The sequence below is a fragment of the Ochotona princeps genome, chromosome 3, assembly GCF_030435755.1.
Source record: "Ochotona princeps isolate mOchPri1 chromosome 3, mOchPri1.hap1, whole genome shotgun sequence".
Taxonomy (NCBI): Eukaryota; Metazoa; Chordata; class Mammalia; order Lagomorpha; family Ochotonidae; genus Ochotona; species Ochotona princeps.
Genome location: NC_080834.1, coordinates 24,759,566 through 24,829,718, shown reverse-complemented (window position 1 = coordinate 24,829,718; position 70,153 = coordinate 24,759,566). Strand labels below are relative to the sequence as shown.

The 70,153-nt window shown below is 51.2% G+C and overlaps 1 protein-coding gene across 3 annotated transcripts; it reads left to right on the top strand.

The window, feature by feature from the left end:
- Positions 1 to 13,499: 13,499 nt before the first annotated feature.
- Positions 13,500 to 36,882, top strand: PRMT2 (protein arginine methyltransferase 2). Of its 3 annotated transcripts, none has more exons than XM_058661516.1 (10): positions 13,500 to 13,623; positions 18,411 to 18,515; positions 19,084 to 19,266; positions 21,569 to 21,730; positions 23,436 to 23,510; positions 27,412 to 27,587; positions 33,526 to 33,655; positions 34,103 to 34,239; positions 35,188 to 35,359; positions 36,378 to 36,882. In XM_058661516.1, exons 1-10 carry the CDS (start codon positions 13,585 to 13,587, stop codon positions 36,408 to 36,410), a joined length of 1,212 nt encoding a protein of 403 aa, XP_058517499.1. In that variant the 5' UTR covers positions 13,500 to 13,584; the 3' UTR covers positions 36,411 to 36,882. The 3 variants fall into 3 exon arrangements, with proteins under 3 accessions (XP_058517499.1, XP_004594131.2, XP_058517500.1); XM_004594074.3 differs by having other exon boundaries at positions 23,346 to 23,510; XM_058661517.1 differs by lacking the exons at positions 18,411 to 18,515; positions 19,084 to 19,266 and having other exon boundaries at positions 13,517 to 13,623; positions 23,346 to 23,510.
- Positions 36,883 to 70,153: the final 33,271 nt, after the last annotated feature.

Below are 70,153 nucleotides of genomic sequence, written 5' to 3'. Positions count from 1 at the left end.
TTCTTTCTTTCTTTCTTTCTTTCCTTCTTTCGGAGACACAGGGAGAAAGTTCTTTATCCACTGGTTCATCCTCAGGTAGCTGCAATGGCTAATCCAAACCCAGGAGCCAGGAGCTTCTTCCAGGTCTCCCACGCAGGTGCAGGGGCCCAAGGCTTTGCGTTGTCCTCCACTGCTTTCCCAGGCCACAAGCAGGGGACTGGATGGGAAATGGAACAGCCTGGACACAAACCAGTGCTCAGATGGGATCCTGGCACTTGCAAGGCGAGGATTTAGCCATTAAGCCATCATGCTGGGCCTGTCCCTGCCACTCTTATAGGAAACCCAGATGGAGTTTTGTCCTCTTGGATTCAGGCTTGAATATTATGCACATCTGGTGAGTGTGCCAGGTTGGAGGATCACTGTTTCTCTGCCTTTCAAATAACATGAAAATAGATGAAATTTAGACTGCTTCCATGGGATTGATCCATCTTCAGCAAGAACATTCTGGGAAATGGGAACGAATGAATAAATGTAGAAATTCAGTAGTGTTCAGACAGAAGGTGTGTGAGTCTGGAAGCCTAATAGCTAATGGTTTTACAATAGCAAGTGAAGAACTTACTTGTTTTTGCAAAAAAACAAACAAACAAACAAAAAAACCCCTCTAAGTTCAATATACTGTAAAGAGTTTGACACTATTTAAAACTGTAGCAGAAAATTTCCACATGTATACTTAGTATCTAATCAGTTGAATGCTGATGTAAATAAAAATTGAGAATACTTAAGTAAAATCATAGAAGATAACCTACTTTTGGAATTAAAATATCAAATAGCCACCATAGTAAAACTGAATAGGGCACTGGCATTGTAGCAGAGTGGGTTAAGCTGCTGCCTACAATGCCAGCATCTTATATGGGCACCCATGCAAATTCCCACAGCTCCACCTTCAGTCCATCTCATTAGGAAGGAGAAATAATGCCCCTGGGGAAATAGTGAAAGCTGGCCCAGGACCATGGATCCCTGTACACATGTAGGACCTGGAGAGAGTCCCAGCCTCCCGACTTCAGCCTGGCCCAATCCTGGTGATTGTAGCCATTTGGGGAGTGAACAGGCAGCTGGAAGATACTCTCTGTCTCTCCTTTACCTCTCTCTTTCTCTTTCTCCCCCTCCCTCTTTTGAAACTCTGCCTTTCATGCAAATAAATGTTTTAAAATTTGGACAAATATATATAATCCTTGTAAAGTGTATTAACTTTAGACTTTACATTTAAGATTAGGGCCCGGTGGCGTGGCCTAGCGGCTAAAGTCCTCGCTTTGAACGCCCCGGGATCCCATGCGGGCGCTGGTTCTGATCCCGGCAGCTCCACTTCCCATCCTGCTCCCTGCTTGTGGCCTGGGAAAGCAGTCGAGGACGGCCCAGAGCACTAGGACCCTGCACCCGCATAGGAGACCCTGAGGAAGTTCCTGGTTCCCGACTTCAGATCGGTGCAGCACCGGCCGTTGTGGTCACTTGGGGAGTGAATCATCGGACGGAGGATCTTCCTCCCTGTCTCTCCTCCTCTCTGTATATCTGATTTTGTAATAAAAAAATAAATAAATCTTTAAAAAGAAGATTTTACATTTAAGATTATTATTATACTTCAAAATGCATCTTATGTTATATTGTATATCACCAGTTTAATATATTCTTTTGAAGAATTATTTATGAGAGAGAATACTCATCACTGGTTCAGTCACCAAACACGACATTGGGACTGAGCCACGACAATATAGGGTGTGGGGGCTTGTTCACTAGGCTAGGTGCCTGGTTCTGGTATTTTCCGAGACAGTTTTCAGGTCTTTTTTTTGCGGAGGGGGCACTTTTGCAACTGATTCTGGAGATTGGCTGCTCATGGATTCTTGTCTTTGTGAGGGAAGAATTCAGACCTGAGAGACAGGAGGTAGGTGAGGACTCAGAATGGAAGGGGGGCACGAGAGAGGCAGGCACCTGCAGAAAGGCCACGAGTATGGTCTGCATTCAGGCTGGGGTCCCCTGAGGGCCTTGGCTGACCCCAGGGGCTGCTCCAGATGGTCCAGGGTGGGAGCCAGGTTTGAGCTGCTCTTGGGTTTTGTCCTCTTGCCAGAGCAGGCAGACTTGGGTGTAAGGCCCACCCTCCTACCACAGCCAGCAGGCCGGAAGCAGACAGAGGAAGAGCTTTGGCAACCCCAGTCTTTGCAACAAAATGCTCAGGCCTCCAGGGGTGAGAAAGAACACAGCCTTTGTTGGGAGCAGGCAGTGTGCCGACTTCACTTTGCCTGTAGGGATGACAAATAGTGCCTACTGTGCCAGCTCTGCCGTCAGCCAACGAGGGAACTCAGCTGGAGCCCCATGGGTCAGCTACCGAACCCTCCTTGACTCTTTGTGTGTGTGTGTGGGTGAGAGGGAGTGGGGGGAGGTGGGCCCGTCCAGCACCCGACCCGACCTCCCGCCTCTCCCACAGCTTGTGGCCTGTGTACTCTGATGCTTTCCTTGTTGGACTTGTTGGTGTTAGTGGGCCTAGTGCTCCTGGCCTGTCCTACATGGGCAGCAGTTCTGACCTGGATGTGCTCTGGGTCCCAAGGAGCTGGTTCAACATTCACAGCTCAGGCTCTGGGAGCAATGCAATGGGCTCAGTTCCTTTCTCAGGGTTGTGTTAGTTCAGAGACAAGACTGTGTGGAAGCTGTGGAGCAAGAGTTAACCTGGGGACTGGACACACACGGGCAAGGCTCTGAGCAGGGGAGGGGAGCTTGGCCAGCATTTGAGGCTCTGCTTGTCCAGGAGACTCACGTTTCTTCCTCACTGTTGGGGCAAGCTGAGACTCAGAGCAGGGCAGCAGTTTGCTATGTGACATCACTGGGAGTAAGCAAGCCAAGGTCTGAAGCTGGGTCTGGTGTAAGAAGCCCTGACTGCACGGGAACGCTGCCTTCCCACCCGTCAGAGGGATGGGAGAGTGTTCTCATAGCACAACTTTGTGGAGACAGAGCTGTACATTTTGTTTTGTGAGTCTCTTAAGACAGGTAATAGAATGTGGGAGAAAGGTGAGCACGGGCCTTTGAATGTCCTTGAAGTTCACATGTTGGAGGCTCAGTCTCCAGTGCAAATATGAAATGATTCACAAGATTGCGGCAGAAGTGTTTGTCCCTCTCTGGCCAACGCCATCTCGTCTGTTATATTGCAGCCAAAAAGTCCCAAATCAATGTACTCCTTGATTGTGCCTGACCAACCCTCACTGGAGCCAAACCAGCTCCTACGGCTTATCCATTACCAGTCTGTGAGACTTTGCTGTAGCAGCAGCAAACAGAGTATCTCTTGCATCTAAGAATAGTTCCAAAACAGTGTAACAGGAAGAGTCTTGTATGTGTAGTTGAATTACCAAACTTTTGCCGGGTACTTGTAAATAAAAATCAATCATAAACACACCAGTTAAAGAGTTCACTCATGACTGCCAACAGTGGTTGAAGGACTATTAAGAAGCTGCCAGAATTTCCTTGTTGAACTCACATCTTCTGTGTCATGCACATGGGCAACACACTTATTTGTGGCAGAATTTTCTAGCTGCTACTGCTGCAAGCAAACTGCCCCCACACAGTGACTGGACCCATTTTATTGGGCTCCCTGAGTTCATAGGTTAGGGTTTGCTCCACATGGTGTCAGTAGAGGTCACTGGTGTACTCAGCTGGCACTTGAGCAGTCTGGAGAGCTGGCAGTGGTCTCACTTGTGAATCTGTGCCTTGATGAGCTGGCTGGAAGGTTGGGCTCTGTGGGGATTGCCAACGTTTGGGCTATGTGTAGCCTGCCCTGCAAGGGGTCCCAGGAGGGGGAGACCTTGTTGGATACTGGCTTATGTGGATGATGTGCACTCCAAGAGAGCCTGGGAGAAGCTCCATGGACTTTTGTGACCCACTGCAGAGGTCAAGCTGTGCCACTTCTGCTACATTTACTTGGTTACAGGCAAGTTTTAAGTTGAGCTAGAACCAAAAGAGGCGAATTAGATTCAAATTCTTTTGTTTATTTATGTGCTTATGTGGCAGTTCAGGGGTGTAGAGGCCTCTCCTCATTTTGTAGTCCTTTAGTCAAGCTGGTATTGATTCTGCTAGAATTCTAATAATTTAGTGGGTTTTCCATGAAGTTTATTAATGCTCATAGTATTGGATAAAATCCATACCCTAAATCTCTTAAACAGGATATTTTCTGTTTTGAGATTTTTTTTTTTAAAGATTTATTTTTATTACAAAGTCAGATATACAGAGAGGAGGAGAGACAGAGAGGAAGATCTTCCATCCGATGATTCACTCCCCAAGTGAGCCGCAACGGGCCGGTGCGCGCTGATCCTGAAGCTGGGAACCCGGAACCTCCTCCGGGTCTCCCACGCGGGTGCAGGGTCCCAAGATTTGGGCCGTCCTCTACTGCTTTCCCAGGCCACAAGCAGGGAACTGGATGGGAAGTGGAGCTGCCAGGATTAGAACTGGCGCCCATATGGGATCCCGGTGTGTTCAAGGCGAGGACCTTAGCCATTACACTATTGTGCCGGGCCCTACAGAAATTTTTATAAAGGAAGGAGAAGGGAGGAGAAAGTATCATGATATTCTTGAATTTGTATCTATACTGTTGTTTATATTAGAAAGAAAAAAAGCCTGTCTGAATATATTCATACAATCATATAGAAAAAAGAAGATACTATTCAAATGTCAATTAACAGCATGAGTATACTCATACAATGGCATTTTACTCAAGAGCCTTTTCAAGTTGAAACAAAGCATACATGTCCCCAACATTCCTGTGGGTAGGATCAGCTCTGTGGTCTCAGATTGAAAGTGAAGACAGGGTCCAGTGGCGTGCCCTAGTGGCTAAAGTCCTCGCCTTGAACGCCCCGGGATCCCATATGGGCGCCGGTTCTGATCCCGGCAGCTCCACTTCCCATCCAGCTCCCTGCTTGTGGCCTGGGAAAGCAGTTGAGGACGGCCCAATGCATTAGGACCCTGCACCCGCGTGGGAGACCCGGAGGAGGTTCCGGGTTCCCAGCTTCAGGATCGGCTCAGCACCAGCCATTGTGGTCACTTGGGGAGTGAATCATCGGACGGAAGATCTTCCTCTCTGTCTCTCCTCTCTGTATATCTGACTTTGTAATAAAAATAAATAAATCTTTAAAAAAATTTCTGTAATAACATTAATAATGTACTTTACAATCACAGGTTAATCCTCCACTAAATAAAAAGTTTAAGAAGTGAAAAGTACAAAGGCCACTGCTCTGCAGAAATACAGATAAAGAGTTGTAAATAATGATAAAATACCACAATTCAACTTCACATCTGATTTTTTTGAGTGGGGAGGGGATGTTAGGGTTTGGCTTTTTCATTAGATGGAATCCATTTGCATCCATTTCGTTACAAAACACAGTGTTCCATTCTTTGTTATGGCTGAACAGTATTCTATTGTGTATAAATGCATTTCTTTAACCAGTCATCAATTAATAGACATCTGAGTTCATTCCATATCTTAGCTACTGTAAATTGAGTTGATTTAAACATGGGGTGACTATTTTATATGCTGATTTCATGTCCTTTGGGTGTATTCCCAGGAGTGGGGTGACTGAGTCATATTTAGATTTCTGAGTAATCATCATTGCCTTCCACAATGGTTGCACCAGTTTACATTCCCATTAACAATGTATTAGAGTATCTCTTTCAGTGTGTTTTCACTAGCATTTTCTACTCTTTGACATTTTTCTAATAGCCATTCTAGGTGGCGTGAGGTAAAATCTCATTTTTTTTCCTGGACTAGCTTTCATATGACACATTTTCATTTAACTTGGACAAATGCTTTGCAATGTCTTTTCTGGACTATAGGATGGGCACAGTGCTATGGAGTACTGTTCCTTCCTCACCCTAATTCATAGTTGGAAGCTGATAGGAACAGTCTGATTGTAAGTGTTTATTCACTTCCACCTACATCTACACTGCTCCATCAATACATACCTGAATGGGTATAGATAAAAATGAATCCATGGGAAATATGGGTAGTAATATTATCAATAATCTTATTTGTATTCTTAATATTACTATACTTTTATCTGAGATTGATGATCTAGAAATAGCTACAATAATAGACCTTTTATATAAACTATGCTGTGACTTAATAAGGGATATAGTATGTATGTTGGAACTCTTGAATAGAAGTGACTCCATCTTCCTAGACTACTGGTGAAATGGAGTCACCTCTCCTATCACTCCTGTCAAGAAGCTCTAATGCAAGTAAACATGTTAAAAAAACAAGTTCTGGTAAAAACGATAAAAGAAGAAAAATATGTTTTGACAAATATGTAAAAAGCATGTTTTGCAGAATTAAGAAAAAGCAGAGTATTACTGATAGATAAGTTATAACCAATTAAAAATAAGTAAACATGTTTGTGAAGTGAAAGTAACCAATGGAAATATGTTGTAAACAAGTAATAACCAGCCAAAAACATTGTAAACAACTAATGGCTTGATCCCCTGAATTGTATATAAACCCATGCCTTGGTCCCAGTCACCTGAAACCAACAGGCTCCCACTAGACAGGAGCCAAACCCCCTTGGGCTTCCACCCGAAACCAACCGGCTCCCACCCGACTAGTGCCAACCTCTTGGGCTTCACAAAAGCTAGCAGGCTCCCACCAGACCGGAGCCAACGCCCAGCAGGCTTCCAAGACAGATAAGCTAAGAAGCGCTCTCGGTGGCTTCCCTTATCCTGTTTGGTGTGTACTCGCCTGAATAAACGTCTGATTGCAAGCATACATTGTCTCGACTTGTGGCGTTTGTCTGAGTGACCGGGCTCGGTGTTCGCGACAGAAGCTAATCCCAATGCCACTGTATAGGAAGACAGTGCCTTGAAGGAAATCAAGGCCAATGAGGTCAATGGGTGGGCCCTCGTCTGATGTGGCTGGTGTCCTTGTCAGCAGAGCAGACAGGGGAGCATTCTGCTTGCACACAGAGGAAGGGTCATGCAGGGCAGTGAGAAGGTGGCTAGCTACAGGCCAGGGAAATGCCCCTGCTAGGAACCCAACATGATGGTACCTCAGTCATTACTTCCAGCCTCCAGTTTTGAATCATGTGAAAATACATTTCTATTGCTTCATTAACTGTCCATGGTAATTTGTTGTGGTGGCCCAAGTATACCTTGCTGAAGAAATATCTTTTTTTTCTATTTAAAATATTTATATATTTGGAAGGCACAGTGACAGACAGAGGTGGGAGGAAGACTTTTTTTTATCCTCCATTGATTCACTCTCCAAAGCTAGAAGCAGGAACTCCATCTGGATCTCCCACATGGGTGGCAGGGGCCCAAGTTCTTTCTTTCTTTTTTGAAGAAGGAAAGGCAGGTTTACAGAGAGAAGAGAAAAAACTGTCTGTCCACTGCTTCACTGCTCAAATGGCCACAATGGCCAGAGCTGAGCTGACCTGAAGCCAGGAGCCAGGAGCTTCCTCCAGGTCTCTCATGTGGGGGCAGGAGCCCAAGGCTCTGGGCCGTCCCCCACAGCTTTCCCAGGCCACAGGCAGGGAGCTGGGAGGGAAGTGGAGCAGCTGGGATATGAAGTGGATCCAGGTGGCTGTAAGGCGGGGATTTTAGCCACTGCGCCAGGCCCAGAGGCCCAAGTTCTTGGGTCATTCTCTACTTCTTTGTCAGGTGAGTTAGCAGGAAGCTGAACTGGAAGAGGAGCATCTGGGATCCAAACTAGGGCTCAAGCATTGGATGCTAGTGTCACAAGTGGCATACTGACCCACTAAGCCACAATGCTGGGGCCCTGCAGCTTCTGGGCTAAGATCCTCTTTTCTGCAGTTAACTGTCAGCTTTTGTACTTTTTTTTTTTGAACTGAGCATTTCTGCAACATGAAAACTTTCAAAAATTAAAGCCAACAAGAGAATTTCCTTGCACAGTCGAGAGTATAATGTTACATTCCAAAATGGCAACTCATTATTGAACATTTCTGTTGGTTCAAATCAAAGCACAGTCCTACTCATCCCACGACATTTAAAGCAAGGTTTATCGACTTCCCTGTGTCCTTCTACTGCAGGAAGCTGGCCACTCTTTTCCTTGAGAGGTGCAGCAAGTTCAAGTCCTGTCTGCCCACATGAACTCTTTCCTGTCATTAATCCAAATCACAAGAAAACCAAGGCCACTCATTACTACTCTTTAAAAACTACTGTGGAGCAGCTTTGGTACTAGGCTGCTCTATTCAGAAAGTCTAATGATGTTAGTGAGATGTTTTTTTATCCTTTCGCAGCCTGTGTGTAGCAGCAGCAATACTGACATCCGACCTATCAATAGGAGGGAGCCGATCCACCTTAGAGTGAGGTATCAGGTGTGACCACCAGGAGACAGGGAGCACAGCACTTAACTGGAGTTGACCACACTTGCTTTGTGGCTCACCATAGGTCTATTTTGCTAAATGTTCCATGTATACCTGAAAGTAAGATGTAGTATAGTAATTATATATATAATACAATGGGTGTAAATAACTTCCAATATATACTGACATGATGCATGTCATTTTGGTTAATTGGGTTGTTCAAATCTGAATCCTGTTTCCTCGTTCTATGAGTTACATGAAAAGTAAATTCAAATTTGTCATATATGACTGTGGGTTTTATAATACTTCTTTTGAAATATATTGATTTTTTAGGACTTTATATATTATAAATATACAAATTTAGGGTTCTCATCTTCCTACTAAATTAAACTGTTATCATGAAACATTTAATTTCCAGTAACACAATCTGCCTTGAAAAATATTGATGCAATTTTCCTGTTATGATATACTTTCCCCTATCTTTTTATTTCCCACTGAATGTTTAATTTTTTAAAGATTTATTTATTTTATTGGAAAAGCAGATGTACAGAGAGGAAGAGAGACAGACAGGAAGATCTTCTGTCTGATGATTCACTCCCCAAATGACCGCAACGGCTGGTGCTGCACTGATCTGAAGCCGGGAACCAGGAACTTCTTTCCGGGTCTCCCAAGCGGGTACAGGGTCCCAAGATTTGGCCGTCCTCGGCTGCTTTCTCAGGCCACAAGCAGGGAACTGGATGGGAAGTGGAGCAGCCGGGATTAGAACTGGTGCCCATATGGGATCCCGGTGTGTTCAAGGCGAGGACCTTAGCCATTACGCTATCGTGCCGGGCCCTGAATGTTTACTTTTAAAGCATGTTTTTTAAATAAATAGCGTTTAGTTAAGATATTTAAAAAAACCCCACATTTTTGAAAATGCAGGTTCACTCCTTTTACATTTGTTATTGCAAAGTATAATTTGGTTCGTTCTATAATCTTCTCATTTCTTTTTCCTTTTGTCCTATTTGTTGTTTGTGTTCCTTTAGTCTGGTTTCATTACTTCTCTATGAGTTACACATCACCGTATTTTAAAATGTGTATTCATTTAAAAGGCAGAGTTGCAAAGAAAAGAGAGAGAGGGAAAAAAATACTTCTCCATTTATCCTGATTGCAGCAAGAGAAGTCGGTAGCCTGGAACTCTATTTGGGTCTCCCACACGGTTGGAAGTTTCCAAGCACTGGGTCATCTCCTGCTGCTTTTCCAGGTGCATTAGCTGGGAATTTGATCGGAAGTGGAGCAGCTGCAACTCAAACTGGCACTCATATGGGATGCCAGTGTCACAGGTGGTGGGCCACACCAGCTCCCACCACTTCATTTTTTGGTGAGAGTTCCACAAGCACCTTAACCCACTTGAGTTTATACTACTTTCACCTCCTATTCATAAAAAGATGTAAGCCTTACAGTTTTTTAGTTATTCACCCTTGCTTTCGGTGCCTCTGTTTATAACTATTTTATCTCCATTTTTAATGAACTGCACAAGTCATTAACTGTCAATTGAAGAAAAAAAAACATATCCACTTACTGTCACTTGAAGTCCTCTTTTCATCCTGCAGTTGCTTGAAATTACTGTAGCCTGAAGTTCTGCTTGCTTGTGTCAGATTCTCTGAGATTTTATCTAGAAAATGACTTTTTAAAAAGGGTTCATGTAAAAGGTAGGGTTTTAAGAAGAGACAGAAAGCAGTATCTTCCATCTGCTGATTCAAGTCCCATATGCCTGGGGCTAGGCCAGGCTGCGAAGAGGAACCTGGACCTCCACCCTGGACTTCTCAGTGAGTGACAAGGATCCGTGCACTGTGGCAATTAGCAGGGAATTGGATTGGAAGAGGAGCAGCTGGGACTTTAACCAGCACTCACAGGGTATGCTGATGTGCAAGTGACAGCTTAGCCCACAACGCCACAGTGCCAGCCCCTTGACTTAGTTTGCAGAATACTTTCATTGCCTTTTTAGTACTTTAAAGATGGCATTTCATTGTCTTCGGTTTCCTGTGGCTTCTGCCAATGAACGGGTCATAGTCTCACTGCTGGGGTTTTGGCCAATGTAATCACTTTTGCTGCTTTGGAGATCTTCCTACTACTGATTTGGTTCAAAGTGTAACTAGGTGTGCTCTTCTTTGTACACAGTCTGCTTTGATTCCACTTACCTGAGGAAGACCCCCAAGAGCTTTGTTTTTACATACTGCATTTGCTTCTCTCTTAACTCCTCCCAGTCAGAATGTCTTCTGTGTTGTTCCAGTGTTTCTCTCCCTGCTACAGTTGGATAAATTTTTTAGATCTGTTTTTGCCTTTTGCTGTTAGTTGCTGTCCATTGTTTATCAGTTCAAGTGGTATTCAGTTGTAGATTATTCATTTTCTATTTTAAAAAGAACATATTCCATGTTATATGTGGATTTTCCTTCTTATGTTCATTTTCTTCCTATCTTTCCTTGAAAAGCTTTGCAATTTTTTTTTTTTTTTTAGGATTTTAATTTCCATGTCTGTTAACCCGTCTTGGCAATCTCTATGGGCATTTCTATTTAGAGCTTTTTGCTTCAGAGCACACTTTATATTTCTCTGCCACATCACATGCCTACTAATTTTACTGCATGTTGGAAACATGCATAAAAGAACTGTGCAAGCTCCACGTGATATGTTTTACTAGTGAGGAACCTTATCTTTCTTTTTTTTTTAAAGATTTATTCATTTTATTACAGCCAGATATACACAGAGGAGGAGAGACAGAGAGGAAGATCTTCCGTCCGATGATTCACTCCCCAAGTGAGCCGCAACGGGCCGATGCGCGCCGATCCGAAGCCGGGAACCTGGAACCTCTTCCGGGTCTCCCACGCGAGTGCAGTGTCCCATTGGGCCGTCCTCAACTGCTTGCCCAGGCCACAAGCAGGCAGCTGGAGGGGAAATGGAGCTGCCGGGATTAGAACCGGCGCCCATATGGGATCCCGGGGCGTTCAAGGCGAGGACTTTAGCCGCTAGGCCACGCCGCCGGGTCCAAGGAACCTTATCTTTCTATAAGCTGTGTGAGGCCTGACCACCTCGGGACAGCCATACCTGGACTTCTGGGTCATTAAAAAAAATACTAATTTATTTTAAAGGCAGAGAGACTATTTCTTCTGCTGATTCATTCCCCAAAAGGCTGCAACAGCCAGAGTAGGACCAAGCTAAAGCCAGGAGACCATAATGCCATTTTGGTCTCTCACTTGAGTGACAGGGGCACCTGCTGCTTTCCCAAGTGCATCCTCAGGGAGCTGGACTGCTCTGAGCAGCCGGGACTCAAACCAGCACTCGCACGGGAGGCCTGAGTGGCAGGTGGCTTTACTCGCTGGGACCCAACACCCATCCCAAGACCTGTACTTCTGCCCTGGGCTCCTGTGGAGCTCAGCTTCTCTCAACCCTGACAGACTGAGGTTCTGGCTTGACATTTTAGCCTCACACACCATGAGGCTCCAACCTTGTACAAACTTCTCGACGCAGAGGGCTGGTGTGATTTCCACGCAGGTCCAGCCCCGTCTGTCTCTCTTTTCCAATCCATCATGCTGGCCCACACATCATCAGAAGGCCCTGCCTGGACGCGCCTGTGTACTGCTGATGAACACTGCCTGTGTCGGGCTCAGCAGCTGCGCTGGAGGGGCTGGGTACAGTCGGCTGTCCACTAGACCCCACAGACAGGCCATCGTGGACTCACTGATGCTGAAATTCAAGTCACCACGCTGGAGGTAGGCTGTTAATCCGAATTCTGAGAGATCAGGGTGGGTTGGGGGACGGCGGCATGAGACCACATTTCCAAACAGGCCAGACATAGCAGGCCCCAGTGGCTCTCTGCTTTTTCACTTGCGCAAGTAATTCTAGTTCCCTTTTTGTCACTTCTGCTAGCGTTCACTCAGCTCTTTGGAACACTCATTCTATTTTGTAGAATGGGGTGCTGCTTGGATCCGGACTGGAAGACCGACGCCAGCTCAGACCAAACTGCTGCAAACTCGTGTTTCGGCCACGTCCGCCTCCCTGGCGCCCTGGCTGTTAGCTACCGCCTTCCGGCAACGCCGCACTTGCCCTGAGGAAAGCTACTGGCCGCGTCGCCGGGCCAGGCCTGCCGGGGACGAGGAAGGTCCGGAATGTCCGCCAGGAAACCCGGCGGGCCCACGCACCGGCCCATCTCGCGTGCGGCTCCCGCCCGGCGGCGCCCGGGACCCAGGGCCGGATCCTCACACGCCGAGGCCGACCGGCGCGCACTGCGCCTGCGCAGGTCCCGGCGGCCTTCGGGGCTGAGGCCAGAATGTACAGACTGCGCCTGCGCGGACCGCCGTGGGCGGGGCTTCCTGAGAGGCCGGCCGGCGCGCACGGCGCCTGCGCGGGACGAGGGCGGTGGCTCTGGCGCTGGGTGGGCACCCTGTGCCCACTCGTGCTGGGGTGCGGGGGCAGGACTCAGCAGAGGAGCGCGGCCGAGGTAGGTGTGGCCGGTCCAGGGTAGGAGGCTGGACTGAACCCGAGGTAGGATGTGTAGGCTGAGGGACCGTGCCCCTCGTGTGCGTCGCTAGCTGACTGAAGCTCTGTCGCCTCCTGGGACCTCAGCACCCTCCGTGTCCACGGGAGTCCACGCCGGCCCCGCCCCGTCGGTGTCCCGCCCCAGAGACCCCGCCCCTCTGGAGGCCACGCCCCTCCGGTGCCCCACCCCTGGAATCACCCCACCCTCCCCTGCCACGCCCTCCCAGCCACGCCCTTCCTGGGCCACGCCCCTCGAGGCCCCACGTGCGCGCTGGGCCCTGGCCGGCCTTCCCTGGGCGCTTGCCGTCTCCCTCTGGTGGTCCTGTTCCCCAGAGCTGGGGTGGGCCCAGATTTCCGCAGGAATTAGCATAGCTATAACGCAAACACATCTTGCAGGAGGGTGCCTTTCTAGTTGGGAAGCAGGGTAGGCCGGGGTCAGGCAGGAGAAGCTGGAGGGCGTGGGGCGCAGCCCGGAGGTGGGCTCGGGCTCCTGGGTTAGGCTTAGGAGTAGGAGCAGAAGCCTTGTTGGCCGCCATTGCAGGGCGGTTGCCATCCCCCCAGGAGCTGCGATGAGAAAGTTCATGTCCACATGAGGGCCACCACAGACGTTTGTCTCTGTGGTGAGGGCCATTTTCGTGAAGCATGTTTGATTGCCAAGCAGTGTAACACACACCTCTCTCTCCCTCAGTGCACGTGGAGAAGGAAATGAAACGATCCAGGCAGCAGGGATGAGGCAGAGCCCAAGGAAAACATGGCCACGTCAGGTGACTGCCGCGGGAGTGAAGCTCAGGTAATTCTGACGCTGGGGCTGAAGACTGCTCGAGAGCAGCAGCTGTGTCCAAGAAAGGGGCCCCCAGCCGCCTGGGTTGAAAGCACGCTGAGGCGAGTGGAGGCTGAGGTGAGAGTGGGCGCTGAGGAGAGAGTGGACACTTAGGTGAGCGGATGCCGAGGTGAGTGGATGCTGAGGTGAGTGGACGCTGAGGTGAGTGGACGCTGAGGAGAGAGTGGACACTTAGGTGAGTGGATGCCGAGGTGAGTGGATGCTGAGGTGAGTGGACGCTGAGGTGAGTGGAGGCTGAGGTGAGTGGAGGCTGAGGTGAGTGGACGCTGAGGTGAGTGGACGCTGAGGTGAGTGGAGGCTGAGGTGAGTGGACGCTGAGGTGAGTGGACGCTGAGGTGAGTGGACGCTGAGGTGAGTGGAGGCTGAGGTGAGTGGAGGCTGAGGTGAGCGGATGCTGAGGTGAGAGTGGACACTGAGGTGAGTGGAGGCTGAGGTGAGTGGACGCTGAGGTGAGTGGACGCTTGGTGAGTGGAGGCTGAGGTGAGTGGACGCTTGGTGAGCGGATGCTGAGGTGAGTGGACGCTTGGTGAGCGGACGCTGAGGTGAGTGGATGTTTCCCCAGAGGCAGAAGCTACTATAAATCATGGATCTAACGTGTGGGCAGTTTTTAAGTCGTATACTTTTTTTGTTTGTTTGGTTTGTTTTGTTTTTTGTTTTTTTAATTTGAATATGGATATATTTTAATTAGTAGTTAACTTCAGCGATGCCATTGTGTTGTGTGACACAGTTACGCAGGTGCTTGGCTCCCCACCCCCAACCCTCCCCCATGGTGCATCCTCCACCTTGGCGCGTGACCACAAGTCGTATACTTTTGCTTCAGGTATTTGTACATTTTTCCTTTCCTGACATTTGTAATTAGTATTTTATTTCTTAAAGTTTGAGGTGATATGGGAAGAGCGTATTTCCTGCATTCCCTAGGTGCAGGTTCGAGAAGACAATGACACTTCTCTCACCCCGCAGCCGCTCTGCAATGGATTGGGGCTTTCTGTAACTTCGTATCATCTCCTCCGCTGCCTTGTGAGCTGTGACTCTGATAATAGTTTGATGGTTTCCTAAGAAGTTGCAATGTGCATCTTTACATCTTCCGGTCTTTAGAAATCACTTTACAATGTCAAAATCCCCTAAGTTAGTTCCACTTATCCAGCTTCTATGTTTTTTTGCTGTTGTGACACATTAATTTTTAAATCCTATATACATTGTGTACCCACAGTGGATTATTGTTGTTTTTATACCAGCAAAAGTTTTTTTAAAGAGATTTATTTGTTAGACATACCTCCGCCCTGCAGCGACACTAAAATGCCGAGGCACACTCTGAGGCTCTGGGAAAAGCCGGAAGCGCCCGGACCCCTCGCTGCCCAAAGCGGCTGCGTTAAACCCTTCTCTCGCTGCCCCGTCCCCATCGGCCTTGGCTGTCCTCCCGCTTCTCCAGCCCGCCCTCCGCCGCCCTCCTTCCCATCCTTCTTCCCGTGCTTTCTGCTGCATTCCTCGGTTCTTGTCCCCTTACTGAGATCTTACTGCTCTGTGCCGCTTTTGTATCCCTCTCTCCGCCACCCTTCTTCCCGCCCTTCCTTCTCGTCCTGTCTTTCTCTTTCCATCATCGTCTCTCCGACTTTCTCATCGTCCTCCTAGTCTAGCTTTTACTGGCTGCTTTTATACCGCTCTCCACCAATCACTTCTCCCCGTGGGTCCACTTGGCGCTACGTGATAGGCCAGTAGCAATGACATAATCGCAGCGGGGCCAGCCTATCCCCCTGACTTCCTGTTTACCTGCAGGTGAGACTAACTCCACCTCCTGGCCCTGGGCCAGCTGCCATCTTGCAACGGCCCCTCCCAATCCCAGGAGTGGCTTTAGCCCCCCACCCCTGTTCCCCACAGACAGAATTATGAAGAAAGAGGAAGCCATAGAAAAATCACCCATCTTCTGGTTCACTCCTCAGATGGCCACAACAGCCCTGGGTCAGGCCTGAGCCAGGAGCCAGGATCTGCATCTGGGTCTCCCACATGGGTGGTAGGGACCTGGACACTTGGGGACTGTTCTCTGCTGCTTTTCTTTCTTTCTTTTTAAAAGAATATTTATTTTAATTTTACTGGAAAGGCAGATATACAGAGATGAGAGACAGAGAGAAACATCTTCTATCCCTTGGTTCATTCCCCAAGCGGTTGCAACAGCTGGAAATAAGCTGATCTGAAGCCATGAGCCAGGAGACTCCTCCAGGTCTCCCACAGGGTGCAGGATCCCAAGGCTTGGGGCAATCCTTGAGTGCTTTCTCAGGCCACAAATAGGGAGTTGGATGGGAAGTGGAGCTGCCAGAATTAGAAGCAGTGCTCACATGGGATCCTGGCGTTTGCAAGGTGAGGACTGTAGCTGCTAGGCTACTGCGCTGGGCCCTCTCTGCTGCTTTTTCCCCAGGAAGAAAGCTGGTTAGGAGGTGGAGCAATAGGGACCTGCACTGGTGCCCACATGGGATGCGGAATTGCAGGGCAGCAACCTGACCTGCTTCTCCACAACACCAGCCCTCAAGTCTTTTATGAAGGATAAAAAGCAGTCATATTTTGCCTCATAGTTACCTTTTCACAAGTCTTTGGGATTTTGTTTGTTTCCAAGCAACAATTACCTGCCTTCAACCTGAGCAAGTGGTATTTTGCAGCTTAAGTTTGCAGATTATGTCAGCTTGGTGTGAGTGAAATGGGCTTTGCCTTCATTTTGAGAATATTTTAAGTGGATGAAGGTTGTTGGGTTGGTGGTTTTGTTTGAACACTTGGCCGATGCTGTTGTATCGCCTTGGCTCTGTCCCTCCTGATGAGAGCTGAGCCAGATCTTTTGATGTTATAAATGCATTTATTGTTCTCTCTGGCTGTGTTTTGTATTTCCCCTTCTTCTCTTCCATTTCTCCCCTTTCCCTTCCCTCCTTCCTTTGCCATTAATCCTCCTGGGAGTTGAGGTTCTTGAAACTATAAGTTGATGTTTTGGCAAACATTTTCATTATCTCTTCAGTCTCACGTTCTCTCTCTTTTTTATGTTTAACACCTGGTAGATATTTGGGCTGTTATCTCACGTGCGTAATGTTCTGTTCTAGTGCTTTTTAAAAATTTTTTTCCTCTTATGGTTTAGTTTAGATAATTTTTACTGACCTGACTTTGAGTTTACTGTTCTACACAAATAATAGCAAATCAGTACAATTACCAAAAAAAAAGAAAAAGAAAAAAATTTATTCAAGATCTCAAGTAAGGTGATATTACACAGTTGTTCCAAATTGACAAGCAGAATATGAGCACCGCACAGAGAAAAGGGCAGAGTGAATAGAGGCATTTTACAGAAGAGCTGACCCAGGCAGCCAGAAATGTGGAGATAAATGGTGAAGAGGTTAGTATGACTGGGATGCCTCTACCCTGAGGCAGCGTCCATCCTGTGGCACTGTACACAGGATGAGGCCACACTGTGTGTAGTTGCTGGAGTAGGAAGGGTGGAACCCTTTGTGTAAAGAATCTGACATGTTTGCATAGGAAATATTCTTCAGGGGTACTTAGCAGGACAGGTGTCAGTGCTGTGACTGCCGTAAAGTGGTACGCTGGAGTGCCGTTGTGCACCTCCTGTGGACTGGGCAAGGTGAATGTCAGTGTATCCCAGCATGCTGTGCGTGTGTACCTCCTGTGGGCTGGGCGAGGTGAATGTCAGTGTATCCCAGCATGCTGTGCGTGTGCACCTCCTGCGGGCTGGGCGAGGTGAATGCTGCTGTCCCCAGCATGCTGTGCGTGTGCACCTCCTGCGGGCTGGGCGAGGTGAATGCTGCTGTCCCCAGCATGCTGTTTCAGCTCTGGTGTTGGATACTGCCCTCATCCGTGGCTGAGGCCACAGGAGGTTTAATGGTCTTCTCTGTGGACTCATATATCTCCTTACATGTTTTCTGAAGTAAACCTAAGTTATTTTGATATTCAGGAAAATTAAGACTTACATATGGGGATGGGCTTAGAAATGTGTGGCTTGAGATTCTGGGAACTCAAATGGGTGTCTTCCCAGCAGGTTTATTCTGGTGGGAAGTATTGATGGGACTGGGCCTGAGGACAGGACTGTCTCTGGACTCTGAGCGCAGTGTCTGCTCTCAGGCTCTGCTCACATGGTGGAGGCTTGGGCCGCTCACCATGTGCATGGCCCCCGGTGCTGCGTGTGCGTCAGACAAGGTCCCCAGAGCTAACACTTAAGAGATGTGATTTCCTTTCCTGGGCTGATGAACATCTTCCTAAATCATTGTTCATGGGACTGAGGGTGCCTCACCAGAGGTGCACTCACGGGGCTGCCTCCTCTAGGCTTCCTGGCTTGATTGAAGATCCACATCCTTTTAGATTGTAGGTGGAGTGAAGGTAAAATGACAGATGAATACCCATGAATACCTAGCCACTTGCAGCTTTTTCATCTTCTTGAAAGGCAGGTTCAGTCTCCAATGCCTGCATCAACCACGCTGGGCCAGTGTGAAGCTATAAACACTGTCTGGGTCTCCCACAAGGGTTATCGAGGCCCAAGTACTTGAGCCATGATCTGTTGCCTCCCAGGGTGTGCTTTAGCAGGAAGCTGGATCAGAAGTGAAGGTGTAGGGGCTTGAACTGAAACTCTCACGCTGCATTATCTCTGTAATGTTCAACCTGCAAGTAATGGCTGTGTCCAAGGCACAGTCAGCCTGCCAAAAAGAAGAGAAATTCCTCCAGGGTCCTGTCCTTGTGCTGTGCTTGACTCTGAGCAGGAAGAAGAAGCTGTGCAGGCCAGCGAGGCAGAGCCCCTGCAGGAGGGAGTGCAGCCGGAGGAGTTCGTCGCCATTGCAGACTACGCCGCCACCGATGAGAACCAGGTAGCCGTGTGACCTTCTGTTGTGTGGGCCTCAGCATGTTCTGTGGCAAGTTTGTAGGCATCCTACCAACAATCTGCAAAGTGGTACTCAGATTAGGGCCACACAGGACCCGTGTGTGACCCTCACTTTACAGTCCAGCGAAGTTTGACCCTTAGAGGCTAAAGTGGGGATGGTCAGCAGAGGGAGGGGACCTGTCCAGTGGTGGTTTACAGCCCACCCAACTGGGGAGGGAAGAGGTTGCAAACACAGAAGGAGTGTCAGCTGGCTGCAGCATCCCCTGCTCAGTGACAGGAAGCCTCCAGTGACAAATTTGCTGACAGCATAGCTTGGTCACAGTGAGGAATGCCGTGGTGAGCGATTTGAAACCATCGACCCTTTTCTGCAAGTTCTCTGCTGGGCCGATGCTCCACATATGCTTCTGAGGCCTGCCGCTGTCACAGGTTGTCAGTTGCAGTAGTTAGGATTCCATGTTGTAAATCACTGGGATGTCGTCACCAGCAAAGGGAATTTGTCACTGCACCACAATTGAAACGCCTGTTCCAGTGAACTTCTGTCTTTTCTTCTTCAGCTTAGTTTCTTGAGAGGAGAGAAAATTCTCATTCTGAGACAGACGACTGCAGACTGGTGGTGGGGTGAGCGAGCCGGCTGCTGTGGGTACATTCCAGCGAACCACGTGGGCCGGGCCGTGGAGGAGTACGACCCTGAGGACACGTGGCAGGATGAGGAGTACTTCGGCAGCTATGGGACTCTGGTATCAGCCCCACATTCCCTGGCTCCTTCCTCTAGTTTGGGTTCTGATATTTCAGCAGTCCTTTTGGGGCTGCTTGTGCTTGTTGTTCAGAGCATGGCTCGCAAATGCTGGTCTTAGGGAGCGACAGGGTCCTTGTACCCGCTCCCCTCAGTCCTGCCATTGTTGCGTGTAGATAACCATGGACAACACGGCCCCGAGTGTGGCTCAAGACACTGGAGTTTGAATTTCTTGTACTTTTCATGTGTCACAATATCTTTGGACTTGTAAAAATTATTCTTGGCTTGGCAGCCTTGCAACAGTAGGTGGTGGGTGGGACCTGGGCTTTGTTTGCCTGCCCCTGATGTAAAAAGAGCATTTGAGGCATTGGGTTATGAAGTTTTCTCAGTATTTCAAGATATAGTGAATTTACTTTAAAATACAATGAGATAAATTATGTAAATCAGTGATCAGCAGTACTTCAGACATCCCGTGTTTTGATGTTTTTCTTCTGTGGAGAAGGGCCTGTCTTGCTGCTGACATGGCCTGTCGGCAACACTGCCTACTTCGAAAATCAGATAAAAACAGCTATTACTTGCAGGTTGAACATTACAGAGATAATGCGGCGTGAAAGTGTGTGCAAGGTTGATTCAGTTAGAGTTTAAAAGGCCATGGGAAAAGGTGTGTTCGGGCCAGGTGCTTGTCACAGTGGTTCAGACACCAGGAAGACTCCTGTGTCCCACAGTGGACAACGTGGCTCCCTGACTCCAGTGTCCTGCTGCTGCAGACCCTGGAAGGCGGCAGTGAGGGTTCAGGTGACTGGATTCCTGCCACCACACCAGAGACCTGGATGGCGTTTCTGGTTCCTGCCTTTGGACCTGGCCCAGTCTCAGCTGTGGCAGGATATTTGGGAACTGAACCAGTGTACAGGAGTTCTGTCTGCCTTTCTCTTTTCATCTCCTGAATAAATAATTTCAAAAGGTGAGTGCATGTAGAAGTTAGGAAACTGAGTATAGGAAGCTGGTGCCGTGGGGACTGTGACTGTTGAAGTGTGAGAGGGAGGCCTGTGCCAGTGTGGCGGGGCAGGACACTGGTGTCACCTGCTAGATCACTGGACTTGAAAAGCTGAGCACACTTCCTGGTGCGCTTTTTGTAGGGATGCTGTGTCTCAGTGAAAAGTGCTGAAATTGCTGATTGTGTATGTGGTTAGAGGTCTCACCCAGCAAGAAGCAGCCTCAGTGAAAAGCAGTCACCTTCCCTGCTCTGCAGCCCCGAGCTGGGCCTCCCACATGGACACTCCTTTGCCCCATGGTTGCTATAGGAAGGACACTTGGCTTTTGGCTTTTTGTCCCCCATCCAGCTTCCTACCACCTGCCCTCAGCTGTTTGTTCCAAGGTGATGTCTTTAGGAGCAGCCATAAGGGGTCTACAAGGGCCTGTCTTGCTCTCCTATTTGGTGGTGTGACCTTGGTGGATCTGGGGGCCTAGAAGGTAGGTCGGTGTTGGCCCCACTCCCTCCTGCTGTTAGGTACTTGTGTGAGCTGTACTTTCTGTATTGTGAGTCTGCTGGGGAGCAGGTCTGACCACTCTGCTGAGCCAGTGCCCTCTGCCTCCTCGGGGACTGGCCACTTCTCATGTGAGTGTCCTCGAGGGTTGGATGTTTTTTCCACTGAGCCTGTGGCTGGGAACGCTGCTCACCTGAGGGCTAGCAAGGGTGCCCTTCCCCAGCTGCAGGTGAGTGCTTCTGAGCACACGAGGGACGGGCTTCTTTCAGCCAGGGAGGCCTGGAGCTCTGCTCACCTCCTGCAGCCTTCTCCTTGTGGTGGTGGGAGATGCCACCTCCCTGGTCTCAGGGAGCTCTGAGTCAGAGGTTGCACTGTGCCTCTGTCTCCAGTGTGCCACCCAGAGACGAGCAGGGAGAAGCTGTAGGCAGCTGCTTCCTGAACTCCAAAGATGTAGTTACTTATTTGAAAGGCAGAGTAACGGAGATGGAGCTTCCATCTGCTGCTTACTCCCCAGATGGCTACACTGACTAGGCTGCTAACCAGGAGCCTGGAGCTCCATCTGGATTTCCCACGTGGGTGCAGGATTCCAAGCACTTGGGCCATTGGCAGGGAGTTGGTTTGGAAGAGAGCAGCCAGTCCTGGACCTGCCCAGGTTTCCGGTGGTGGCTCAGCACACTTTGTGCAGCTTTGGCCCCTCCCTCTGCAGTCTTCATGCTGATTTTTGCTCCTGTTAAGTGTGGGGTGGTGGAGCTCTGAGCATAATCTCAGCAGACTTGGGGTCAGCTCTAGGCCTACCATCCCCTCAGTGTGTGTTTCCTGCAGAAGCTGCACCTGGAGATGTTGGCTGACCAGCCTCGCACAACCAAGTACCACAGCGTCATCCTGCAGAACAAAGAGGCCCTGGAGGGCAAGGTCATTCTGGACGTTGGCTGTGGTACTGGAATCATCAGCCTCTTCTGCGCCCACTATGCACGCCCCAAGGCAGTAAGTCCAACCCCAACATGCCTCTGGACACTGACTGGGGCCAGAGCACCTGGGAGTTAACCAATGGCCCATGTGGTTGTGAGGACTCACTGACTGCTCTTTGGTCTTGGTGAATGTCCTAATGTGAGGGTTCATGCAGACCAAGCCCCTAGAGGCTGTTACGTTACATCAGATGAGGAGGTCCCAAAGGAGCTGTGGGCAGGTGTGTCTACCCAGCACAGTTGCCTTTGAGCTGTGGTAGTTGTGTCCACCCAGCACAGTTGCCTTTGAGCTGTGGTAGGTGTGTCTACCCAGCATAATTCCCTGTGAGCTGTGGGCAGGTGTGTCCACCCAGCACTGTCCCCTGTGAGCTGTGGTAGGTGTGTCCACCCAGCACAGTTGCCTGTGAGCTGTGGTAGGTGTGTCCACCCAGCACAGTTGCCTTTGAGCTGTGGTAGGTGTGTCCACCCAGCATAATTCCCTGTGAGCTGTGGGCAGGTGTGTCCACCCAGCACAGTTGCCTTTGAGCTGTGGGCAGGTGTGACCACTCAGCACAGTTCCCTGTGAGCTGTGGTAGGTGTGTCCACCCAGCACAGTTGCCTTTGAGCTGTGGGCAGGGGTGACACTCAGCACAGTTCCCTGTGAGCTGTGGTAGGTGTGTCCACCCAGCACAGTTGCCTTTGAGCTGTGGTAGTTGTGTCCACCCAGCACAGTTGCCTTTGAGCTGTGGTAGGTGTGTCTACCCAGCATAATTCCCTGTGAGCTGTGGGCAGGTGTGACACTCAGCACAGTTGCCTGTGAGCTGTGGTAGGTGTGTCCACCCAGCACAGTTGCCTTTGAGCTGTGGTAGTTGTGTCCACCCAGCATAGTTCCCTGTGAGCTGTGGCAGGTGTGACACTCAGCACAGTTCCCTTTGAGCTGTGGCAGGTGTGTCCACCCAGCACAGTCCCCTGTGGCGGTGTTGGTTCTCAGATCTTCAAGAATTGCTTTTGGGCTTGGCAGCGTGGCCTAGTGGCTAAGGTCCTCGCCTTGATCCCATATGGCTACTGGTTCTAATCCCGGCAGCTCTACTTCCTCTCTATCTCTCCTCCTCTCAGTATATCTGACTTTGTAATAAAAATTAAAAAAAAAAAAAAAAAAAAAAAAGAATTGCTTTTGTCCTGACCCAGTAAGGGTGCCACCACAGGACAGTGTGACTTCTTCCCTTACCTTCAGAGTGATATGCCTGACATGTTGGTGCTGTACTAGTGTACTGGGTGGAACCTGTCTCCCTGATGGGGGGTGACTTGGGGGTGACATCGCAGAGTTCCTGAGGACCTGTGTTTGTGTCAAGGGGAGTGATGACCCACTGTGCAGGGAGTTACCTGACATGGAGGTGACATCCCAGAGTGCTGGGGGACCCATAGAGCATCACCCTCTCAGGCAGTCTGATGGGCATGCCTAGTTGGTGCTTCCCTAAGCCCTCAGAGCCCTAGCCTGGAACAGTCTTGTACTGGCCCAGCTGCTCTCAGAGGACCAGGGCTGCTGGTGATTGAGAGTGGACTTGCTGGACAGAGGCCTGGGCCTGCTCTCATGTCCTCCACTCCCTGGACTACAAGGTGTGAGAAATGACCCCACTGATGGTGCCCATGTGCAGGTGTATGCTGTGGAGGCCAGTGAGATGGCACAGCACACAGGCCAGCTGGTCCTGCAGAATGGCTTCGCTGACACTATCACCGTGTTCCAGCAGAAGGTGGAAGAGGTGGTACTGCCTGAGAAGGTGGACGTGCTTGTGTCTGAGTGGATGGGGACCTGCCTGCTGGTAAGGGGAGGACTGTAGGAGTGGGTAGGGAATGGAGGGGGTCTTGCCTGCTGGTGATGGCAGGGGTGTGGGAGTGAGGTGGGTAGCAGGCTGGGGCTGGGGCCAGACACAGTAAGGGCAGGGGTGTGGGAGTGAGGTGGGTAGTGGGCTGGGGCCATGCACAGTGATGGCAGGGGTGTGGGAATGAGGTGGGTAGCAGGCTGTGGCCATGCACAGTAAGGGCAGGGGTTGGGAGTGAGGTGGATAGCGGGCTGGGCCTCTGAAATCTCCCCAGTTGTTTGATTGGCAAGGTGGTGGTACTGCAAGTGTCTCCTGTGGCCTGGGCTCAGGGTGTGGTTTTCAGCTGGCGCATAAAGTATGGGTGTGATGGAGCTGAGCCGGAGGGGATGGGGCCTGGAGAAAATGGAGCCTTGTGCATGGCCTGTGCTGAAGTAGCCTCAGATGGGTTAAAGAAGAAGGAAGCAAACAGCAGCTGCTACATTATTCTAGTGTTGGGGTGAAAAAGGCCTCTGCTGAGAATAGACCCTATAAACAAGTGGTGAACTGTTTGATAAAAGCGCTCTACCTGTGAGCGGATCTGTACTGCACTGGGGGATGAATGAACTGGGAAGGAATCTCGGCATATCTGGCCGAGCGCCCCAACAAGTTGACAAGAGAACCCCAAGAACAGCCCTGTGGAGAGGGGCTGGGAAACAGCTGGGGACACAGGCAGTGCTGGTTGCATCAGAAACTGAGGAAGCCGCGTGAACGTTTCAGATCCGTCTGCTGACGTGTCACTGAGCTGCGGGACATGCCCTCGGCCATCACCTGCACACTCCTAGGTGTGGCTGGAGCAGCTTCGTGAAGGAAAATAGGCCGGAATCTCAAAAAGCATTCATGGCAGTGTCATTTAAAGTGGAAAAAAAAACCTCTAGAAACAGTAGAAATGACAGCTCATGTGATTGTAGAAATGATTCTAGAAAGATCTTTAACACTTAGGAGAAAGGTGGTGACATGGTGCTGGTCTCGAAGGAAAGCACGAGGAGTGTGCAGGCTGTGACTGCAGGTTGGAATTCTGTGTCGTGACTTCAGCCGCTCCCAGGTCAGCGCTGGAGCTGTGAGGCTGTGCAGGCACCCTGCGTGACCAGGACTGGGGCCCGGCTGGGCTTTCATCTCCCTCTACTTCTCTCCTTTGAAATGTGCCAAGACTTGTAGTTCAGCCAGGCTCAAAGTCACCTGGAAGAGGAGGTGTCTCTAAAGTTGTGGAATTCAAAGCTGGACCCCTTCAGGGCAGAACTCTTCAAGCCTTCAGCACCTTCAGCAAGGAAATGCTGCGAGTGCAAAACAGTTACCAGAACAGGGAACACCACCCAAGCTAGCCTTGCCCTAATACAAGACCAAAGTTAGTACAAAATATGAAAACTTGCACTCAGTAATCCTCACGAACACAGATGTAAACATCTGCAGGAAAATATTAGGGAATTTCATTCAGTGAGATACAAAATGGAAAAAAGAACAGCACAACAGAGATTAAGAATTCAAAACTATTGAGAACCTGTCAGTGTAATCACCTTACTAGCCTGAAGAAGCAAAGTCGCATGATTATGGCAGGGAACACAGAAAATGGAAATTTCAACATTGGTTCAAAATTGTATCAGATTTGCTAATAAAATCCTCAGTGGACTGGGAATATAACTCGATCAAGGATGTCGCCCAAGGGTGTGCAGAGATTACGTTTGCACAGTACTCAGCCGTTGTACTCCTAACAAGGAAAATGGTAAAGCCGCCCTGCATCCAGATACCAGGACTGTCTCTGCAGAAAACAGCAAAGAACCTGGGGACATCCCAGGACTAGCGAATGTGGACAGCACGGTCACCTGCAGTTGCATTTCACTGTTCTGGCCATGCAGTGACCACAGATGTGAGATTCGAACCGAGAGCACAATCAGGTGACCAGGGTCTGTGCTGCAGGCTGTGAGATGCTGACGAGGTCAGTCACTGAAGACCCGAGTGACCAAGGCTGTGTGAGGGGGTCACGTGGGAAGCTCAGCCCATAGAGGCCCTGGTTCTCATGGTGAACCATAGAAAGCACAGCTTAGGCAACACTTCCTTTCTGTAGACACAGACAAGCTCGTTCAAAGGAAGGAACTAGAATAGAAGATTTTATTTAGTTGAAAGGCAAGAGTTGTAGCAAAAAAGATCTTCTATCTGCTGGTTTACTTATCAGATGGTTATAATGGCTGGGCCAGGCTGAAGCTGTGAACCTGGAACTCCATTTGTGTGCGTGCTGGGTCCAAGCACTTAGGTCCTCCTCTGCTGCTTTCCCAGGTGCATTAGCCAAGAGCCGGACCAGAAGTGGACCAGTAGGCGGGGTCCACGGGGAAGCTGTGATGTGGCATCCCAATTGGACCTCTGTTCAAGTCCAGGCTGTTCCACTTCTGATCCAGCTCCCTGCTGGTGTGCCTGGCAATTAAGTGTGGGAGGCCTGGAAGAGCTCAGGCCAGCCCAGCTCTGGCCATTGTGGCCATCTGTGGAGTAAATGGGTGGATGGAAACCTTCAGTCTCCATCTCTCTAACTCTGCCTTTCAAATGTAAATAAGTCTTAAAACAAAAGATTTGTTAGAACTTGAGCTGGTTTTCAGCTCTCCCCAGATTTCTTGCTCTTCTTTTTTATCCAGCTCTTCATTTTTGCTGATAGCAATTTAAAAAATAACAAATTTGGAAGAATTGCATATAGGTTTATTATTCCTTATTGAAGTGCTTGGTACCAGAAGTGTTTTGAGTTTCAAGATGTCTTAGGGCCCGGCGTGGTAGTCTAGTGGTTAAAGCCCTTGCGTTGTACGCACTGGGATCCCATATAGGTGCCAGTTTAATCCTGGTAGCCCTGCTTCCCATCCAGCTCCCTGTTTGTGGCTTGGGAAAGCAATGGAGGACGGCCCAAGGTCTTGGAACCCTGCATCTGCGTGGGTGACCTGGAGGAAGTTCCTGGCTCCTGGCTTCAGATTGGCTCAGCTTCAGCTGTTGTGGCCATTTGGGGAGTGAATCATAGGATGGAGGATCTTCCTTTCTGTCTCTTCTCCTCTCTGTATATCTGACTAGCCAATGAAAATAAATAAATCTTTAAAAAAGAAGTCTTAGATTTTGAAGTATTTGCCGCTTCCCCATGTGACAGCCAAACACTTGCACCTGACAGGTGCGTGTGCAGGAGACTGCCTGGAGGTAAGGCGGTGTTAGCTGGCCCTTCTGGTCTGGGTTTCCTTATGGTTAGTTGTGTTTATGTTCCAGCTTTGCACACTGAACTTGCTGTGTCCCTTACCAAAGACAGCAGGGCCCCCTGCTTTCTCCTTGGCTGCCTGGGGACACCGAGGCTGCAGGGTCTATCCCTGGGGCCCTTCACACCCCCCCCCCCCCCCCGCACAGACAGCTTGGCCTCTGAGACAGCCTTGTACTTGTGGGGTGGCTTTCTGGACCCGAGCGCCACAGCAAGTGGCACTGGTCACCTGACTTCCAGGGCTTGAAGGTGGTGAGAGCAGTGAGACAACCCCAGGCCAAACCAGCAACGTGTCCCACAGTAAAGGCAGTCAGACCTCTGGGTGCTGAGAGGACTCCTGGCCGTGGGCTTCTTCAGTGTTGGGGTTCGGGAAGGCCTCCCCTGTGTTCCCATGTGTGTCCACAGGGCAGACTTGGGAGGTGTCTCACACTGGGTATCAGTGGCCTTGTTCCCTTAGCTACTGCTGACCTCTGGGTGCTGAGAGGACTCCTGGCTTTGGGCCTCCTCCCTCATCCTCAGTGACAGGGATCTGGGAAGTCATCCGCTGTGTTCTCATGGGTGGTGTCACACACTGGGTCTTGATGACCGTGTCTGGCGGTGTCATACAGCCCTGGTGACTCGCAGTTCCTGTGTATCTGTCCCTCCCTGCAGTTTGAGTTCATGATCGAGTCCATTCTATTTGCCCGGGACGCCTGGCTGAAGGAGGACGGGGTCATGTGGCCGAGCTCAGCCGCACTGCACCTTGTGCCCTGCAGTGCTGACAAGGACTACCACAGCAAAGTGCTCTTCTGGGACAACGCCTACGAGTTCAACCTCAGTGCACTCAAGTAAGGCCCACGTGGGAGGGGAGGCTGTAGGAGTCCAGCCAGGGTCTGCTCCTCGCTGCTCGGTTGCCCCCTCAGTGTGTGGTGGCTGTGCTGGGTAGCCCAGGGTGTGTCCACTGCTCCCTGCTCCAGAGGCGATACCCGGTAGGAGGACTGAGGGAAATAGAGTAGGACTGGGCAGGAGAACTGGGGTGGGACATTCCCCCATACCCTGCCTACAGGTGTTCCCGTGATGGAATACACTGATTCTGACCATGCAATCTGCTTGGAGAGCCCACCCAAGTGCATGTGGTGGGAATGTCTCCGCCATCTGAGTTCCCCAATGCAGCGGACAGGCAGATGGCATCTGTGAATAAACACAGGCTGACAGAGCAGGCACTCACTTCTGCCTGAAGCTGTGGCACTGTGTGTGCTGGCGACACTGTCCTGGGAGTTGGCTTCCTGAGCTCTGGCACTTAGGGAAATTGGCTGCTTGTGGAGGGAAGAACCCTTGTTTATGCTGGAGGACACCAACCTGAGACCCTCCACAAAGATTGGGCCCTAATGGTCCCCTGTACCAATCGTTTATAGAGCAGATGCATGAGCAAGCAAGTGGGGGTCCTGAGGCTAATACCCAGTGGTTAGCTTTTGGCTGAGTTGTTAGGACCATCGTCTCCCCAGCAGCCTTGTGTGCCTGACTGTGTTAGGGCCTGCGTCTCAGCAGCCTTGTGTGCCTGACTGTGTTAGGGCCTGCGTCTCAGCAGCCTTGTGTGCCTGACTGTGTTAGGGCCTGCGTCTCCCCAGCAGCCTTGTCTTTATCTGACTGTGTTGTTTGTGTGGTGTGTGGTTTCTTGGTAAGTGACCATGTGTTTTGCATGTGAGCCTGGTTTTTTCCCACAAGCAGGCTGGTTTCCACTTTAAAACCCTCTTGAAGGGGGTCTCAGTTCGGGGCATCTCATGTCCGCATCCCACACGCCAGCCACCATGTGCACGTGGTGAGCTGTCCCCGGGCCTGCCTGGGCTCCAGTGGCTGCTCCCTTCGGGGTAAGTACACCGAGGAAAAGGTCTCCAGGTCTAGGCGGGCTCGGGGCCCGGAGTCCGGGGCCCACCCACCGCCCTCATTGGGTGGTGAATGGGATTGGGAGGGGCGCGACCTTGAGCTTGGGAATTTAAACTTCCAGCAGCCTGCTGGAGGCTGGGGGGTCTTAGGCCGGGGCGTCTCATGCCCGCATCCCACACTCCAGCCACCACGTGCACATAGTGAGCTGTCCCCGGGTCAGCACGCCATTGGGTGCTAGGCTCCGCCTGCTGGCCACCCGGCTGGGAGCTCTGGGGTTTTGGTTCTTTGAATCGCTGTTTAGGTAGCTCCAGGTTGAATCCAGTGCGCTTCTGGGATATGAATTAATCCCAAAGATTCCTAATGACAGTGCTGACCACCGAACACCAGTCCATGCAAAAGCTAAGGCTTGAGGCTTGTCCAGCAAGATCATATCCTATTACCTGACATGATGATGGATTAGGAGACGGGTCACACCATGCAGATCCATGGCATTAACTAGCACTCGAGAACCATATCCGGGGGTAGATTCTGTGGGGAATATATGGGCCACACCCTGTGGAAATTCTAGCACCACAGGTTAGCTCAAGAGTTGAAGGGGTGATGGACTAAACTAGGTGTGACCAAGGAGCCTGCCATCAATCACAGGTAAAGGAACCCGCAACAGTCTGGACTGGTCAAGGCAGCAGCACTCAAATGTGCATCCTGAATGGGGTGTGGGGTGGGCTGGGCTGCAACATTCACCAGCTCATACATGGCCAATGGAAGGCCAGACTTTGCTGGGCACTGGCCTAAAACCCAGTGGTATGTATGAGAACTGGGTCTGGGAGTGGATCAAGTGGAGGAACTTGGGAAACTCCCCTGGCGAGTCATAGCTTCCGCTGGTGAAAGTGCGGTCCAGACCTGGGGGTCGGACAAGCTGGGCAAAGTAGTTTCAACAGCTGGCTAATGTGTCAATTGGTAATGGAACAGGGTGTACCGGGCAGGACTGAGCAAACCTTAGCCCACAAGCGAAACTAGAAACCATGATGGAGCTCAGGTCATGCCGAGCTAGGCTCTAGCACCTGCTGGTCTGCGTGAGCCAGGGACGCTAAGCCACAGTGTCTAAGGCAGAGGCCAGGACAAGTGAGGGGCTGAGTCAAGCTGAGTCAGAGCAGCCACTGGCATGTGCGTGATCTATGGCTGGGAACAGGCCCAGTTGGGGAGTTAAGGGGACACCCTAGCTGGGTTAAGGTTCCCACCAAGGGGTTCATGGGATGGAATGGGGGCTGCATTCTGATCAGGATATGGTTGTAGTCTTCCTTGGCACAAGTGTTGGACTGGGACTGGACGCACCAAGCTGGGCCAGACTCCAACACCATCTAGTGCTCTGCAGGACCAGGGTAGATGTGGGACTTACTAGGCTGGGTCTCAACCCCTACTGAGCCATGTGTGAGCTGTATGGGGGTATGGACGAGCCTTGGCTGGGCTGAAACATCCAACAGCAAGAACCAGTTTGGGTTGAAGGACAGTCAGGAAAAGCCACTGTTCCTGCTAGGACAGGAGGTGAACTGAGTAGGGCTGGCTCATGGACCCACTGGTATGCACAAAATCTGGCATTGGGAGAGGTTCTGATGGAGGAGCCTGGGCAACTCCTCTGGCAGGACACAGATCCTGCAGGTAAGTGCAAGAAGTATGATAGGAAACAGCCCAGAACAGGCCATGGAAAGTTTCCCACTGGCATATATTTGGCATGGGTCGAGGGCAGACCAGGCTGAATCAGTTCACGTTATCTACTGTCAAATCTGAGCGCCAGAACAGAGTGTTGGTTGAGCCAGGTTAGGTCGCGACAAAAACAAGTGCACAATACGGAATGCCAAGGTGAGGTTGCCTGTACTGGATGTGACGGCAGCACCCAACCAGCACATGTGAGAACCAGGAAGGGAGGGGACGGAGCCAGCAGGGGGAATAAGGGGTGGTCCTCTTGCCGGACAGCTACTCCCACTGGAGAGCGTGGGCTGGGATGGGGGCAGACCAGACCTAGTAGGGCTACAACACCTGTGCGCCTCATGTGGACTAGATCAGGGAAAAGCCAGGCTGGGCTGATTATTCCTGCTGGTGCAAACAAAATTAGAATGAGTGAGGGTTGTATGGGCTTAGCCGTAGCATCAGCTGGCAGAAGGTGGCACTGGGGGCTAATTCTGTCAAGTCTAACCACAGAACCACCTGGAGAGTGCACAGTCTGGGAGTGGGAGAGGCCTGGGAGGGAAATAGTGGGCTCCTCCCTCTTGGGTTACCACTCCCACAGGAGGACACCAAAACTAGGACTAGGACAGGGGCTGGGGTGGCTCGACAGAGAGGCACCCAACAGCAACCGTGAGGGCTGGATAGTTGAGCTGTTTAGATGGAACTAAGCCTTAATACCCATTGATGTGTACGAGAGCTGAATGGGATGTGGGACAGACTGGTCTGCTACACATTCTGGCAAACCAGGGTAGGGGGCGGGCCTGGTGGGGGTTATTGTGGTTCGCTCCAACTAGGCTGCAGCTCCCACTGGTTTATACGAGGGCCAAGTATGTGCTGGGCAGAACCAGGCTGGACTGCAACACCCATTGGTTCCAGTGGAAGTCGGGGCTGAAAACAGACAGAACCAACCCAGTGGTTGCAGCTACCAGCTGATTGAGGTGATGACTGTACCGGGCCCTGTACTTGCTAGTATGTACAAGAATCTGGACTGGGAACACCTCAGACAAAGTTTCTTTTGAGATCTCCCCAATTGAAATGGCGGACTCAGAACCCTAACCAAGAAAAGACAGAAGGCAGAATAAGTCAATCAACCACCTCAGCTATATGTTGGCAGTGAAATACTGGGTAAACGGAGACTCTAAGATGGGCTATGTCAATCAGTGGATTCTTCAACGACCTCATATTGCTTGGAGTGGCGAGATTGGCAGCGATTCATAACTGGTTAACTATCACAACCACTTGAGCAAGAATCTCAGAGCATGCCCCACATCTGGGACCTGGGGTGGGTGGGAAACTGGGTGGGGCTTCTCCCTTAAAACTCCCTTTACCTCAGATAAATGAAGGAAACAATATGGAAATAATAGACTTACCCACTTTCCTGCAGCCCTTGAACCTTTTTACCCTAATATGTAAACTATGTAAACCTTGAAAAAAAACAAAAAGTAATGGCCAGCCTTGCTCCCCATGCCTATCGAAGAGCACTGGCTGATGCAGTTTCACTTGAATAAAAATTGTCCTTGGCTCTTGTAAAAAACAAACAAACAAACAGGAAAAACCAAAAAAAAAAAAAAACCACCCTCTTGAGTGGGCTTCAAGTTTCCATGGGAGGTGACACCCCAACAAGGCCTGATGGTGAGGGAAGGTCCTGCTCAAAGAGCAAAGACACAGAGGATGCAAGCTCCATTCTGTGATACCAGTGCCATGGGGAGCAGGATGTTGTGTCCTTCCAGAATGTTCCAGAACCTGGGGAAGTGGCACTGGGAGAGGCTGCAGGTGTGAGGGCAGATGTGAAAAAACAAGGTGACCTTGAGGCCTGTATGTCAGATATTGGCACCCGTTGGGAGCCTGTGAGGCAGGAAGCATGGGAATCAGAAAAGAGCTGACAGGGCCCGGTGCTGTGCTGTGGCAGTCCAAGCTGCCACCTGTGGCTCTGGCATCCCACATGGGCGCCAGTTAGAGTCCCAGCTGCTCCTCTTCCATCTGGCTCCCTGCTGATGGCCTGCGAAAGCAGTGGATGAGGGCCCTAGTACCGCCTGGGAGGCTCAGAGGAAGTTCCTGACCTGGCTTCCACCTGGCCCATCTGGGGATTAAACTTGCTTGCTCCTTCTCTCTCTGCTTGTGTGGAAGCTTGCTCTCTCTCTCCCGGTCTCCCTCCCTCTCATTTCTTATATTTTTTAAATCCTAAAAAAATAAGTGAGCAAAAGCATAGCTACAAAAGGTTGTCTTGACAGTTACTTGACAGATCTTAGTGTGAGTAAGGAAAAAAATGAATAGCAAAGTGAAACCATAGCAAATCACTTGGTGAGAACATCATAAATAATAAAATTAGCCGTAATATTTCAAAAATTAAGCGATTAAAATACACATTAAAATAGTGCTATCTTTCCTTTCTGGATGATTAAAACCAGGGCAAGTTTACCTGATGAGGTAGAAGGGACTCCCACCCTGATGCCACATTGGAGGCCGTGTGTGGTGTGCTGGAGCTGTGGGGCTGGGGGACCAAATCCCAGGTTCGTCATGCAATGGGAACCCTGGGAGCCCTGCGCTGATGCCATGTTGGAGGCCGTGTGTGGTGTGCTGGAGCTGTGGGGCCAAGGAGCTGAGTCCCAGGTCCAACCCGCAGTGCAGCCGCAGCCTGGGAGCCTTGGAAACAGGTGGCCATCCCTAGGAAAATGACTGAGTCACTGTGTGTCACCTGATGGTGCCCTGAGTCTTGAGGAATACGTAGTGATCTCAGCAAGGGTTTTTACTCAGAAGAGCCTGCTGTGCAGAAGGGCTACTGTGTTGCATTAGTAAATACACATTTACATGCGTGGCATGGGGCAGAGTAAGGATGCCACGGTGCTAAGGCAGAGCAAAGAGGGTTAGCTTGTCATTTTCTGATCTGCTTTTACATTTGTCACTTTTTGTATCACAGACTATTCAGAACTAGATATGTGTAACAGTTTCACCAAAGCTTGCACCTTTCTGTTATTTCACAGTGATGCCACTGTGGCCGGCCCTGTGATGAGTGCAGGAAGTGGGGTACACAGGGGTCCTTGGGGCTCAGTCTCTGGGAGAGGGCATGGCCAGGGCCTGGGGAGCACAGTGCAGCCACTGTCGGGGGTGTCACGATTACACACATGTACTTCAAGCCAAGGATGTCTGTCATTTTGATCAGTGTCTGTGGCCTTTCCCCAGATCTTTAGCCATTAAGGAGTTTTTCTCAAAGCCCAAGTACAACCACGTTCTGAAGCCAGAAGACTGTCTGTCTGATCCGTGCACCATCCTGCAGCTGGACATGCGGACAGTGCAAATCTGCGACCTGGAGGTGAGGCGAGAGGCGGCCTGTGGTGGGCCGGGCAGTGCTGGGGGCACTGAGGGCATCTTCCAACCTTCTGCTACCAGTTTTCCCTTTTACTCCTGCTGTTCTGTCTTTGCCATTCATATTTTGACATAGTTTTCTTTATAATCACTTTGGCAATTTCAGCTGCTCTTAGGTTGATATTTCATATTCTCAGCCTCTGCAGAATCAGATTACATTCTGTGTTATTCTGGCACAGTGTTGGAACTAGATGTTTTTGCAGAGTATTCCCCAGGAGTTGGGGAGTTGTGGGCCTCTGCGGAGTTAGTGGGCAGCCCTGGGCTCACATGTGTGGTGCTGTGGGCCTCAGTGGAGGTGGTGGGCGGGCCTGAGCTCACGTGTGTGGGGTTATGGGCCTTGGTGGAGGTGGCAGGTGGCCCTGGGCTTACATGTGTGTTGTGTGCCTGAGCGCAGACCATGCGGGGCGAACTGCGCTTCGACATTCAGAAGGCGGGCACCCTGCACGGCTTCACTGCCTGGTTCAGCGTGCACTTCCAGAGCCTGGAGGACGGCCAGCCACCGCAGGTGCTGAGTACCGGCCCGCTGCATCCGTGAGTCGGGAAGACAATGCTTGTGGAGGGCGAGGCAGAGTCCCACCCTGCCCTGTGCGGCCTGCCTCAGTCACCTGTGGGATACCCTCCCGCTGAGTAGACCTCCCGTGGAAGAGCAGACTTGTCACACCCCAGCACACAAGATGGGCTTCACCTGGGCATTTTGGGGGCGGGCATGGAGACCCTGTGGCTCTTGCCCTGGGGGCTTCCATGGCCTCAGTGGCTGCCCTGCTGATGCTCCGTGACGGGGCTGAAGCTCCAGCCAGGTGGTGGGACACGGCTCCCTCAGTCACACCAGGTAAGGAGGATGGAAGCCAGGTGACCAAGGTGCTCGGCGGTCACCACGGTGGCATGGGGTGCAACTGTGAGAGGTGCAGAGGGAGAGTGTAGTCAGGCTGGCGTGGGCTGGGGTAGCCGGACCTGGGCTGTGCCAGGCAGGGGGCCCAGAGACTATGGAATGTCCAGGCACTCCAGAACTGCTAGGGGTGGAATCCTGGATTTTCTGCTGCTTCCAGACGTGGTGGGGTCCTGGCTTCATGGGTATCTTCGCTGTGGTGACAGGCGCCATGGTACTGTAGCCAAGAGGAAGGGCTGGGAGAGATGCAGAGAGATGCAGGGCCTGGAGTGGGTTAACCCTAACCCTGGGCCCTTGTGCACTGCGACCCTACTTCCTGCCTGTCAACACTTTGGTGCTTGAGCAGCTTCCTCGGGAGGGGGGACCCTGCCGTGGCACAGGCATCTGCTCTGTGCCCTGACTTGGTTCCTGGTGGGTCCCTGTGAGCCCTCTTGTTCCTGATGGGAGGGTGTCTGTCCCATACCTGAGAAGTCACACTCCCGGGCACCCCAGACAGGCATGGTCAGGCTCCAAGGTCAGCTCCCACTTGGGGGGGACCCCTACCTGAGGCCCCTGGGGCCAGGCCGCCCATGATACCTGCTTGTCTCTTGCAGCACCACGCACTGGAAGCAGACACTATTCATGATGGATGACCCAATACCCGTGCAAGCAGGAGACGTGGTCACAGGCTCAGTGGTGCTGCAGAGAAACCCCGTGTGGAGAAGGCACATGTCAGTGGCCCTCAGCTGGGCGGTCACCTCCCCACAAGACCCCACATCTCAGAAGGTTGGAACACTGGCTGGGGGAGTGCATTTGGGGGCGCAGGTCTGGGTAGGAGTGAGCAGCAGGTTTCTGGAAGGAGTCCTGGTTGAGTTCTGGGAGTAAATCTCTACTGCCTGGCCTGAGTACAAATGGCTGTGGCAGGGGCTGGGCTGTGGCAGGGGCTGGGCTGTGGCGGGGGCTGGGCTGTGGCAGGGGCTCTGCTGTGGCAGGGGCTGGGCTGTGGCAGGGGCTCAGCTGTGAGAGGGGCTGGGCTGTGAGAGGGGCTGGGCTGTGATGGGGCCTCGGCTGTGAGAGGCTGGGCTGTGAGAGGGGCTGGGCTGTGAGAGGGGCTGGGCTGTGAGAGGGGTTGGGCTGTGAGAGGGGCTAGGCTGTGGCAGGGGCTCTTTTGTGATGGGGCCTAGGCTGTGAAGGACGCTCCATTGAGAGAGGGCTTGGGTGTTGTGATGGGGAGTTCAGGGGCTGTGCTGGGGGTTCAGCTATGAGAGGGTGCTCAGGTGTGATGGGTGCTCAGCTGTGATGGAAACTTAGCTGTGATAGGGGCTCAGATGTTGGGGAGTATGGGGGCTGTAATGAGGGGCTCAGCTATGAGGGGGTGCTCAGCTGTGAGAGGGGCTCCACTGTGATGGGGACTCAGCTGTTGGGGAACATGGGGGCTGTTATGGGGGGCTCAGCTATGAGAGGATGCTCAGCTATGATGGGGTGACACCCCCACCTCTTCAGGTGCTCTTTGTCCTGGCTGTACATCTCAGATGTTGCCAACAGAGGGCGACCTTCCCTTGGACTTGGGATAACCTGGGAGAGAAAAAAAAAACAAAACAGAACAAACAAACAAAACCAAAAAAAACCCCACAAAAGCCTGTTTCCCTTTTGTTTAATACTTGTTTTGTGCTTTGTGGTTGGTAAGTTGATGTTAAGTTTAAATGTGTGTCAATTAGAAAACATTCTGTACCTGCATATTGCATTACTAGGAAACCCTACTTGTTAACTGAACAGAAACGATTGGTTGGTGTCTCTCTTTCAGGTTGGAGAGAAAGTCTTCCCCATCTGGAGATGACAGCTGTGGAGCGCTGGCTGTGTGGTCCACGATCCTCCTGCCTGCAGGGGACGTGGGCCCTGGGCGACCCTTCCGAGCCCTGCCCATGCCCTGCCCACATCCTGCCCAGTGCCTGACCCCTAGAATAGGCTGTTCCCAGGTGTGTGCCCAGAGGACCTGCAGATCATGGCTCAGTGTTGCTGGGCTAAGTCCAGTCCTGAACTCCTGGACGCATGCACCTCCACTCATGTACCTGTGACAGTGATGTTGCCACGTTGTGTGTTAGTGGTGTCCTTGCTGCATTGGCCCATCCACTCATTGCTATGTAGGATTCTGTGGGACCGTGTGGGAGGCAGAGCCACCCTGGGTGTGGGAGGCAGTGGCACACGTGGTGGGCTTTGCATGAGATAGTCCAGTGTGTAGTCATCTTCCTAGTAAATTCTGTGCTGGCATATTGTATGTGATCAATACATATTTTTAAATGAACTAATAATGTGTGTCATCTATCCTGTACACAGATGCCATCATGCCGTATGCCTCTAACCTTCTCTCACTATTGGGAAGAAACTTCCACGTCTGTAGATGCAAAGCTGTAATTTTTGTTTTCTGTATTTCATTAGTAAGATTTTGCTGGAAAAAGGAAGTATATGCTGACAACTGCACTGTTCTTGAATGTATAGGTGGATACCATGTCAGTGCGGGCAGCCCCCTGTACCCCTTGCCTGCTGTGCCCAGCCCTGCAGCATGGTGGCTGCTGCACCTGGTGTGAGACCTCACGTGGGTGGGTTGCTCTTGGAAGGCTCCCTGATGGAGAATGTGTAGATCAGTGCACAGCTGTGGGTAGGCATCTTGTTTCACTCATGTCATGTTCCAGCATGTGGCCACAGTTGATCTGCCATGCTCCCAGTATTTGGCCTTTAGGCTGAAGTAGCACGTGAATGCTGGGTTTGCCTCTTGTTGCACTTTCATGGGCGTTTCAGTTGACCTGAAACTGTCCTGACACCACTGGGAAGCATCTGTGCCTCCCAGGCAGGACTAGAGTTCCACATCCCTTGTTGTACTAAGTGCTGTGGTTCCCATCAGACCAATTCTGGTGGGCATCTGGACTTAATGCACTGTTCCCCGAGACTACACATTTCCATGCATTTACTGTTTACGTGGATATGTTTTTTTCTGAACTGCTTATTCTAGTCTTCTGCTCACTCTGTTGTTAGGACCATTTAAGTGGTTTTGTAGATGTTCTTCATGTAATCTGGTTAGGAATCTCTTATCAGAGAAATAGCTTTGCAAATATCTTTTCTCATTCTGGGGCTTGTTTCTCACCGTCCTGGCTGTTGAAGGTAGAATGGGCACTGAAGACAGGACACCAAAACCAGGTGTCATGCTTGTTCAGTAGTTATTTATTTTGGAAGATGTATTTATTTATCTGAAAGACAGAATTAGAGACCTTCCAACCTCTAGTTCATTCCCTTAGTCGTTATAACAGCCCCAAAAGCAGGAGCCTGGAACTCCAGGTTAGCTTCCCAGGTGGATGGCAGGGGCCCAAGCACTTGAGCTGTGTTCTGCTGCCTTTTTAGGTTCATTAGCGGGAGTTGGTTTGGAAGTAGAGCAGCTGGGACATGAGCTGGTCATGTGGGATGATGGTATCCAAGGGTATCTTCCTTTGTTGGGCTATAACACAGGCTCTGGGAATTGTGTGAAATAGAGAGAAATGATGGTGCCAGGGGGTGTGGGATTGCTGCTTTTCATTGATTTTGAATGTAGTCTTTGGCAAATTGAGCAGGGTTTCCCCCTGTTGGCCTTGGGACATGAGTTTCCCATCCATGATAATGAATCAAGTGCAGAGGGTGGTGCTCATGGGCCCCATGTACCCTACAGGCTGCTGGGATAAGAGCCCCAGGCTCCAAGGGGTGATGGCACCCACCACAGCTCCCTTCTACCAGAGCAGGTCACCAGCCTTGAAAAAGGGTAAATTGGGTATTTTCTTTGTGTGTGAACAGAGATATCACTTGTCTAGGTTGAAAATGCACTCTGTGTCCTCAGGATACACATGGGCAGGGGCAGAACAAATGAATGCTCCATTATGGTAAGTCTAGATTAGATAAAAATGGACCTGAGCTAAACATTCTTTTCTAAAAATAAAAAACTTGAAGAGAAGGCTGCTTATGTTACTCAAAATCACATATTTGAGGTTCTAGAATTAAACCTCAGGTCAGTTTACTTTTCGGTGTATCCATATCCCAACACCGTGGCAAACACAGTAGTGAGTCATCCAGCTGGTGAGGGCAGGATTGAGCTGGACCCCTCGTGGTACCCAGGCCTCAGGCCCCACTCGGACACTCACCTGACCTCTGCGCTTGCTTCTCTCTAGCAAGCCTCACTGCTCTGTGTGAAACGGCTGACTGTGGGCACTGCCTGCCCGCCCTCTCAGCTCACTGTACCTCTGGCACTGCCTTTGAGTCATGGGAGAGACTGGAAAGCAAAAGATGCTTTCTCACCTTCCTTCCTTGACACCAGTGACAGGCAAGGCTCACAAACACCTGAGAAAACCAAGGTCCAGGAGGACTGAGGCAAGAAAGGGAACAGCCTCAAAGAAGCATACAGTGCATACAAGCATACAGTGCAGATGTTGAGAGAAGGGGCATCTGAGGACAAGATGTGTTGTTGGGGGAGGAGGTGTGTGGCGGGGCGGGGGGGGGTGGTCCTGTGCTGTGGAGTAGAGGGTTAAGGCACTGCCTGCAGCACTAGCATCCCATACTGGCTCAAGTTCAAGTCCCAGCTGCTCTACTTCTGACCCAGCTCAAGAAGAGCAGTAGAAAATAGGCCAGATGCTTGGGCCCTGCACTGTGTGGGAAGAAGCTCCTGGCTCCTGGCTTTGGCCTGGACCAGCACTGGCCATTATAGCCATGTGGGGAGTGGACTAGCAGGTAAAAATCCTTCTCTCTGTGTCTCCTCCTCTCTGTATGATTCTGACTTTTAAGTGAATGAATGAATAAAAGAAAGTATAAGTGATTTGCATTATACCTACAGATAAGGTTCCAGAGATGCCAATTACAAAGGAGCACTGGTACCCATCTCCCAGGGCCAGATGTAGATCATTGTTGCCTTCAGAACCTGCACTCTTCTGTCCAGCCCTGACCTAAAGCTGATGAAATGGCTGGGAAATGAAGAAAGGATTTCTACAGAGCATAGGGAAGGGAACCTTGTCACAAAACATGATCTGAAGTTGCAGGGCCAAGGGGAGCAATCAAAGGCTCACCCTCAATCCATGTAGCTGTACACAGAACAGAGCAATGAGAGAAGGAGTAATCTGTAAGAGAAGGAAGACCCAGAAGTGAAGTCACAGTTCTTCAGGCTGGAGGACTTTGACGCAAGCAAATCAGGGGAAAACACTCCAGAGAAACTCAGCGACAAACACAAAGCTCTAAAGCATCAGTGGTCGGGGGAGAAGGGCGGCCGTTACCCGTAAAGCAATAACCGTCAGAAGCGGATAAGCGTCAGAAGCGGATAAGCACCAGAAGTTCAACACAGCCAGACAACATGCAACTTTAGGCCCCAGAGCTGCTTCTCTTGAACATCACCTTCCTTTAATCAGTGTTGGAGGATTCCAGGAATCAAGATGGTGGAATAAGAAGCACCAGACTGCACTTGCACTGGCAGAATAACTGGGATTACAGAGCCTATTGGAGTCCGGCAACTCCCACAGGAAGGTTTAGCTGACTGCAGATCTTTTCGCTCCCCGCCCTTCACCCAGTCCTGTACTGAGCAGCCCTGCATGTTCCAGGCTCAGCTTACACAGTTGCCAGAAGCCGAGGCGCCCACAGAGGCTGCTATATTCCAGATGTTAGGGATCTGTGTTCCAAGCCGTGATATCTGTGTGTCACAAAAGTGTAGATGTGGTGACCACCCATTGTTGTAAACCGCTTTCCCTTGGGCTGAAGTGACTTTTGGGGATCCCAAAGGACCCACACTTTTCTTCCCTCTTCATTTTTCTTTCACCTGTTTAGAGTCAGATTTTAAAGATTAGGACATTCAAAAGCAAGTGTGTATAAAAGGGAAATAGAAAGTCATCCTGCACACCGAGAAGATACAGGCTCAGAAAAGACCCAAGAAGACCCTGAAGAGATATATGACTAATGAAATTCTATCAGTAATAAAAAATCTGACAAAGCCTTGACGCTGAAGGCCACACCTGTGGATTCTATAAGCATTTAAAATGAGAACTAACAGAACCCCTCACTGGTTTTTAGTTGAACAGGGAAACTTCTCGGATGCTTTCTGTGAGGTGTTGTGGACTAAGGAGTTGGTTAGCACTCGCTAAGCTGAGCACTACAGGGAATGGGCTTGGGGCTGAAAGCACCTGGTCTAATGGAACTCAGCTGTAGCCAATATTCTAATGAGGGTGTGGGGCAAAGCGTAAACAAGAACTAGGTGAAAGGTCAAGAGTGGAGGCAATAAAAGCAGGCCTCGGGAGAGGCTGGAGAGAGACTTCCACCATCCCTGGTCTCCGTGTCGGTGCTTGATCCCTGGACCTTCGCACTGTCCACCTTACCGGCTCAGCTGGCCGTGACATCTCAGCAGCCTGTCCGAGCTGCGATCACAGGACCGTGGGCTGGGAAGCGGCATTGCTGCAAGCCACTCAGCTCTGGAGAAGCCTGCCGCACAGCAAAAGCTTACACACAATGGTTTGTTTTAAAACTGTTTACTTACCTTCCCTCTTGAATTTGGTTTATTTTTACAATGGTTTGATGACATTGGTTTGTAATACTAATTTAGTAATCTCCTTAGTAATTAGAACAGGCCCTTTCATCTTTTCCATCTTCTGCTTTTGTCATCCCTAAGCTGATACCTAGACTTGAGAAAATAAAGTGAATTTCATACCACCAAAAACATCAGGCGCCCTTTCTAAAACAGCTGGCTACTTACATATTTATGTGTATATGTGTGCCTTTTCTTGGTAGCCAAATATCAAACGAATGTAATTATCTAAACACAAAATTGTGCTTGACAGCTGGTGGCAACCTGTATACACACGTAGTGATTCCCTACATCTGGTAGTGTTAATATCGTAAGGTTCTGTTGCTCTGCATGAGCCATTGAACTCTTCCCAGAATCTTGTACAGGATACATCCTGTAGCTGGTGTGTGTGTGTGTGCGAGAGAGAGAGAGAGAGAGAGAGAGAGAGAGAGGAGTATAATGTGTCCTTGTACTAAAATATATCTGTGCATGGTGTGATGTGTGGTGCAGGAATATGGAGTGGTGAGCATGGTGTTTGTGTGTGCGTGTGATGTGAGCACTGTGAGAGTGTGTATAGGGTGAGTTCATGCTCCTACTATGATTTCTGCTGACTGTCCTGCTGTGTGCTCTAACTTCCACCCACCACTTGACATCTGGCTCTAGCAATGTGGATATTCCACCTTTTATTTTGGCCTAGATCCTTTCAGGCTGTGGTTCCCAAGCTTTCTGGTGACTTAAGGGTTCTAGTCTCTGAAGAAGAAATGGGCCAACTTACTGCAAGCCTCTCCTTTGTCATGCGCAGGAGATTCAGCAGGAGGAGGCTCACAGGGGCTGCTGTGGAGCACAGCATCCTTTAGGTTCACAGGACTGGTCGTGTCACATAGTCTACATGCCCTGTGGTACCATACAAAGCTGCACTCCTCGTGGGACCAGTCACACAGCTGTGTGTTCCCCGGGCCTGTGGCTCAAGAGCCTCATGGAGCTGAGGACACTGTCATCTTCTGGCCCTCTGACAGTGTCTGATGTCTCTGCCTGCGAGGCCTGTCTTCGGGGGAATGGCCAGGTTCAATGTCCAGGTCAAATCAGGTGCCACAACCTGTCCTCACGTTCTCTGAAGTGTGAGGGTGATTTTATATTGTCGGGTGAGTTGTCTGTGAATGGGGAAAATGGAACCTCCTGTTACATGGCTGTAAATGGCTTTTCTGAAGTCATGTTGCCTTGACATACCTTCTCAGCAAACTCTTACCCTAACCTCAGGTGTTCCAGCAAATTCCAGTTTGTCCTCTGCCTCCCATTTCTTGGTTTTCTTTTTTGGTCTGACTCCATCACTGCTCCACACCTCTCAATTCTGAGGCAAAGCCCATGGCCTTCATTTCTCAGAACGCAGTGTGGGCCGTTGCAGACCCTGCTGTGGCTGCCCACAGCCATCCTGTGCCCTGGGGCCTCTGCTCCAGCCCCATCGCTGTTCCTGGGGTTCTGGTTTCTTCCAGCCCAGGATCATGGTTATTTCTTAGAAAAAGACTGCTCGCTGATTTCCACCAAGCCTGGGGAGACACTCCTTTCTCACACAGCACGCTATCAAAGGTTTGCTTTTCTTTCTCAGGAACCAAACCGATTGTTGCAAAGAAATGCAGCACACCTACTAGGAATCACACGTCAAGTTCTTTCCTTTGTTTTTGCACACATGTGTGCACACACAATCACACATAGCGCTTCAGATCACATTTACAGCCCAGTGGTTACAAATCGATAATTGAGGTGACACATTCACAAATGTAAAGGATTCACAAAATTGCTGAAGGGTTATTTGTGCTGGGGTCCGTGCAGTAGGTGTGGATAACACAAAGGTGTGAAGAGAACAGCTCCCTGCTTGGCAGGGCCCAGGGGAGCTTCCAGCTGTTTGGCAGGGCCCAGGGGAGCTTCCAGCTGTTTGGCGGGGCCCAGGGGAGCTTCCAGCTGTTAGGCAGGGCCCAGGGAGCTTCCAGCTGTTTGGCGGGGCCCGGGGGAGCTTCCAGCTGTTAGGCAGGGCCCAGGGGAGCTTCCAGCTGTTAGGCAAGGCCCAGGGGAGCGTCCAGCTGTTAGGCAAGGCCCAGGGGAGCTTCCAGCTGTTTGGCGGGGCCCGGGGGAGCTTCCAGCTGTTTGGCGGGGCCCGGGGGAGCTTCCAGCTGTTTGGCGGGGCCCAGGGGAGCTTCCAGCTGTTTGGCGGGGCCCAGGGAGCTTCCAGCTGTTAGGCAGGGCCCAGCGGATTTCTCTCTGACCACCTTGATGCAGTCTCACTCCTTTTTGCTGGACACTCAAGCACCCCACTAAGAATCCTGTAATCTATTGAGGCATTGCTGGCCCCTGTGAGATGGCTTTGGCAACCAGTGTGAGCTTGAGAGTTAATGGTATTGATAATGTCTTGGTGAGTGCGCCTTTAACTGCGCACAGGAGTACAATTAAACACATGTTGTTTCTGGACACCTTAGTGTGTGCCTACCCATTGCCATGAAGTCTGCCCCAGACATATAGCATGCCTTCTGCGAAATGGCTTGATAAGAATTTTACAAACTAATGGAAGTGATGGGAGTATAGGCTAAAACTGCTATGACAAAAAATATAGCTACTGTGACCCTAAAGGCTATCCTGCTAAGGCAAAACATATAGTTACTGTGACCTTAAAGGTTAGCTTGTCCTAGCAACTCTTTAGAGCATAGAAAATGTAGTTGTTTTAGTTGCTCTCATAATTTTTTGACTAGAGGAAATACAGGGGGATTTTATTAACATCATAAAGATATACTTTTGATTATTGTTTGATTGTTTATGAGGTAGTAGAGCCTGCAGCTGTAGTGAGATTTAATGTTTGAAACTTTTTGTCTTAGATTTTAATTTTTTTTCTCTTTTGATGTATTTCTCCCATTAAGTGACGGATAAGTTGTAGAATAAGAATTGTAGTAAAAGGGCCCAGCGTCGTAGCCTAGCGGCTAAAGTCCTCACCTTGAACACCCCGGGATCCCATATGGGCGCCGGTTCTGATCCCGGCAGCTCCACTTCCCATCCAGCTCCCTGCTTGTGGCCTGGGAAAGCAGTCGAGGACGGCCCAGGGCTTTGGGACCCTGTACCCGCGTGGGAGACCTGGAGGAGGTTCCTGGATCCTGGCTTCGGATCGGCGCAGCACCGGCCCGTTGCGGCTCACTTGGGGAGTGAATCATCGGAAGGAAGATCTTCCTCTCTGTCTCTCCTCCTCTCTGTATATCTGACTTTGTAATAAAAATAAATCTTAAAAAAAAAAGAATTGTAGTAGGAGTGTATTACTGATTAAGATGTATTGTCTACTGAGGTGTAACGTCAGAGTGGATAACGCCCCGCCTTAAGGTGAAACAATCTGCAGAATTATCTTTGGAAGCACCCACTTGTCCATTGTAGAGTTGAAATCAAAGTGGAGTAGACATGGTTCATTGCTAACTGCATTTTTTTTCGCCATTATAACTCCTGCTTTACTTGCTTAGCTAACAAACTGTGTGAGCTTGCAGACCCAATGGCCAACTAATGCCAATTCCCATAAACCAAGGCCCCAGACTTATTAACCCATAGATAATTCAAGATAGGGGCCTGGTTGTCACAGGCAGTGCCAAGGATAGAGCCCAGACTTGAGGAGAGCAGGTGGGGGCTGGCAAGCCGAAATAAGTAAAGAATGTGTAATCCTCCCTCATTCATCTCTCAAGCTGTTGTAAATTGTGCCCCCCTTGAGGCTATGTCAAATTGCCCCTAAAAGAAAACCTGTACTGTTTCTGTATAAATAAAACAGACAGCTTTCTTGCAGTGTCCACGATGATCCTGGAATTGTAGTGGTCTGTTTCTTCTCTCTACGCCTATTGCACGCACCTTTCTTGAGCTCCGAACTCAGCTGAAGCTGCATTATGGCATATTTGGTTGCAGCAAAATATTTGGAGTAACTGACACAAGCCACAGGATTCTGATTGAACTAGCTCTGGGGTATCCCACAGTGGAGGACTAAGGGCCTGAGGAGTTTCTGTGAATGGACGTGGCGTGGTGCTCAGGATATGTGGTTATGTGAAGACGACCGGCAGCAAAAGTAGCTGTGCTACTTTTTGTAGAAGTAAGCAGAGTAAACACAATAGAATTGATTGATATATATTTGCTTTTCAAAAGAAAAAAAATCCATGAAACTAGTGCAAGTGGGGGTGTGCAGGAGATGTTGGAGTCAGGGTACTCCTGGCACCTACAGAGGTGTCCAGCACAGAGGCCCTGACTGTGCTCCCAGGATTTTGTCTGACAGTGAAAATGCCTGTGACTGTAAGTAGCATATGCACATCTTCAAGTCAGTCTTCTGTGCAGATGTGCAGATCTGTAGGGAAAACCAGAAGGACTTCTTTTGTTATGAGGTGCAGCCTGTAATAGCCAGCACCCATTGACAGTGCGCAAATGAAATTTGGCTGTGTCCCTCAACCTCTGTCCTGAAGGTGGGTCCTAATAGCAATGGAATGTTAATTCCATCCTCAACCACTTCCCCCACATCCTAAATGAGCCAGGATATTGGAAGTCCAATTAGTCTAGGTGTTTTTAGCTACAAGCCCAGTTCCTGTTCCTGCCATCCCAACCAGCACTAATCAACTCTTTAGCCCACAACACTTAGGTATTCGCTCCTGCCCACCTGTGACTCACCTATCAACTGAGAGGGGACAGTATTGCATTGTCGTGTAACCACTCCCCTCACAAGCCCCTTTAAAAAGGCCCAGGAAGCAGGGGCTCTCACTCTCTTTCTGGCCAGGTGCTTCCATTACGCTAGCACCTCGACTCTTGGCTGACCCAGGACAGGTAATCCCCTGAGCACGGTCCCTGTGTACTGCTTAAATGAGGCAATGGTTATTACAATGTTGTTTCTGCTTTGTGTGCTATCAGGAGGTCCAGGAGGGGTGAAGCCTAGCAGTAGTAGAATGTGGGCAGAGAAGCCAGGGAAAGGTGAATGCCTGCAGCTTTGTAAGCATGTCCAGGTTCCTTGTGAGTGTGTCCAGGTTATTTGTTGCATGTCTCTTAGGATAACATATATTGTTGGGGAAGCTGGGAAATAGGTCTTCAGCTTAATGGATGGACTGAAGGATGATGACCATTTGTTTCTTTTGGGATTATGATTGGTTGGATTATGATTGGGTGGATTGCTGTATGGACTTGTGATTTGCTATTGTGCTCTATTATCACCAAGCTTGGTTAATAAAGACTCCTTAATAAGCCTTAGACATGTCTGGTGTGATCTTGCTCGCACCCTGCAACACTTTTACTTTTAAAAAGGTGAACCTTGCACACAAATATTTCATGGTCTTCTCAACAGCTTCCATACATCACCCACCGGGTAACAAGAGTGTCATTTTACGTACAAGCAGAGGGAGTTGGGTCTCACAAAACACAGGCAACAGAGCCAGGGTTATTGGACCTCTTTCAGATTTCATTTTTGTCAGCAGAATTCCCTTGAATGGAGCAATAAAATTGGAGTCATGGAGCTTACAGCGAGCAGCAGGGTATCCAGTGGTTCTCTGAGCTTCCTCCTTCATGAAGAGCACACAAGCACAGGTTACTGGAGCCAACCCTTGGCTCAGCATAAGGCTGAGTTTGCAGTACTCTGGTATCTAGAAAGAAGTACCTATTTGAACTGGGCAGTCACTTTATGATTTTTGCCTTGACTCAGAGAATTCCCATTGCACACCCAGGCATGTTGCTGTAGACCACTCAGGAACACAGTGAGGTTACAAACTGCCTGATGCCTGCTGTCCAGGGGCCATCACTTTCCACCTTGCTGGCCAAACAACCTGGGCTCCTCCCGCTCAGAACTCACTGCTGTGGTCTTTAGGAATCCTGTGTGCAGGGCTGCACCCCATTCCACCTGATCCCTCATAATGCACCAATCTTCAAGCTACTGCCTCGTCCCTCTCCTTCCTTCCCAACAGAGTATATTCAAGATCCTCCCTGCTAGCTTTTTCAGACTCACCACACACCTCTCAGCAAACCCAGTGTCTTGGACTACTATCCTGATGATCCCAGGACTGGCACCCTAAGTTCAGGGTGCCCAGACTTCCTGACTAAATTTCAGGCCCTACTTTTTTTTTTAAAATGTTACTTATTTTTTTAGGGTACAAAGGGTCAAGGGCTACAGGGTGAAAGTGGGTAATACCATTGTTTCCACACTAATATTATCATTTTTCCCTGTATCTGGGGTCAGGGGAGAAACAAAGGGAAAAGCCCCACCCAGCCTCCCACCCATCCCATATCCCCAAAGGGAGGCGTGCTCCGAGGGTCCTGCTCAAGCAGTTTTGATAGTTCATCAGTTCTGGATTGCTGCCAATTTCTCACCGTTCCAATCGCAATGAAACCTGTTCAGAGTCCACTGGCTGACAGTCTCTTCATGGTTGGGGTTCTGAGATCAGCAGTTCAGTTGGAGGGATCTCCAAAGAAACTTCATCTGAGATGATCCCAGGCCTGATTCTTGCACGAGTTTGCTAGTACACGGTCCAACACCGTCCGTCACACCAATCAGCTTATGCACATGCTGGTCGTTGGGATTGCTGGGTTTGTTCTGTTTCCAGCCCTGTCTTCCTCGTGAGCCAACACACTTCATCGATCCTACGCACTTCATACTTGGTCCTCATGCAAACCGGTTGGAGCTGCAGCCTAGTTGGGGTGACTCCCCATAACCCCCACAACGCCTGCCCCCTACTCTGGTTCCCATGCTTGCCAGTATGCACCACAGGCTTGTCCAGTCTCTTCCATATCCCATTTAGCTCTCGTACATGTCATTGAAGCCCAGCTCAACCCAACCAACCTGCTATCCAGCCCACACACCTACTGGCAGGTGCCCTTCTGTCTAGCCACCCCTGCCCCTGTCCTGGTGTTCGTGCTGTCCAGCGAGAGTGGTAGCCCCGAGGGAGGTGCCCACTATTTTCCCTTCTAGGCCACACCCACTCCCAGATTATGCACTCTCCAGGTGATTCTGGCATTTGACTTCACAGCATTAGCTCCCAGTGCCAGCCTCTGACAGTTAGTGCTGCGGCTAGCCCAACCAACCCTCACCCACTCTAGTTTTTGCTTGCACCAGTCGGAACAGTCAGCCCACCGTGGTCCTTCCCTTATCTAGCTCACATGAGGCCCACAGGTGTTATAGCCCTGAGTAGTCTGATCTGCCCCCATCCTGACTCATGCTTTCCAATGGAAGTAGTTGTCCAGCAGGGGAGCCCACATTCCCCTGCCGGCTTTGCCTCCTCCCCGTGATTATCACATGTGCTGTTTGGGTGCTGCAACCACATCTGGTACTGCGCATCTAACCTTGGCATTCCTTAATGTGTACTAGCATGTGTTGCAACCTAACCTGGCTCGACCCACACTCTGTTCTGGCGCTCGGACTCACCAGTAGTTGATGTGAACAGGTTCAGCCTGGTCTGCCCCCAATCCATGTCATGTGTATGCTGGTGGGATAATTTCCATAGCCTGTTCTGGGCTGTTTCGTATTATGCTTCTTGCGCTTACCTGCAGGATCTGTGTCCTGCCAGAGGAGTTGTCCAGGCTCCTCCATCAGAAACTCTCCCAGTGCCAGATTTTGTGCATACCAGTGGGTCCATGAGCCAGCCCTACTCAGTTCACCTCCTGTCCTAGCAGGAACAGTGGCTTTTCCTGACTTTTCTTCAACCCAATCTGGTTCTTACTGTTGAGTGTTTCAACCCAGCCATGGCTTTTCCATACCCCCATACAGCTCACACATGGTTCAGTAAGGGCTGAGACCTAGCCTAGTCTGTCATACATTTCTCCTGGTCCTGCAGAGCACCAGATGGTGTTGGGGTCTGGTCCAGTGTGGTGCTTGCATTCCCAGTCCACACTTGTGCCAAGTGAGATTACAATCGTATCCTGATTAGAACACAGCCCCATTTCCAGCACATGCACTCTTTGGTAGGAAACTCAACCTAGCTAGAGTATCCCCTTAGCTGCCCAACCGGGCCTATTCCCAGCCTTAGACCACGTGAAGGCCAGTGGTTGCTCTGATTCAACTTGGCAGAGCCCCTCACTTGTCCTGACCCCTTAGATGCTGCGGCTTAGTGTCCCTGTCTCACACAGATCAGTAGGTGCAAGGACCTACTTGGCATGACCTGTGCTCCAACCTGATTTCTGTTGTTTCTTGTGAGTTAAGGGTTGTTCAGCTCTGCCCATTCAGCCCCCTTCCAGTGGCAGCCCGGCCCACCCCACATCCTGTTAAAGGATGCACATTTGGGTGCTGCTGCCTTGACCTACCCAGACTGTTCTGAGTTCCTTTACCTATGAGTGCTGGCAGGTGGCATGGTCACACCTAGCTTAGTTCATCCCAACCCCAGCTTGCGAGCTAACCAGGGGGACTTGTGTTTCCACAGGGTTGGGCCCACACAACCCCATAGAGTCTACCCCCAGACTAAGTTCTCTCGCGTGCTGGACAGAGTCATGACCCTGCCAAATGTGATCACTCCACCACTTCACCCCACAGTTGGGTAATGGTACCCAACACTGCCAAAGAGGCCCCCATTCACAGTATTGGTGTGGGCTGGTGTGTGGCGATCAGTGATGTTCTATGCTAACAGCTGGTCTCTGTATTCCTAATTGGGCTGATGAATCTGTCTAACCCAATTGTCTTCTGGATACTTCCCTCCAAACCACCAGGTCTCAGTACCCACACATGCCTAAAACATCCAATATCCTGTCACTAGGAATCACCCAAAATTCACTTCTCACCTACAGTAAAACTGGCCTTAGTCATGGGTGTCCCTAGGCAGCAAATATATCTGAAAAAACCCCAGAGTTCACCGCCATATGGCCAGCAGGCAAAGCCTGGCACCACTTGGTGCACTGGCCGCCCTGGGGGAGCCGAGGACTCGTTCACTGCCTTCCGGCAGTGTCTTTGGTGTGAGTCCCCAGCATTGGGTCTGGCCTGGCAGGGACTCCCCCCACAGTCGCCACACTGCAGGGAGCGGCACTTGCCCCCAACCCCAAGGCCCGCACCCCTCCCAAACTCGCCCAGCCGCAAGATCTTAGCAGCAGGGCGGAGCTAGGAATTTCAACCCAGTTCCCAAGTTCCCTCATGGCGGACTTACCCTGAGGGAAGAGCTCTCTTGGGTCCTGGGGGAGGCCGAGGACTCGTTCACTGCCTTCCGGCAGTGTCTTTGGCGTGAGTCCCCAGCATTGGGTCCAGCCTGGCAGGGGCACCCCCCACAATCGCCACACTGCAGGGAGTGGCACTTGCCCCAACCCCAAGGCCCACACTCCTCAATGAGTAAATTTTAAATAATTATTCAGGAGTTTGGTTACAAGAATTTTTCTTGTGTTAAAAATTTCTGATTGTACCCCCTGCAGGCTTATGAGGTGGGCTTGTGGGGGACTTAGGGGATAGCACTGGTGTAGCGTGTGGGACCTGGCATGCCGAGGTAGCCAAAGCGAGCCTGGGGATTTCCCCACATGCTTGGTCCCAGTAGGGGTGAGGAGAGGAGAGGAGAGAGCCCTAGAGCCCTAAGTTAACATGCTTCTGTGGCGTGCTGGTGGATCAGGCTTGGGAACTTTGAATGTGCTTGGAACTTGAGTGGGTGGAGGGGTAAGGTCCCAGGCAAGTACACATGCCAGGAGCTTGAGATCCTAGTGGGCTGGCAGAGCTCCAGGCCAGCACACAACTCCACTAGAAGACTGGGCTGTGGAAGGATGGGCTGGGGGAACTTGTGCTCTCCTGGGCTCAGGGACCATGGATTGTCCAGGGAAGGGGTAAGGGGATGTGTGGGAGGGAGAATTGCTGATGGAGTATGTTGCAGGTGAGGAACACCTTCTGAGGGACTTCCATCAACAAGACCACTGTCCTTGCAGTTGAGTGAGGGAGCTGAGACTGGGAGGTTTTGAGGGGGGAACTAGAGGACCTTTAAGAGTCAGATTGATGCACTAGTTCACGTGGAAGACCTGAGCTGGGCTAGATAGCATCTATCACTGGTGGACCACCACTCACTGCTACACACTAAAGCTAGGGCTAGGGGCTGAACTGGCAGGGCAAGATCACAGTACCTACCAGTGAGAGTTGGAACAGGAGACAGGTGATGTTAGGTTGGGTCACAACACTAACCAGCACATGACCGAATCAGGTCTGGAGCAGACTCTGGGGGGGATATGTGGGTCCACCCTGTGGAACTGCAATTTCCTCTGCTTTGCTGAAGAGCTTGGGGTAGTGACCGGCTGAGCTAGGCATGACCATGGAACCCTCCAATACTCATGGGTACTGGGCTTAGGAACAGGCCAGACTGGTCCAGGCTGTAGCACTTGTAGGCATACCCAAGAATAGGGGCAGGGCGGTCTGGGCCACAACATCCACCAGCTCGTATAAAGGCCAGGATGGAGGGGGCAGACTATGCTGGGTAAGGGCCTAGCACCCACTGGCACATATGAAATCTGGGTCTGGGAGTGAACTTCGTGGGGAAACTTCCCTGGTGGGATGTAGCTCTTGCTGGTAAACATGTGATTCAGGTCTGGGTATTGATTAGACCAGGCAAGGAAGCTCCATCCATCAACAAGTATGTGGGTTGGTTCTGGAGAGAGGTGGACTGGTGCAGGACAGGGTTGGCCATGTGCAGGAGCCAGGCTGGAGTGTGGGTCATGCCAGGCTAGGCTATCACACCTACCAGTTTGCATGAGCCAAGGATAGGAACAGACTGGGCAGGGCTAGGCTGTAGCATCCACCAGCAAGAGTTGGGACTGGGAGCTGGCTGGGACAGGCTAGACTGTAGCATCCAATGGCAGAGGCCAAGACAGGGGATGGGCTAAGCTGAGGTGGGTCAGAGTAATCACTGGCACAAGCAAGATATGTGGCTGGGAGCAGCCTGGTTGTGGAATCTAAGGGGATGACCAGCTGGGTTATAGTTCCCTTTGGTGAGCATGAGAGCCAGAATGAGGGCAGCGATCTGGGCAGGACATGGCTGCAGCATCCCTTGGCATGGGTGAGGCCAAGGGATACACCAGACTGGGGTGAACTCTAGTGCCCACTGTTGCTTGAGAGAGCCAGATTGGGTATGAGATATCTGGGCTAGGTCTCTGTACCCACTGAACCATGCTGGAGCTGTGTCTGGGGGTGGACCAGGTGGGGCTGTAGCACCCAAAGTAAGAACTGGAATGGGTATGGGTTGTCAGGCAATGGCACTGTTCTTGCCAGAGCAGAAGGTGGGCCAAGTCAGGCTGGGCCAAGAACCCACTGTGGTGTGTGAGATCTGGCATCAGGAGAGGTTTTGATGGAGGAGCTTGGGGGAACTCTCGTTAGAATGCCATCCCTGCAGATGAGCACAAGAACTGACGCTGGTAGTAGCCCAGACCAGGTCTGATTACGGTACTCACTGACATATTTGTGGCTCACGTCTGGGAGCAGGCCAGGCAGGGCCAGTTCGTAACACCCACAGGCAGATTTGAAGTACAGGACAGGCCGGGTCGAGCTGCAACACCAGTCAGTTCACATTACTGCTGGGATGGGGACTGCCTGGGTTGGGCATTAGCATGAGCTGGAACTCAAAGCAGATTGGGCTGGGCCAGGCTGCAGCATCTGCTGGCAAATGACATGATGAGGCGGGGCATGTCCGACTGTGCTGTAGCACCCACCAGCACACATGAGACCCAGGGGAGAGCTGCAAGCCTGGAAGGGGGCAGCATGGACTCCCCTGATGGGCACTGCTTCTGCTGGTGGGCATGAGAACTGGGACTGTGGAAGACCACGCCAAGCAGAGCTACAACACCTGTTGGCCTGCATGTGAGCTGGGTTAAGGGCAAAGCCTGTCTGTATCCACTGGTGCATGCATGAGCCAGAACAAGTGTAGACAGATTGGGCTTCTCTGCAACATCAGCTGGTAAGTGCTGCAACTGGGAGCAAATCCTGTCATGATAGTCTGTAGAACCACCTGAAGGGTGTAAGATCTGGTTTTGGGAATGGGTGCAGTAGGGAAATGGTGGTCGCCTCTCTGATGGGCTGCAATGAGAATGAGGGCTGGGGACAGGCTTGTTCGACAGGCACCTGCGGGCACAAGTGTGGGCTGGATAGTGGTATGGGTTGGGTAGAGCTAGGCTTCAATGCGCACTGACATGTAGGAGAGTTGAATGGGCTGTGGAACAGACTGGACCAGTCTGCTGCATTACTGGGAAGCACAAGAACCAGGACTGAGGAAGAGCCTGTTGGGGGTTATTCAGGGTCGCTCTGATTAGGCTGAAGTTCCTATTGCTGTATGTGAGGGCCAAGCATGTGGCGGACAGGGTTGTGGTGAGCTGCAGCATCCATGAGTTTATGTGAGATATGGGGCTGGAGACAGAACTAACGTAGCAATTGCAACTACCAGTGTGCATGTAGGCTGACGTGGGTGACAGGATGTACTGGCAAGCACACACAAGAGTCAGGTCTGGGTCCACTTCAGATGAGCTCTCTTTGGAGATTCCCCCAACTGAACCACTGGACTCAGAATTCCAACCATGGGGAGAATTGCAAGATCTGTGTTCTGACCATGGAGTGCATGTGTCAGAAAAGGGCCTGCTCAGTGGCTTAGATGGAGCAGAGAACAGCATACCCACCTATACATAGAGGATATGGCAGTCCATTGGGGTTTGCCACTGAGGATACTTGGTACCATAACAGAGGACAAAGGACAGAACAAATTGGTCAACTGTCTCAGCCAGGCTATGACAGCAAATTTCTGGGCAAATGGAGACTCTAAGGCGGAGTATATCAGCCAATGGACCATGGAAGGATTTCTACATCCTTGGATTGTTGAGATTGACAGCATTTCAGAACTGTCAAAACTACTTTAGCAGAACCCTCAGAACATGCTCCTTTCTGGGGACCCTGGCATGAGATTGGGTGTACTGAGGCAGAGGGAAGGCTGGGCTCATCTTCTTCCCTTATTATCTCCTGTTTCTCAGATACAAGAAGAAAAACGGAGTTTGGAAACAATGCTCTTACCACTATCCCTTAATCCTTACTCCTTTCTCTCTCTATTCAAATATGTAAACACATAAAAAAATAAAAATTTAAAAAATGAAATTGGGGCCCTGCGTGATAGTGTAATGGTTAAGTTCCTCGCCTTGAATGCGCCGGGATCCCATATGGGCGCCGGTTCTAATCCCAGCAGCTCCACTTCCTGTCCAGCTCCCTGCTTGTGGCCTGGGAAAGCAGTCGAGGATGGCCCAAAGCCTTGGGACCCTGCACCTACTTGGGAGACCCGGAAGAAGTTTCTGGCTCCTAGCTTTGGATCGGTGCAGCACCGGCCGTTGTGGCAACTTGGGGAGTGAATCATCGGATGGAAAATCTTCCTCTCTGTCTCTTCTCCTCTCCGTACATCTGCCTTTCCAATTTGCTCTACTATGTTCTTAATTTCTGATATATCAGCCTTGATTTGATTTATTACTGCTATTTCTTCTTTGAACTCTTGTTTGTGCTTCTCATTGTTGATCAGCAGCTTTATGACAAGTTTTCTGAGTTCTTCGTCCCCCATTTTCTCAGTGTCTTCCTCAGTTAACTCTGAGAATGGGCAAAGCTTTTGCTCCTTTGCTGGAGAGTCTTCAGTAACATTCAGTGTCTTTGTCTTTTCTTTTACCTTTTGTAGTTGCCAATCTGGTTGACGAAATCATCTCTAAGGTGTATTACTTACAGGTCTACAGGTGGGTTTTTTATGTTCAATCGGTGCCCTGGATTTGGAGAGCGCAATTGTGCTGAATAATTGCTTTGTCAGCAGCACTGATTTTGTAGGCAGTACTGTTCTTGTCACTCCCTGTTGGCCGGTAAGTCTGAGTACCTTCTGGAGTTATTGTGGGTGGAGTTGGTGGCGTGTCTTGTTGGGGCTGTGCTCTAAGATGGTGGTGATTTTGTTCCCAGATTAGTTCTTGGGCAGCTCAGCTGTTCTCCCTTCAGTGTAACAGTGCCTGGCCCCGTGACACTGACATCTGAGAGCTACAGAATTAGCGCATGTGCAGTTTGCCACTCTTCCTCTTGCAGTGTGTCAGTGTTCGGAGCACTTGCCTCATTGTCCAACATGGTGCCCGTAGGGGCACCAATAAAGACCAGGGGGCTGCCGGCCATCAGCTCCAGGGGTCACACAGACCCTGCAGGCTGCAAGGTTGGTGCTGTGGGCTCAGCTCAGTGCAATTAGCTAGTAACAAGCCCACTCTGGACCTTCACTTGGGGTCCACACCTGCTGTCCTGCTACCCGAGATGGTGCCAGGCGGGACGCTGTTAAAGAACTGCAGCTGCTGGCTTTCAGCTCCAGGGACCACACCGACCCTGCAAGGAGAAAAGCTGGTGCTACCCTCCCCACTTGGATCAGTTCTGTGTGATCAGCCAGAAATGAGCCTCCTCTGTGCTGCTGCGTCAACTCTGCATTCCGCCTCTCCATACAAGATGGCACCCTGAGTCTCCTACTCTTTCTCCACGTGTGGCTGGTCCCAGTCACCCAGCTCGATTGGCAGGTCCCAGACTGCACTTGCCTCCCAGGCTCCTCACACTGACACAGCCTCCCACCTGGCGGTCACAAGAGCTGTGTGGAGGCCACTGCTGGATGTCTGGCTGGTGCTGGAAACAGATCGCCAAAGCCTGGATCTCTGGAGCCTGGATTGCAGGGTCTGAGTTGCCACTTGCCGACCGCTGGTGGGTTTTTCAGTCCACTGCAACATTGCTGTCCCGTCGCCACAGCTTCTCTGTGTCCAGGGGGTCTCCAGGTACTCCCTGCTTATTTCCTGAACCCCATTTTTTCCCTGCACACTGCTTATTTACTTCATCCTGTCTAAAGATTCTGTCTTATCAAACGTGTCTGTACCCTATGCTGCCATCTTGCCAATCCCCATCTGCCTTTGCAGTAAAATAAATAAATAAATCTTTTTTAAAAAAGATTTATTTATTTTTATTACAAAGTCAGATATACAGAGAGGAGAGACAGAGAGGAAGATCTTCCGTCCGATGATTCACTCCCCAAGTGAGCGCAACGGCCGATGCTATGCTGATCCGAAGCCAGGATCCAGGAACTTCTTCCAGGACTCCCACATGGGTTCAGAGTCCCAAGGCTTTGGGCCGTCCTCGACTGCTTTCCCAGGCCACAAGCAGGGAGCTGGATGGGAAGTGGAGCTGCTGGGATTAGAACTGGCGCCCATATGGGATCCCGGGGTGTTCAAGGTGAGGACTTAGGCCGCTAGGCACGCCGCTGGGCCCAATAAATAAATCTTTAAAAAAAAAATGAAAGTGGAAAATGGTCTCATGCTCAGGAAATTCATTCATGGGGATGACATCATTGATCCAGAATTGTAAGGTAGGAAATCCTTACAGTGGTAGGAAGATCCCATCCCCTGACAGGAATAAGCGCTTAAAATTCCCTTGTGCCTGCTGAATTGGAATGTGGCCTCTCGTTCTCTAGGCCCAGTCACTGGTGGTCAGCCTGCATTCCAACTGTAACCACAGATGCATCCAGTGTCGTTCCTGTATTAATGCTTTCTTATTACAGCTCAGGGATTATGGGAGAGGGTGAAAGCATAAATTTAGAAATGTTCCCCACCTACTGTTGTGGGAGAGGAAAGCCAAATTCCCTAAGAGGACCAGGCCTGCACCTGCACATGGGTCTGTCTGCCCAGTGTGCACTGCCCGCCTCCTGGTGCAGCTGCTAGCTCTGCAGGCAGGTTTGTGTCTGGGCTTGCACTGTGGGCCCTACCCTGTGTCTCTGGCTCAGTAAAGATGGCCGTGTCCTGGGCTGTCAGAGCGGTCGTTTGCAGGGACACTGTGCTCTGGGCGTTTGTTTCTGGAGATGGTGAATGGGCCCTTCACGGAGGCCACGTAGTATGTGCTACCACCATCAGTATCAATGTAGGCGAGCCACTTGAGCCCCTTGCCTGGAGCCTGGCGGACCCAGTTCATGCCATAACTACTGAAGGTGAATCCAGAGGCTTTGCAGGTGAGTGTCAGTGTCGTCCCAGGCTGGACCAAGCCTCCACCGGACTCCACCAGCTGCTCCTGATACTGGACACCTGCAAACATAAACATCCTGAAAGGTCTCACAACCATTGTCCAATCATCCTCATCCTCTCCCTTAAGCAGCACCCTTTGTCCTCCATAAGTTACCTTAGAGCACAGCGACCAGGAGAAGCCAGCTCAGTGCAATCTCCATGGTGAGTGTCTGTGTGGAGTGTGACCCCTGAGTGGGATAGCTGGGAGTCCCTGGTCTGGGGCTCCCGTGTCAGAGCTGCAGGGTAAGACTGGTTTTCATGAGCAGAGGGAGGGCCCTGTTTGCATGTCCTGCTCCTATATGAGAAGCCGTGCCGTGTAAGCCTCAGACTGGCAGTGCCCTGAGCAAATGTTAGTGTTCTAGAATGGTTAACAGCTTAGGTATGCCTTGGAAATTATGATATGTTGTTTGATGATATATAGATAAGCATTATTATCACTTTTTTAAAGAAAGGTTTTTTAATTATTATAGTTTTGACAATCTTTACATAGTTAATTAGGGTAAAAAGGTTCAAGGGCTACAGGAAAGTGGGTAAGACTATTATTTCCATATTGTTTCCTTCATGTATCTGAGGTAAAGGGGGATATTAAGCGAGAAGCCAGTCTCCCACCCACCCCAGGACCCTGATGTGGGGCATGCTCTGAGGGTCTTGCTAAAGCGATTTTGATAGTTAAACAGTTATGAATTGCTGCCAATCTCGCCACTCCAAGCGCAATCAGGTCATTGAAGAATCCACTGATTGACATAGTCCATCTTAGAGTCTCCGTTTTTCAGTATTTCACTGCCAACACATAGCTGAGGTGGTTGATTGACTTGTTCTGTCTTCTGTCTTTTCATGGTTAGGGTTCTGAGTCCAGCAGTTTGACTGCGGAGATCCCCAAAGAAACTTTGTCTGAGGTGTTCTCAGACCAGATTCTTGTATGTACTGGCAAGTACAGGGCCCAGCACAGTCCATCACCTCAATCAGCTATTGGTTGCAGTTGCTGGGTCGGTTCTGTTTCCAGCCCTGTCTTCCACTGGAACCAGTGGGTGTTGCAGTCCAGCATGATTCTGCCCTTTGAAAAAAGTTTTTTGGTATTAAGAGAAGCAGACAGATTTGCAGTAATTAAAAACTGTTGAACTATCCAAACCTCTTGAACAGCACCCTCAGAGCATGCCAAACATCGGGGACCCCAGGGTGGTATCAGGTGGCTGTCCTCCATCCCAGGGGTCCCTGGGGTGGTATCAGGTGGCTGTCCTCCATCCCAGGGGACCCTGGAGTGGTGTCAGTTGCCTGTCCTCCATCACAGGGTGTAGAGGCATTTGGGAGGCTGGGTGTGGCTCATTTACTTGTCCGCTGCTTTGCTCCAGATACAGGCAGGAAAAAACAAGAATGTAGAAATTGTGATTTCACCCTCCTTTTTGTAACCCTTGGCCCTCCTTATCACCTTAATCAACTAACATCAAAAATAGATATAATTAATTAAAAAAGAAAGTGAGACAGAAGGAACAAGAAAAAAAATAGTTAGTAGCAAATATCTCCATCAGATATTTGGTAATATTTTAGCTGAATTTATAAATATTTCTCTGGAATTACGCTTTGCATGTTGGCTTCCTTATATGAGAGAGAATATATGGTATTTGTTCTTTTGTGATTGACTCATTTCACTGAGCATAATGGCTTCTAGTTGGGACCACCTGGTTGTAAATAGAATAGTATCATTCTTGTTAAAAGCTGAATAATATTCCACGGAGTAGATGTACCACAGTTTCTTTAACCACTCTTCCTTTGACGCACATCTGGTTTGTTTCCATGTCTTTGCTATTGTAGATTGTGCTGCTGTAAATATAGTGTTACAGATCCCCTTCTCACATGTAGATTTCACTCCTTTTGGGCTTATTCCTAGGAGCGGGATTGCTGGGTCATATGGCAGGTTTATTTGCAATTTTCCAAACACTCTCCATACTGATTTCCACAGTGGTTGTACTAGCCTACACTCCCACCAGCAGTGAAGGAGGGTGCCTTTCTCCCCACATCCAGCAGGTGTTGTTATTCAAATTCTGAATGTAGGCCAGTCTCACTGGAGTTAGGTGGTATCTCAAGTTAGGTGGTTTTCATTTGTGTCTCTCTGATGGCTACGGAGCCTGAGCATCTTTTCATATGTCTGTTAGCCATTTGAACCTGTTCTTTTGAGAAATGTCTGTTCATTTCTTTTGCCCATTTTGTTACAGGTTTTTTCGTTTTGTTTTGTTTTGTTTTGTGCCTGGGTTTCTGAAGTTCTTTGTAGATCCTGGATATTAGTCCCCTATCACTCGTGTAGAATGCAAAAATTTTCTCCCATTCTGTTGGTTGCTTCTTCACTTTGTTAATTGTTTCCTTTGCTGTACAGAAACTTTTTAGTTTGATGTAGTCCCATTTGTTCATTTTGGATTTGATTGCCTTTGCTTTAGGCGTCTTTTCTAAGAAGCCTTTCCCTGTTCCTATATCTTGGAGTGTGTTTCCTATGTTTTCCTTTAATAGTTTGATGGTTTCTGGGTGTAGATTTAGGTCCTTGAGCCAGTTAGAGCTGATTTTTGTATAATGTGACAGATCTTGCTTCTTTATTCTGCAAGCTGCTATCCAGTTGTTCCAACAGCATTTGTTGAATAGGCCAGGTTTTTTACCTGGATTGTTTTCAGTTTTCTTGTCAAAGATTAGTTGACTATACATGTGTGAATTCCCTTCTGGTGTTTCTATTCTGTTCCACTGATCTTCTCGGTTTCTGTACCAGCACCAGACTGTTTTGATAACCACTGCTCTGTAGTATGTTTTGAGGTCTGCAATTGTGATTCTGCCAGTTTGATTTCATTTTTCAGGATAGCTTTTTTTGTGGTCTTTTGTGATTCCAGATGAAATTTTCAGAAAGAAAGCTGCTGGCCTGGAACGGAATATGCTGTGTGCTGTGTGCTGTGACTCTAGACTGCTTTTGTCTGCCGATGCAGACTCCAAGGGCATGCGTAGGGCTTCTGTCCAGGGACTCCTGTGCAACCTCTCCAAAGAGTGTCCTTGAGAGTGAATGTCTCTGAGGCCAGGTTTGTTTCCCTTGTGTGGGCAGCAGAGCCTGGAGGAGCGTCCTGCAGTGAGTCCTGCTGGCCACGAGAGGGCACGTGAAGCTTCCTTTTCTACCCCTGGTGGGATCAGGCCTTTTGAGCACTTGATGGCCAAGCCTGAGACGTCCTAGTGTCAGTTGGGGGTCCAGGACAGTGTTCCTGGACACGTGTCACTGAATGATTGGGGTCCAAGGACAAAGAGACAGTATACCAAGGTCCAGGAGGGGGTGGAGGATGCCTGTGACCTTGCATCAGCCCGGGCCTCTGTGCTAGGAGGTGGCTGTGTGCCTTCACCAGCAAGGTACCACATAGGGCACGGGGAGAAACCTGGGAGCTGGAGTTCCACGTCAGGGCCCCTAGAGGCCCTCTGGGGGCTGGAGTCCCATGTCAGCAACCCACGGGGCCTCTGGGAGCTGGAGTCCCACATCAGTGAGCATGAACACGTGCCCTGTGGGGCTGGAGTCCCACTTCAGCATTCCCTTGCACCCTGTGGGACCTAGAGTGTCATACCAGCTGACTAGCACTGAACTTTTGCAGATGAGGTTCCCGAAAACCTTTCCACTAACCCCCTTTCCTCTCAGATCACCCTTAGGGGCAGGCCCTGGGCATTCTTTAGCAAGTGGAACAGCTCCCTGATGGGCTGCGGAGAGGCCTTTGTGTATTTTTGCATGTGTGGTGAGGCAGTTAGGGTGATACACCACTCAGCCTTCCTCTGCATAGCTGGGTGGCATCTGTACTTTTGGGCTTCTAAGCCCGGAGCAGGTGGATGGGCAAGTAAGCACCAAAGGACACCAGTCATCTGGAATAGGAAGTCCCAGGCCTTAGCTGCTGCTCTGAGAGCACCCTGGGACATGCAGTCCCGCTGTCCAGCAGATATGATGGTGGCCAGGGAGCCACCAAGGCCTGCACAAGGGAGGGCCTCCCATGCCATCTCTGGGCATGGGCTCACGAGGACCATTTTCTCTTCTTCAGGGCATCCTAGGAAACATTTGGGGGGTTAGGCATCTCCGTTGTGTGCATTGGAGGCAGGAATTTGGCCCCACAGCCACCTACCAAATGTCATTGCCCTCTCGTTCACCAGGGAATGCTTCACCCTCCTCCAGGGATCCTTTTGGATTCAAGACTCTTTCTCCTGCTGGTCAGCTGTGGACCTTTGGCCACCGCTGATGTGCCACCTTCCACAAGACATCCCAACAGCTGACATCTGTTCTTCACAGAGGTCCTTCTCAGCAGGACAGGTAGAGTCGCAACATGCCTGGATCCCTCGTCTGTACTGGCTGCTCTCACAGCACGCAACAGCATAAGTTGTGCAAGCCAGGGGGACAGGCACCTTCAGCAGCCTGGTGAAGGAGCTGCTGAAGGGTCCAGCAAGGGTTGGTGTGGTGTGGTGTGGTGTGGTGTGGTGTGGTGTGTTGGTGCGGGGTATTGTCCGAGTGGGTCAAGCCTCAGCCTGCCAGGCGGATGGCCTGTATGGGTGCTGCTTCAAATCCTGGGTGCTTCCCCTGCAGTCCAGCTCCCTGCCGATCCTCCTGGGAGAGCAGCGGAGGATGCTGCCAGGGCTTGTGCCCCTGTGGCCCTGTGCCCCTGTGGGAGATCTGGAGGAAGCTCCTGGTTCCTGGGCTTGTCCTGACCCAGCCACAGCTGGCTCTGGTGGTGGTCCTTGGGGAAGTGAGCCAGCAGAGGGAAGAAAGATTGCTGTCTCTCCCTCTCTGTTCCTCTGTGCTTCAAAGAAATGAGGACAGATACAGGCAGGAGGGAGGAAGGAAAAGACAGATAGCTGCCGGCCTCCTGCGAGGGAGCATGCTGTGTGCTGTGCTGTGGTTCTAGACTGCTTTTGTCTGTCAATGCAGACCCCCAGGGCGTGCGTAGGGCTTCCGTCATGGGACTCGTGTGCAAGCTCTAAAAAGAGTGTCCTTGAGAGAGAATGCCTCTCTTTGCTGGGGTGCTTTCCTTGATTTGGCAGAATAGCCCTGGATGAGCATCCTGCAGTGAGTGCTGGTGGCCACGAGAGGGCGCGCAAAGCTGCCTTTTTTTTCTGTTTTTTTTTTTTTTTTTTTTTTTTTTTTTAACAGATGTATTTATTTTATTCCAAAGTCAGATATACAGAGAGGAGGAGAGACAGAGAGGAAGATGTTCCGTCCGATGATTCACTGTCCAAGTGAGCCGCAACAGCCGGTTCCCTCAGGACCCATTCTGCTGGGGCCTCAGCGAGAGGGTCCCCCTCGGATCTGCATCCTTCGTTGTTGGGGCCTCAGCAGAGGGTCACCCTCGAGACCCCCACTCTCTCTGCTGGGGCTTCAGCGACAGGGACCCTTGGCACCCCCCCTTCTTTGCTGGGGCCTCAGAGAGAAGGTACCCCTTGGATTCTCCCTCTCTCTCTGCAGCGGCCTCAGCTAGTGGGACCCTCACCCCTCTCTCTCTGTTGGGGCCTCAGCAAGAGGGACCCTCGGCCCCCCTCTCTCTGTCTCTCTCTGCTGGGGCCTCAGCAAAAGGGTCTCCCTCAGGAGCCCCTCTGTTGGGGCCTCAGCGAGAGGGACCCCCGGAGCCTCCCTCCCTCTCTGCTGGGGCCTCGGCGATGGGGTCCCCCTCGGGACCCTCTCTGCTGGGGCCTCAGTGAGAGGGACGCTCCCAGCCAGAGCCTCAATCTCTGCTGGGGCCTCAGTGAGAGGGTCTCCCTTGGGACCCTCTCTGCTGGGGCCTAAGCGAGAGGGACCCCCGGAGCCCCCCTCCCTTGCTGCTGGGGCCTCAATGAGAGGGTCCCCTTGGAACCCCCTCTGCTGGGGCAAGAGCAAGAGGTTATCCCTCGGGACCCCCTCTGCTGGGGCCTCAGCGAGATCATCCACCTTGGGACCCACTCTGCTGGGACCTCAGGGAGAGGGTCCCCCTCGGACACCCCCTCCCTCTCTGCTCAGCGAGAAGGTACCCCTCGGGACCCCCTCTCCTCGGGCCTCAGGAAGAGGGTCCCCCTCGGATATCCCCTCAGTCTCTGTTGGAGCCTCAATGAGAATGTCGCCCTCAGGACCCCGTCTTCTGGGGCCTCAGCGAGAGGGACCCCCGGAGCCCCGCTCCCTCTCTGCTGGGTCCTCAGTGAGAGTGTCGCCCTCGGGGCCCCCTCTCTGCTGGGGCCTCAGCTAGAAGGTCCCCCTTGGACCCCCCTCCATCTCTGCTGGGGCCTCAGCGAGAGGTTCCCCCTCAGGCAAGTATATTAGGCCTTTATTATGTAAGTATGTTAGTATTTGTGAAGCACCCCTCTCTTTATCTTTTCTTACTCCTATGAGCACTGGGTCCTGACATTTCCTGCCAGTTTCTATTTTAACCAGACTATCAGACTGTCTGGTGTGTGACCCCAGCTGTTGGGGGTCTGGCCCTCCCTTTATAAACAGCACAACCTCTGCCCATGCTTCTGCTTATCATCCCCTGTTATTGCCACAGGGAAAATACCCACCTTCTCTACGTGGCAGCTTTGTGGGGTTTGGACATGCACTGGCGAGCACCCCGTTTTCCCTTTTTTGGGAATGCAATGATTCCTGTGGAATCTATTAGTTCCATCATTCCTCTGAACTTGAGGACTCGCTCACGTGGGTGAACCTCAGCTCCTTGAATTTAAAGCTTGTGTCTGCCTGTGTTATCCCCATGTTTCTCTCTTATACAGAGAAAACACTTCTGAAGTGAATGACACCACGTTCCAGTGCACCCTGACAGCGTGCTGGAATGGCAATTGCAATCCTGCTGTTATTCAGCCCCTGCCCTGAATCCTGCCTGTGCCTGTTGGGACTGACGGAGAGGCCTCTGTTGGCCTGATAAAGAATAAAAGAGACTGACATAACGGCAACCACCGTAGCCAGTACATCAGCAGCCGCCACCACCAGTTGCCGTGGTGACAGTGAACAAGGTCGCGGTACAGACTGCCAGAGTTATGGAACAATAGGACTTTACTGAAGCACATGAGTGGGTGGGCACCCTTGTGTTGTAACTGCGGGTTGATCTGTTGGCAGAGGAACAGCAGAGGCTGTGAGATTGGGTCTAGGCCTCTTGTACTCCATCGTATGCCTTTTTGTGTGTAACACCTATGTAAGTGCAAAATGCTTCCCAAGCCCGGGAACTGCTGTCTGCTCATTGCTACCGAGCTGAAGATACTCCTATGGTCAGGGCCTCTTGTTCCCCATCATATGCTTTATGTATGTTTCACCTGTGTAGTGCTATGTTTTCCTAAGCCCGGGGACTGCTGTCTGCTCATTGCTACCAAGCTAAAAGCACTCCTAGCCATGGAACAGGGTTACCAGCCTCCCCAAGTATGGTTTGTGCATCTGCAGCAGGCAACGCTTGAATGGCAGCTAGTGACGGGCAAGATGGACTGGGCACTGACCAACCTAAGACAGGGGCTCCATCATTCTACAGAGATTCCCGATGACAGGTAAGGCTGATAACCTGAGAGTCTACAACCTAACACAGGCACATTCAAGTCAGCTTTAAAACAAAAAATGCGGTCCTGTTGTGGGCTAAGGAGATGATTAGCACTTGTTAAGCTGAGCACTAGGGGAACGGGCTTGGGGCTAAAAGCACCTGGTCTAATTGGGCTCAGCTGCACGCAATGTTCTGCACATGAGGGTGTGGGGGAAAGAGGAAACAAGGAGAGGGGAAAGAGCAAAATGGGGAGACTTCAGAGACTTTCACCGTCTCTGTTCTCCGTGCCGGAGACTCATCCACAGACCTTCGCCGTGTCCACGAACTGGCTCTGCTGGACGGAACACATTTTCCCTTCTTCAGGGCATCCTAGGAATCATTTGTGGGATGAGGCATCTCCGGCGTGTGTATTGGAGGCAGGAATTTGGCCCCACAGCCTCCTACCAAAAGCCACTGCCCTCTCGTTCACCAAGGAATGCTTCACCCTCCTCCAGGGGCATCCTGGATTCAAGACTCTTCTGCAGACCAACTGTGGACCATCAGCTGCCACTGAACCAAGAAACCCCAACAGCTGATGTGTCTTCTCCACAGAGCCTTTCTCACCAGGAGAGGTAGAGTAGCAACATGCCTGGATGCCTTGTTGGTGCTCACTGCTCTCACTGCACGGAACAGCTAAAGTTGTGCCAGCAAGGGGGACAGGTACTTTCACCGGCCTGTTGAAGGAGCTGCTGAAGAACCTGGTAAGGGATGGAGTCGGGTGGTGTGGGTTTTGGTGGTTGGGGAGGGGTCCTAAGGTGTCAAGCCTCAGCCTGCAAGGCAGTTCGGCTGTATGGGTGCTGCTTCAAGACCTGACAGCATCCTCTGCAGTCCAGCTCCCTGCCGATGCTGCTGGGAGAGCAGCAGAGGGTGGCGCAGGGTCTTGTGCCCCTGTGCCCCTGTGGGACATGTGAATGTAGCTTCTGGTTAACGGGTTTGTCCTAGCCCAGCCACAGCTGGCTCTGGTGGTGTTGCTTGGGGAGGTGAGGCAGCAGATGCAAGAACAATTGCTCTCTCTCCCTCTCTGTTCCTGTGTGCTCCAAACAAACAGGACAGATCCAGGCAGGCAGGCAAGAAGGCAGGAAGAGAGAGATTGCTACTGGCCTCCTGGCAGGGAGTGTGCTGTGTGCTGTGCTGTGGCTGTAGACTGCTTTCGTCTGCCAATGCAGACACCAAGGGCATGCGTAGGGCTTCCACCCTGAGGCTCCTGTGCAAGATCTCCAAAGTGTGTTCTTGAGAGTGACTGTCTCTCAGGCCAGGTTTGTTTCTCTTGTGTGGGCAGGAGAGCCTGGAGGAGCGTCCTGCAGTGAGTCCTACTGTCCACGAGATGGCGCATAAGCTGCCCTTTCTACCCCTGGTTGGGCTCATTCCTTTTGAGCACTAGACAGCCAAGCCCCAGCCATCCTAGTGTCGGGTGGGGGTCCTGGAGAGTGTTCCTGGATACTTGTCACTGGAAGATTGGGGTAAGGGTGAAAAGCCCGCAAACAAAGGTCCAGGAGGGGGTGGAGGACGATTGTGGTCTTCCATCAGCTTGGCCCTCTGTGCTAGGAAGTAGCTGTGTGCCTTCACCATTAAGGTACCACATAAGCCATGGGGAGAACCCTGGGAGCTGGAGTTCCACATTAGGGCACCCAGAGGCCCTGTGGTAGAAGGAGTCCCATGTCAGCGTGCCCACAGTCCCTATGGGAGCTGGAGACACACATTAGTGTGCTCATGGGCCTCTGAGAGCAGGAGACCCATGTCAGTGTGCCCATGGGCCCTGTGGGCTACTGAGTCCTAGTTCAGCTTTCCCATGTGTCCTGTGGGAATTGGAGTCTCATGTCACTGTGCCCATGGGTCTTGTAGGAGCTTGGTACAAATGTCAGTGTGCCCACGGGCACTCTGGGAGTTGGAGTCCCACGTCAGTGTGCCCATGGAACCTCTAGGAGCTTGATTTCCATGATAGCATGCCCACGGACCCTCTGGGAGCAAGAGTCCCACGTCAGCATGCTCACGGACCCTCTGGTACCTGGAGTTACTCACCGGGTGACTAGCATTGATCTTTCGCAGATGAGCTCCCCGGAAACCTTGCCACTACCCCCTTTCATCACAAAGCACCCTTAGGGGCAGGGCCTGGGCTTTCTTTAGCAAGTGGAACTGCTCCCCGATGGGCTGCAGAGAGACCTTCGTGTATTATTGCATGTGTGGGATGGCAGTTAGGGTGATACAGCACTCGGCCTTCCTCTGCCTAGCTTGGTGGTGTCTGGGGTTGTGGGATCCTAAGGATGGAGCAGGTGGAAGGGCAAGTAAGCACCAAAGGACACCAGTCATCTGGAATAGGAAGTCCCAGGCCTTAGCTGCTGCTCTGAGAGACCCTGGGACATGCAATTCGCTTTCCAGCAGGTATGACGGTGGCCTGGGAGCCACCAAGGCCTGCACAAGATAGGCCCTCCCATGCCATCTCCGGGCATGGGCTCACGAGGACCATTTTGCCTTCTTCAGGGCATCCTAGGAAACACTTGGGGGGGTCAGGCATCTCCATCGTGTGCATTGGAGGCAGGAATTTGGCCTCACAGCCCCTACCAAATGCCATTGGCCTTTTGTTCACCAGGGAATGCTTCACCCTCCTCCAGGGGCATCTTGGATTCAAGACTCTTTCTCTTGCAGGCCACCTGTGGACCATCAGCTGGCACTGATGTGCCACCTGCCACAAGACACCTCAACAGCTGACGTGTACTCTCCACAGAGGTCCATCTCATGAGACAGGTAGCGTGGCAGCATGCCTGGATGCCATGTTGGTGCCCTCTGCTCTCTCAGCACGCACAGCAAAAGTTATGCAAGGCTGGAGGACAAGTACATTCACGGGCCTGGGGAAGACTTGCTGAAGAATGCTGCTAGGGGTGGAATCAGTGGAGCGGGTTGGGGTGGTGCTGCATGGTGTCCGAGGGTCTCAATCCTCAGCCTGCCAGGCGGATGGCCTGTATGGGTGCTGCTTCAAGTCCTGACTGCTTCCCCTGCAGTCCAGCTCCCTGCCGATCCTCCTGGGAGAGCAGCGGAGGATGCTGCCAGGGGCTTGTGCCCCTGTGCCAATGTGGGACATGTGGAGGAAGTTCCTTGTTCCCGGGCTCGTCCTGGCCCAGCCACAGCTGGCTCTGGTGGTGGTCCTTGGGGAAGTGAGCCAGCAGATGCAAGAACGATTGCTGTCTCTCCCTCTCTGTTCCTGTGTGCTTCAAACAAAACAGGACAGATCCAGGCAGGCAAGAAGGCAGGAAGGAAGGAAGTGAAAGAAAATGGCTGTCCTGGGAGGTAGGGAGTGTGCTGTGCTGTGCGCTGCGGCTCTAGACTGCTTTTGTCTGCCAATGCAGACCCCAAGGGTGTGTGTAGGGCTTCTGTCCTGGGACTTCTGTGCAACCTCTCCACAGCGTGTCCTTGAGAGTGAATTTCTCTTAGGCTGGGTTTGTTTCCCTTGTTTGTGCAGGAGAGCCTGGAGGAGCGTCCTGCAATGAGTGCTGCTGGCCACGAGAGGGTGCATAAGCTGCCCTTTCTACCCCTGGTTGGTTGAGGCATTTTGAGCACTAGAAGGACCAGCCCCAGCCATCCTAGTGTCAGGTGGGAATCCCGGACAGAATTCCTTTATATGTGTCCCTTGAAGATTGGGCTCCAAGGCCGAACAGCCCACATAGAAAGGAGCAGGAGGGTTTGGAAGATGCTTGTGGCCTTGCATCAGGCCGGGTCACTGTGCTAGGGAGTGGCTGTCTGTCTTCACCAGCAAGGTACAACCTAGGGCACAAGGAGAACTAGAAGCTAGAGTTCCACATCACGGACCCCAGAGGCCCTGAGGGACCTGGAGTCCCAGTCAGTAAGCCCACAAGCCCTATGGGAGCAGGAATCCCATGTGAGCGTGCCCACGGACCCTCTGGGAGCTAGAGTCCCACATCAGTGTGCCCATGGGCCAGTGAGACCTGGAGGCCCATGTCTGCGTACCAACGAGCCCTCTTGGACCTCAATCCTAATTTAGCATCCCCCAATCCCTGTGGAATCTGGAGTCCCACGTCAGCGTGCCCATGGACCCTCTGACCTGGAATTACACACCAGCTGACTAGCACTGATCGTTCGCAGATGAGGTCCCTGGAAAACTTTCCGGGGTGTGGAAGCAGAGGACCCTCCTCTCTGCTGGGGTTCAGCAGCAGAGGACCATCCTCCCTGCAGGGTCCGGCAACAGAGGACCCTCCTCTACAGCTGGTGTCTGGAATCACAGGACCTCCTCTGCTGCTGGGGTCCGGCAGAAGAAGACCCTCCTCTGCTGCTGGGGTCCGTCAGCAGAGGACCATCCTATGCTGCTGGGGTCCAGCAACAGTGGAGCCGCCTCTGCTGCTGGGGTCCATCAGCAGAGGACACCACTGCTGCTGGGATCCGGCAGCAGAGGACCCTCCTCTGCTGGACCTCAGCAGAAAGGAAGCAGCAGAGGAAACTCCTCTCTGATATGGTCCAGCAACAGAGGACGCTCCTCACTGCTCTACCCCGGAGGAGAGGAAGCAGCAGAGGAACCTCCTCTCTGTTGGGGTCCAGCAGCAGAGGACCCTTTTTTCTGCTGGAGTCTAGCACAACAGGACACTCGTCTCTGCTAGTGTCCAGCAGAGAGGAAACAGTAGAGGACCCTCCCCTCTGCAGGAGTCTGGCAGCAGAGGACCCTCCACTCCTGCTGGACACCAAAGAGAGGAAGCAGCAGAGGACCCTCCTGTTCTGCTGGGGTCCTGCAGCAGAGGACCTTCCTCTCTGCTGGGGTCCGGAAGCAGAGGACCCTCCAACCTGTTGTTGTCTGGCAGCAGAGGAACCTCCACAATGCTGGGGTCCAGCAGAGAGGAAGCAGCAGAGGACCCTCCTCTCTGATAGACTGGGGTCAAGCAGCAGAGGACCCTCCTCTGCTGCTAAGGTCCGGCACCAGAGGACCCACTTCTCTGCTCTGGTCCGGCAAGAGAGGACCCTCCTCTTCTGCTGGGTTCCGGTACCAGAGGACCCCCCCCTCTGCTGCTGGAGTGGGGCAGCTGAGGACCCTCCACTCCTACTGGGGTCTGGCAGCAGAGGACCCTGCACTGCTGCTGGGATCCAGCAGCAAGGATGCTCATCTCTACTGGGGTCCAGCACCTGAGAACCCTCATCACTGTTGGGGTCCAGCAGCAGAGGACAGTCCTCTGCTGCTGGGATCCGGAAGCAGAGGACACTTCCCTATGCTGGGGTCCGGCAGCAGAGGGCCCTCCTGTCTGCTGGCGTCCGGCACCAGAAGACCCTCTTCTGCTGCTGGGGTCCGGCACCAGAGGACATTCCTCCCTGCTGGTCTTTGGCACCAGAGGACCCTCATCTCTGCTGAGTTCTAGCATGATAGGACCCTCGTCTCTGCTAGGGTCCAGCAGCAGACGACCCTCCTCTCTGCTGGGATCAGGCACCACAGAACACTCCTTTGTGCTGGGGTCCAACTCCAGAAGACCCTCTTCTCTGATGGGGCCCAACAGCAGAGGAACCTCCTCTCTCCTGGGGTCCAGCAGCAGG

What these genes read in the sequence shown, in the direction of transcription:
- PRMT2 (XM_004594074.3), top strand. Translation starts at nt 13,585, where the DNA reads ATGGCCACGTCAGGTGACTGCCGCGGGAGTGAAGCTCAG. An exon ending in GGATGGGGACCTGCCTGCTG is followed by an intron (nt 23,511 to 27,411) that starts GTAAGGGGAGGA and finishes CCCTCCCTGCAG; the next exon opens with TTTGAGTTCATGATCGAGTC. An exon ending in AAGACCCCACATCTCAGAAG is followed by an intron (nt 35,360 to 36,377) that starts GTTGGAACACTG and finishes TCTCTCTTTCAG; the next exon opens with GTTGGAGAGAAAGTCTTCCC.